Here is a 63,370-nt window from a genome sequence, read left to right as displayed (position 1 = left end):
TCTAGTCCCTCCAGCCTGTGCTTTGAATCCTAAGGCCAGGATCCCACAATTCTTCATTGAGATTATCAGCAGAGGTTGAACAATGGATCCTAATAACCACTCCCCACAGGTACCTTTCAGAAGCTGCAACCACTAGCTAAAAAAAGCCACTCCAATGTGCTCTTGAACACTGAAGCATGCAATTACATTAGCATTACAGAGAGAAAATAAAGATGCACAAGCACACTTCTGCACTGTGATGGACACAATTTGGCTCAACATTTATGCAACCCCTTTTTGTCCCAGACAGTGAATTATCTATGGGATCAGTGCCCTCCCTGCTTCTTTCCAAGCATTTGGCAATGTGAGGCAGTTGTGTTAATGTGTTTTCATCCCTAGATTAGTCCATGCACATTTATTCCCTGAATGGAAAAGGGAACTAAAAAAAAAAAAAAAAAAAAAAAAAAAGAGCTTGAATCAAATTTCAAAAACAGGTGAAGTGTGATTGCATACAAACAAGCAGTCCAGAGAAATGAGGCTTGAGGGTCTGTCATGTATCCCCCCTGGTCACCCAGTTCCATTAATTTCCAGTTCTCCTAATCTCATGTCATTACACGGCGGCTGAAGTCTGTCAGAATGCATTAAAATACAGAGAATGCCTGAGTCAGCCCAACAATGCATTTTCCCCTGTGTTAAAAAAATGCCCTTGCTTTTAGTGTGCTAAAGCATAAAACCTTATTCCCAGAGTACAGCAGCTAAAATCCATTGTGGTTTGTATCCACTGAAATTAGATATTCCATGGATAAATTTGACCTGGAGCCCCTTAAGATGCAAATCTTAGATGTGATCTCCTTGTCTTAGGGTTCCTTGTCCCAACCATTTCTGCCAGGTGCACACTTAGCTTTACAAGATAAAAAAGGATAACTACTGATTTTGATAGTATATTCTACCTGCAAATAGGATAAACTCCCCACCTCCCAGACAACATGTTCCCCCAGAGCATGGTTTATTACAAGTTCCTCGAGCAGTAATGCACATTAAGACAAGTATATTTGAAAGTGCTTTAGACTATCTTCATATATATGCCAAATTCTTTCTGCTCCTACAGTGATAAGGTAAGAGAATCAATTATTTCTACTACAAAATACCAGCAAACCAGCTCATTAGGATATAACCCAAATATAGCTTAATTTATTCTAGCCTGATTATCTGAATAACCTGCAGTTGTGATCCGAACACCCCAAATATCATAAAGAAAGGGACTGGCTTTTATGGTGTCAGTGCTGGGCATGAATCCAACAGCTCCTGGGGTAGTCAGCCTAAGGAGAGCATGCATTTTATTCAGTCTTTCTTTCTAAAATACATTCTTGTCCTGAAGTATCGAAGTGTCAGTTTCTAATTATGTACTTAAATGTATTTGTAGTGAGATGCCCTTATAATTACAGGCAATTACTAGAATATCCTTCCATGATAATGGAGATTTTCCTTAACACTTTATCCACGGAAAAATGGTATGCAGAATTAATAAACACAAGCAAGTTTAACCTTCATTAATTTATTCAAATGAGCAGGTGACCTAAGAAAGGAGCAGAAATAATTCATAGTATCTGCATGTAGTAAAGAAAAAAGTGAAATATTTACTATAATGAGCAGTATCATCCCAAGGCACACACAGTGTCATTGACAATGGTGTCTCAGTTCTCCCTAAATATGTGTTGGTGGAGCTGCCTTCAGTGACTCACAGTGATTATAGCACTGGCTTGTCTCTAATGCGATTAAACACCGCTGGAGCAATGGACTCTAATATCGAAACAGGCTCCAAGGCAAAAGTTTCATGACATGGTGGTGACTTCAGCCAGCCCCATGATTACAGCAGGATTGCTCTGAGGCTCCAGTTCCACCCTAAAACCAAGTCTGTTTTGTTGGCTAAATTAGCCATTTATTTCAATAGAACGTTATAAAAAATTAAAGGTCTGTCTTGAATGTCTAGTACAAAAAAACCCTGCAGAACTCATTGTTATCTTGATGACTTCCTTCCAAGGAATTTCTGTGAAACAATAAAATAACCAACAGGGAAAACTTGAAATTATTCTTCCCCTGCCTCTACACTGTCACATATCTGCTAGTGTAATGGGTTAGCATCAATTTACACAAATAGAAACCAAACCTAATCCCTTCTTTCCTCTCAAATTTAAGCTCCCTCCTTCACATTGCTGCTTCGTCCCCCAAAGCTGTACAAACAGGAAACTCACAAGAATTAAAACATGACGTCCCCTCCTCAATGCTGCAATGCTCCATTTCGAAAGTGCAATTAAAGCAAATATTTTTCAAAAGATTCGAAATTTCATCCTTTCAGTCTGATTCAATCTGCTTCCAGGTGCAGGCAAACAGATAGAAATTTAAAATGGGATCCTCTCAGCTCAGAAAGAGCCTTGTTTGTCAGCTGAAGATTCCTCATCCCTTCCCACAGTTGAATGGATAAGGAACAAAATCCTGTGCTGCAAGGATTAAATTAGATTATTAGCCAGCCCATGTGTGTGTGTGCATGCAAACACGCACGATGCTGGTGAGGGCAGGATGAAACCAAAGGGGAGGATACTAAAGGCTTATCCTTGTGCATCTGCTAAGCAAATCCTTCACGCAGTGAGTTATCCCAGCTCGCTTGTCCTGAACAATCTGCTGCATGAAAGCGCTTTGCAGACCCCTGCAAACACAGCTGCAGTGCTCATGGCTGCCAACAAAGGCACTGCACAGGCAGCGGTGTGCTACAGGCTGCCAAACAAAGGGCACCGGGAGAGCAAGATGGATGAGATTCTGCTTCTGCCACAACCCCAGCTGAAACAGCAGCAACCACTTGGTACTTACCACCTCTTAATAAAACATTGGCTTTAACATTTTTCCAAACACTATTTGATGCACTTTTGCTGGGCTGTTGCTTTCCCCAAAGCACATATACCTGACATGATCTCTTGTGGTCTTCTCCTGGAACCCAGGTGCTCTGGAGCTCAGTTGAGCCCAACTATTTCTATTTGTTTGAAAGAAAATCAGACCCTACATAAGCAGATAGTCCTATAAAATGTAATAAACAAATAATTTGTTGTAACAGATTTAACAACTAATCCAGAAAAGTCTGCCAGAGTTGTTTCCACTGCAGACACATGTCTCGGGCTTTTCAGTTACCTAGCAGTGGGAAATATTTCGCCTCTCGTGATACCAGGCTGAGTGGCTCTTGCATCACTGCCTGCAGAAATCCTTTAGCTAATCCACGGATTTAGAACTCGTGAAGCAATCCTAAACTTTAAATGCATTAAGAAATTTTAAAATCTACCTCCTCCAAAGGTAAAATGTAAGAGCATGTGGTTTATTGCTGCTGTTATCGCCTAATTTCTGCCAGATTCATGTGCAGAAACTCCTCTCCAGTTCGGCAGTGCTTGCTGGGTGACGCTCCCTACTCCGGCGGGTTGCAGAGCTGCCTCTGCCTGGTGTCTGGGATCACGTTGCCCTCCAGTGGCTGAACTGAAAAACGGGGATAAAAGGCCACTGCAGTACTTCTTTCTGCTTTAGAAATGCATCCAGAGAGGTCCACACGCCATGAAATTGCAATGGAAATACGAAGAATTTATGTCATGCTAATTTTTAATATATGAACATAAAACGAATCCTACCCTTCCTTCCTGTTCCTCGTAGGTCTGCAATCTGGAACAATCTCCATCCTCAGGACTTCATGCTCCTCTTTCTCTGGCTTGCCAGGCTTATACAGTGGGCCATGGAAGAATGTTTCGTGAGAAGCAAATACAGCATTTTGGCTTGTCCTTATATCTGAGAGTGTAGTCAAATCCTATTTTCACAGATTGTGCAAAGCAATCTCTCAATAATACATGCCACTGTAACGTATACATTCTTCTCAAAAATACTTTTGGGTTTGTTTTTTTTTAAATAAACATAAATAACATGTGACATAAATGCTGATAAACTAATATGTGGCGACAAAGGCATAATATTTTAAAATATACAAAAGTCTAAAAAAGCTCAGTCTCCCTCTGAGTTGCCCCTTGCAGATGATTTTTTTTGAACATTTAACATTATGAGGCATTTTCTGTTTTGAAAGTGAAGCTCCATTCACAAATGCCTGTGAGTGCTCAACATTTATGCAGATCTGACATCTCAAACTGAGCACTAAGAAAATGTGATTCACTCAACCAGTGGTTACTGGTAAGAGACTTGGTTCAAGTGATACCTATATCAGATTACAGGCAATCTGCTGAACAAAACCAGAGTTTAATTCTTAAAGTGCCATTTCTATTCATTCAATTCAATTACCATAATCATAAGAATTTCCTCTTTCGCTCTCTGTCTCCCAGTTTTTGGAACAAATGAGGCAAGAGTCTCATGACTCCTTGAGTGCACAGCTCTAACTTTGTCCCAATATATATTGAAATAGATTATGACATTGTCAAAAAGTACCCTGTCCTGTAGTTGAATCTGTATCACAGCATAGAGAAATACTTGGTTAAGGTTGGAAAAGAAACTTTAATGTCAGAAATTCCTATTATTTTGGAGCTGGGCTTTTGCAACTTTAATATTCTCTTTACTTCTTACAGAAAAACAAATAAATAAAGAAAGTGAAATTACATTAAACAGTCTCCTCCTGACAGTTACATGAGATTCACCTGGGATGAAACCTTTGGACCCACAGCATATGTTTCTGCCTTTTGAGCTAATTAAATAATTGACAGCTGTGGAAGACTGTCCATTTACAAAGGTCATCTGCAATCAGGCAGCAACACAATTAACATCAGCAGCAAAAAGTGATTAGAGATAAAACAGGAAATGTCAGAGCTTTGCAGTGGAAATGTTTTCAAATCAGCTGAGCCAGGTGAATTCCATCCAAGGCAAATATAAAACTGGCCAAAGCAAGCTTTAATGATTTCCCTTGAAAGTCATGTGTGAGATCATAAATATAGTATCTACTTTGAAAAGGGATGAGAGAGGGCAAAGGTGTCAGGGAGTTAGAGGCTCTCTGGGTTCTAGAGAATGGAAAGTAGTGTAGCAAATAATTAAGCCTTTAGTAGGTACTCAGAACATAATAAGTAAAAGGAAAACCAGGGGGATTTAAGGACAAATGTTGTTAAATCATCCTCCCACCTTCCTTATTTTTATTTAGTGAGGCTTGGATGCTGTTTAAAATTACATTCTCCTGAGCAGGCTGGGAAGTGTTGTGCATTTTGGTGCCTGAAAAAACAGCTGTAAAAGCAGGTAGAGTGCTATATCTTAAGCTGTGCCTAGTGGTTATTCCCAGGACTGGCCATCTTGTGTTGTGCAGTGTCCTTTTTATGACCTGGCTGAAGACAAAACAGTTCTTATAAAATCTGGAAGTGTCATCAGAATGAGGGGGATGGCAAGCACCATGGCTAAGAAGATAAGAGCTAAAAAAAATTTATTTTTGAAATTTCATAAATGGATTGGAAGAGGAAAGAAACCAGGATTCAACTTGTGAGACATATGTGCCATATAGTTCATTGGGAATAAAAAAACAGCAGGTGGAAGACTACTGGATGGGCAGCAATTCTGCAGGACAGAACATGCAGGCTACAGAAGAGTGTGATTCTCAAGTGTGACTCCATGACAGTGTGGAAAAGGTAAAAAACCACATGGGGGGAAAATGGGCTGTAAGCACTGTAGGCCTGTGGTTTCATGCTTTCCCTCTCTGTGGTACTTGATAAGGCCTCTCCTGGTGTACAACAGCCAGTGGAAGGGGTGTTTTTTCTGCCTGAGAAATGTGTAATTACTGCATAAGCTGGAGAAGGGAAGGACGAAGCTGTAAATTCAGCAGCTGGGGTAGGGGGCAGTGACAAGGAAAAGCAACAGTGACACCCCAGTAGGAGAACTGTAAACATGGAGCCTCTGTCTCTCAGCTCCATGCTGAGAAATTTGAAGAGCCATTTCCCCTCTGCAGTTCTATGGGATTAGGAGTTCTGGGTGTGCTGCTTTGAAGTAGTTTATCAGCTGTGATTCATTTGCCACTATTCAGGGGCCCCTGAACTGGAATGTGCCAGGCAGGACACACCCTGAGTCAATATACTCTCTTTACTCATTACCTCTCCTTCCTATGTTTTTCTTTGTGTTTTCATGCAAGGCTGGATGGTGGGGTATAATCTTTCCTATTTTACTATTTTTTCCTACTGCAGTAATGTCTTTGTTTTCTAAGAGGCTCATTTCTTTGCATTGCATGAACTTAACTGAAAATGGACAAAGCAGATAGACCAAGAGATGAAAACTGTTAAATCCCTCAAAGGATTCTTAAGAAGTTATTTTCCAGTTTATTAAAGGCACAGTTTTTAATGTGCCAGATGCTGTTGAGTTGCAGACAGAGAACAAGCCCTATGGACTTGGAGCTGAACCTCAAAGCCAAAGACCAGTTTTGCTTTAGAGAGTGCCTCTTTTCCCTGCACGTGTATTCCACAGAAGCAACTCAGCAAACACTGAGTTAGGATGGCATCCCTTGGGAAGGGCCATCAGAAATCCCTAAACAGACATAATAAATACCAGTGTTAGTCTGCACCACAATTTTGGCATGTGCTTTCAAGCAGGTGTTTGGAAAGACCTCTTGGGAGAAGACAACTACACACCTCACAAAGCCCAATGTAGGAGGCTGCTAACACATGTGCTTCCAAGCTCTGCCTCATTTTGGGTGCCAATTTCCCATCTACTTTGTCTTCCAGCCTGCTGCCAAGCTTGTACTGATGGAAATACAGAGCTGATTGGTGTCACAGTGTGTTTGCCCTGCTTTGTTTATATGTGAAAAATTCAGTTCATAATTCCTCAGTTTGCAGTTAGCACCCACTTTTATGTATCATCCCAGGCAAAGAATAGGTAATGATTGCAAAGTTAATTCTATTTTCCTGTAGAAAAATCTGCTTCATGTATCCATTTCAATAAAGCTATTGGGCTAGATCCCAGATGGCTATGGTATTCATCTTTCCACCAGGCATTTATCCAAAGTCTTACCCTGTGGGTAAAGAGGGAGAAAGGCCAAGTAATCTTGCTACTTTTACATTTAAGCCATTTACATTTGCGCAGAGATGCCATAAGCAGCTGGGTCTCAGTTGTAACTCTCTGGGTAATACATTCCTTCTTGTAAAAAACCAGGGAAGCCATTTTCCTTGCTGCCTTGTAAAGGCATTGAGTGAAGCTAAGCACAAAGCAGACCATTCATTGCTCCTTCCCAGGAGTGTGCTTACTTAATTCAGGCTTGGTTTGGGGGGGAATTAACCAAAGAAGGAATGAGCAGAGGAATGAGTGAGAACCTCACTGACACTGAGGTGGGACGCACTTTGGTGTGAATGAGATTACAGCTGATCACTCTGGATCCTGAGTCCTCTGAGATGTCACATATTTATTATTTATACCCAGAGACTGGAATTCCATACAATAGAAATAAACAATTAATTACAGCCTTTTTTTTTTCATGCTTTTACAAGCAAAGTACCTCAAATCTTTATCCAGGCTAACAAAGCCCCAGTGCCCCAGATGGAGTTGGTTAGTCAGATTTGATGATTACCAATGAGGTAGCTCTGTTCACACTTGCAAAGGAAAAAGGAAATGTGGATTAATGTTTGTTTCAGGAATGATTAACCAGTTTTCCTTTGAATGGTGGAAACAGCTCTGAAGAAATCTGGCAGCATGAAGGTGTGAGATGGAAATGTTTGGGTCTATTGTTTGTGTGTTTTGCCAGAGAGCTAAAAGCCCCCATTTATGTCAGACTGAGAGCTAAAGGATAGGAATAACACAGATGGAGTTTCATGATTATAGGTGTCTTTAGCTTTACTCAGACTTTGTAAGGAAATGGGATACTGGTACCTGGGCTGGGCATACAAACCTTCTGCAATCAGAGGTTCCCAGTTCTGGCCTAAATTGGGTTTCCCTAAGTAATGTCTGCAATTACAACTCTAGCTGCAAGAGCTCGGACCAAAGCCTGGGATTCAGCTTTCTTGTCAAATCTAGGAGTCAGAGAGAAGGGGTTTATGTCAATATTCTGTTCCAGCAGTCAGGGCTGAGGTTTTACTTTCCAACCCCAGCATAAAAATAAAATGTTCATTGATCATGATGCCTTGCAAAATGCTTTTCTGCTGGTGTGTGAAAAGCTATTGTTGATTAAATTGATGAGTTCTTGTTTCTCTATTCTTCCCTTGTGTGTGTGTGCACATCTCTCTTGTGCCTAGAATTCAAGCTATGCTGGCAATCAGCTGGAGTGGGGTTTGCCTGGTTGTGAGCCCAAGGGAGGGCTTTTGGACTAAGATAACATCAGGAATAATAATAATGATAGTAAGCAGCCTGATTTCCTTGGCTGATTAATCTGAAATCTCCTTAGAGACATTCAGGAAGACAATGCAAGATTTTCTCTGGCAGTAGCTGACTGGGGCTTTTTGTCTACAGGTTTCCCCTAAAATGTTTGTCACATTGCCAAGCTGTTCTGTTCCTTTGATATGCAAAGTGCTTTGAAGAGAGAATCCCTCAATTACCAGTATTCCCAAAGCATGGCAGTGTAGTAAGGAGGGAAAGGGGATTTTTGTCTTCAGACATCACTCAGTATAAAAAGGAAACACTTGTGTTTGTAGGGTCGTCTTCTGGTACAAGATTTTTGAAGTGTTCATGTAAGATTTACTCTTTTGTAGCTACACTAATATCCCCACTTGGAGCTCTGTTTTGAGAATAATTATAGATAATATATGAGTTTTGAGATATACCTAGGAGTGAAAGACACTGGTAAAGATACTCTCAAAGGATACAGGGAAGGTAATGCAGAACAAGAAGTACTAAATACAAGTGATGAAATACTTGCCATTCTCATATATCTCTAATGATTTCATAGCCAATGGGCACCAAGATATACCTGATATAGCATGTATTTTACTAGGAATTCTTAAAATCAGTGGGTTCCAGTTTGATCAAACAGCCTGGATGCAGTGTGAGAACTCAGAAATTCTCTCTGTTGTTAATGGTGGGACAAAGCTAGTGTTGTGCCAGTGTTTAATGAAAGAAACCTGACCCACTGGTGATTCACGGGCAGAATGCAACTTTGGGATGCTCTGGGCAGCTGAAATCCCTGTTCCAGTGGTGAAGGGGAATGGCTGCTCCCCAGCAGGCTGTGTCCTGTGGGATTCTGGGGAGCCCTGGAGACAGCCCCTCTGGAAAGATGTGCTGAGTTTGGCTGGGATAGAGCTAATTTTCTTCACACCACCTGGTATCGGGATGTGTTTTGGGTTTGTGCTGAACACGGGGTTGATAATATAGAGGTGTTTTTGTTATTGCTGAGCAGAGCTTACAGAGCCAAGGCCTGTTCTGCTTTTTGTATGGCCATGCTCCAATAGAGTTGGGGGTGACACAGCTGGGACAGCTGACCCCAGCTGACCAAAGGGGTATTCCAGACCATATAACATGGCAGTATGTAGAGGGGAGAGGAGGAGGAGGAGGAAGAGGGACTGTTTGGAGTGATGGAGTGTGGATATTTGGCCATAGCCACCATTACATGTGCTGGGGCCCTGCCCTCCTGGAGATGGCTGAACACCTGCCTGCCCTGGGGAAGCAGTGAATTAATGCCTTGGTTTGCTTTGCTGGTGTGCTTGGCTCTTGCTTTTCTTATTATACTCTAGTTACCTCAACCCACGAGTTTTCCAGCTTTAACCCTCCCGATTGTCTCTCCAGTGCTGCTGGTGGGGGACAAGTGAGCGCCTGTGGGGCTGGGCTGACAGCCGGGGTTACATCGGGCTGGGGGACCCGGGAGGTGCTGTAGGATAGAGCAGGGCAGAAGGGCCCCTGACACCTGCTCTGGACCCGCCGCTCCTCAGGGACCTCAGTCACCTACCTCGGGCTTGTCCTGGGCTACGCTCCGCTCGAACTGCGGCTAAAATGACAGCCACGCCTGCGAGATGTGGCACTTGGAGGGAGGACTGCGGGGAGCCCTGAGGAGAAAGATGCGGGGGGCACCCGACATCTCCCTTCCCTCTCCCATAGCCCGGCCGTGCCCACCTCAGCTTTCCCCTCAGCCGGTCCCGAACCGGCAGCGCCGGCAGCGGCCCCGCCCGAGCCCCCGTCCACCGCTAGGCGGCGCTGCCCCCGCCGCGGAACGCGAGGCGCCGCCGCCGTGTTCCCGGGGGGACGCGGGGCGGGCGGAGCGCTGAGCGCGGCGCACCGCGTCCCGGCACGAGCGCCATGGCGCCCAGCGGCAAGGTGAGGGCAGGGGGCCCGCCGGGGGTACCGCCGGCTCCGGGCACCCATCCCTGGCTCCGGGCACCCACATGCACCCGTCCCTGGCTCCGGGCACCCACATGCACCCGTCCCTGGCTCCGGGCACCCACGGGCACCCATCCCTGGCTCCGGGCACCCACATGCACCCGTCCCTGGCTCCGGGCACCCACGGGCACCCGTCCCTGGCACAGCGTAACTCTTCCCGTGCTGGCCGCCGAGCCGCTGCCGGTGCAAAGCTGACATGGAATCAGTGTTTCTGCTTGCGCAGCAGTGACTAGCATTACTCTTGCTGGAGTAATGCTAGGACTGTTTTTGCTCTGTTGAAAATGCAGGTTGTATGTGTGGTGTGTTTAGGGGAACTTATTGGTGAAAGCTGTGTTCAGGTCTCTTGTGTTACGGAGCAGTTTAGTATCTGTTAAACGCAGCTTTATCTGTGCTGTTGTAGCCATCTCTGTCTTTGCTTTATTATAGCTGCTTCAGCACCGAGAGGTCAGAGATAAAGGCAGGCTTGTTTCACATCGCCCTTTTCAGCACTGGGCAGGGCGGGTTGCTGTAGCTCAGGTGTGACAGGGCTGTCCTGCGGTCACACGTGCGGAGCTCCGGGCGAGTGTCGCTCAGGAGCCTGCACTGCCAGCAGCAGCTCTGCGTGCTCAGGTGACGTGGCCAGGGGGTAATAACAGGTTAATAGCAGCTGAAGAGAGACATAAAGGAGGGTTACCACAAGAGCTGTCCTCTTCCTAAAGGAAGATCCCACATACCTGAACGGGCACCCAGCCTGGGTTTGCTGCCTTCCAGAAGAGCATGTTGGCACTTGACACTTGGTGGTGTGTTTTGTAAGCAAACAGCAGCTCTGCACTCCTGCACTTCTGTGGCTTCTCTGCTGTCATCCTGCCGTCTATGAAGCGTTTTTGGGGAGCACAGCACCAAGCCAAGGAGGGTCTGCAGCTGCTGCTGTGGGTAGATTCAGTAATTCCCCAGGCTGGAGGTGGGCACTGACAGGGCTCTTGTGAGAACACTGTGCAGCCTCTGGAACTGCCTCTGCTCCACTCTGAGCTTCTGCAGATCTGGCTGGCTCAGGCACTTTTTCCCAGCTCCCAGGCAAGCCTGGTGAAGGCAGGGTGAGGAGTAGAGTGCTGAGATTGGGTGTAACCTGCTGGACAGAGCTTGTGGAGCTCTGCTGCTCAGCAGGAACTTGTAGTTACTTGCAAGGCTGGGCTTGCAGGGCTTAGACCAATGCCTTATCTTGCTGTTCATCCATTTTGCTTGTGTCCCTTGACAGATTTAGGATTATTGCCCACATCCTTTTGTCAGCTTAATTTCTTCTGGAATTGGCTATATTTTGTATTTTAAAATGAGTCAGCTGGCTCCAGCCTAGGTAATACCTGACTTTCCTGTGTTCAGGCAAACAATTTTTTTCAGGCAGTGTAATTTAATCCACTGGCAGCCCATCAAGGTTTTGATGTATATTTAGGGAACTTTGGTTTAATCCATGAGAATAAATTTGAGCTGGCCTTGGACATGCAGGGCCTCATTTTGCTGAATTCCTCTTGCAACTACATTCATGTGGATGATTAATCAAGATAAGGGGAGTCTGTGAAAGAACATTAGAGGAACTTAAGAGTCAAATGAGAAATTGCAAGAAACAATTTTATTTATTTCTAATGTATAAATCAATTCATGGGCAGACTTGGGCAGTATTTTGTATAGATCAGCTAAAGAGGTGATCAGAAATGCAAAAACATAGACTAATGTGAGGGATTTGAGCCCCTAAGTTGAAATTGGAATTCATCCTTGCAATTGTCAGCTAAAATATATGTTTAATTTCCTGGTGCAGAAAAGCCCTTAGATCCCTAATATATTAATGGGATTGTACAGAAATTACATGCCCTTTACAGGTTATTGTGTAACATAGGATTTTTTTGTATTTTCCACTGAAATGTCTGGAACACGGTACAGGATGAAATTATTTTCTTTTCAGTGCAGTTATGCCAGTTCTGTCTTCCACCATTGTCTCTTATTAACAGTTAGTGTAAAAGAAAACACTTGTGATGTAGTTTGATTTTTGAGTTTTGTATGTACCCTTGTAAGTAATTATGCTTGTATTGTATTTTTTATTCTCACTCCTCCTTTCCAGGTGGCAGTAGTGCTGTGCCTGGATGTAGGCCTTACAATGAGCAGTTCTTCCCCTGGTGAAGAGTCTTCACTTGACCAAGCCAAGAAGATTATGACAAAGTTCGTGCAGAGACAGGTGTGTGTGACTTCATAAGTGTTAAAAACATCTGTGAAACATTTTCCTCATTTACTAATCATTGAAATAAATGAGGAATGAGTGAGAATTAGTTTCTGTTTATGCAGGAGTAACAGGGCTCTTTGTTTCAGCTGTATTTGTTGTGCATGAGATGTGATAGTTGGGTTGGTCACCATTTTTTCTTCAGGGCAGTAGAAACGTTTAGGGAAAAGAATTGCTTTTTTCTCTCTCTAAAATATTTCAACACTTAGTAATTGCCACACAGAAGACCCATTTTGAGGACTGAATCAACCAATTTTACTTGTTTTATCCCAGATAGCCTCTTGTAAATTTGTTAGTTTAATTATATCTAACTTTGTGATCTCACTATAAGTTTACGTTTTGAGAGGATAGTAAATAAGTAAAAATTATAAGTAAAGTATAAGTAAAAACCAGTAAATCCATTATAATTGATGTTTCAAAATTAGTTCAGTTAGCTGTAATCTGCCTAACATAGTTATGTATGAATCTACCTGTGTTTTTATACCTGTTTTGTGTTCTCTGTATCTACAGGTTTTTGCTGAGAGTAAAGATGAAGTCGCTGTAGTTCTGTTTGGCACTAATGGCACTAGAAATGGCCTTGCCAGTGAGGATCAATACCAAAACATTACTGTACATAGATCTCTAATGCTGCCAGATTTTGATCTGCTGGAAGACATTCAAAATTTGATTAAAGCAGGCTCTGCACAAGCAGACTGTATCCTTTTGCTGAAGAGCACTTCTTGAACTGATTCAGTTACGTAGGAGACAGGAAGTCAGTGTTGTGAAATTGGGCTCAGCCTCCCAAGTTTTAACTACTATCAGAGTTAAGCTAATTTGTGGTTGTAAGTTTGTCCAAAAGCAGACTTAGCTGCTTTTTGACGTTCTTTTAGGCTAACAGATGTAGCCTTGGCCTTAAAAGGAATCATTGCTTTTATGAAGTTTTCTGTTAATTAGAGAGAAAAAAGATAGTAATATAATTTTAGGCTTCAAATAAGGCATGTATTTTTAAAATAGCATTACAGAACTTGGTTTATGCTTTTTAGTAAAAATGTTGTTTATGAAGTAAGTCAGCAGAAGTTCCAGAAACCAGACTGTCGTGGTTTCAGCCCAGCTGGCAACTCAGCCGCACGCAGCTACTTGCTCATTCCTCCACCAGCTGGATGGGGAGAGAACTGAAAGGGTAAAAGGGAGAAAACTCGTGGGTTGAGATAAAGACAAGTTAATAGGGAAGTTAAAAGCTGTGCACACAAGCAGAGTCCTTGTGCACACAAGGAATTACTCACTGCTTCCCCAGGGCAGGTAGGTGTTCAGTCATATCCAGGAGAGCAGGGCTCCATCAGACTCAACAGTTACCTGGGAAGACCAACACTCAAACTCTGAATATCCCCCTTTCCTCCTTCTTCCTGACAGCTTTACATGTTGAGTGTGATGCCAGGTGTGGGATATCCCATTGGTCAGTTGAGACCAGCTGTCCCTGCTGTGTCTCCTCTCAACTTCTTGTGTCCCCCCCAGCTTCCTCACTGGCAGGGTGGTACAAGAGCCAGAAAAGGCCTTGGCTCTTTGCAAGCACTGCTCACCAACAACTACAACATCCCTATATTATCATCACTGTTTCCAGCACAATTTCAAGACACAGCCCCATGTCAGCTCCTGTGAAGAAAACTACCTCTACCCCAGAGAAAGCAGATTAGAGGTTTATCAGACTGATTTATTTATGAAGTATTTTGAACATTGCCAAATGTTACTCCCTGGTTTGAATGCCATTCATGTTTGACTGTGTTCTGCTCTTAGTTACATGTAAGGTGAAGAGTTTTAAAGGGTAATCTCTATAGCGTTCCTTCATGTGTTTCATTTACATTCAGTTCAGTCTCCTGTGTTGTCTCTCTCTGGCCATAAAATGATTGCTGTGAGCTCTGTCCAGGCAGTCAGAGCTGTTTCAGAAGTGTGCAGCCATTCAGCTGGCTCACACATTCCCAGTGGACATCGTGATGAAGTGCTTTCTGAAAAGATTGTCAGATGCAGGTGGTTCAAAGAAAAACTTCTGTGAGAAAATTATATATGTTGAAATTTTGTTGGTGGATTCAGAGTAGCATTCTAAAAGTTAGATTGCCTCTTCATGGACTTGAGCCTCTCATTGGCAGTTGAGATTTTTGGGATCTGAAGTAGTCTTTTTAGTGTTCCATTGGGTAGGTGGGGCAGAGACAAGATCACAATACACACAAGATATGTAGGAACCTCTTGCACATCAGTTATTTGAAAAGTTTTTATCTCAAAAAGAGTATTTCTTAACTAAAATGCACGTTTGTCAGTGTTTGAGAGGGAGTGAAAATGTAAAATTGTTTTCTACAAAAAATAACATTTGTTACTTGATTCAAATTCTGAGATTTTTCTTAATTTTGCCTAGTTCTAGATGCTATTATTGTGTGTATGGACTTGCTTCAGAAACAAACAATGTGAGTATGTAACCTGAGGGCTTATACAAAAGTCTGACTTTGCACTGATGTTTTCTTGTCACTCTTATATTTACTGTATGTATAAACATGGGAAGTGCTTTCTGAAAAAAAAAAAACCCGAGTAAGCATTAAAGATAAACAGCACACCACAGAAGTTTGCCTCTAAACAATCCTCATGAGACATCTGACTTGTCCAGACAATTGGAGAGCTTTCTGAGGCAACTGGCAACTCTGTAGTAGTGCCATGAGAGCATTGCTACCATTATAGAAGGCACAAAGCCTTCCCTTTCTGTCACATTTCTTGTGTTCTGCTTTCAAAAACTGTTAATCTGGATGTTGAAATGCTTAGGAAAGGGCTACTGAATTTAAATGTGATGGCACATTTTAGAAAGAAAAAAGGAAAACAAAACTAAAAAGGTGAATTTGTTCAGCCTAGAAATTTAAAGACTGTTGGAGATGAAGTGGCTGTTTGTAAATATGCTGTGGAAATAAAGGTGCAATAGGAAAAAACACTCTTTAAGCTGAGAAAAAATGTTGACATCAGTGTTACAAAGTTATCAGTGAGTGCACTGAGGCTGGCAAGGTGTTTCTAACACTCTGTGAAGTAGTGGTGCCGGGAAAGGAAGGTAACTGCGCTTCCTCTCAAACCAGGGTTTGATCATGTTTCTAAAAAGGTTATATGATCTAACTGTGAGTGCAGAAGACTGGACTTGGTGATGCAATTTATATTTTCATGAATAAAGTGTAATCAGTGTGGAAGGCTGTATCCATTTAGTGATTAAAACTGTTGTGAATGGAAATTACTGTATTTATGCCATTATAGTCTTGAATAGCTATGGAACACTGGGTTTTGTTGTAGCTTGTATACACCAACCCCTTTGATATGGAGTTTGCCTTCATTTGAGAAAATACTATAGGGTAAAAATTCAAGAAAATCACTCTTGTGTTTGATTATCCAGATCAAAACTGAATTCAGCCACTTCAACTGAATTTTGTTCTGTCGTTGTTCAACTGATATTTGTTCTGTCATTCAACCTTCCTGATCTGTACTGTTACCACTTCTTAGTATATTAAGTAGTCTTGAAAGTCCATCTTCTCCAATGAATCTACTGAATTAGATTACTAAAATGGAACCCCCACCAGCAACAGTAATTTAAAAGCATTTTCACAAGAACAGACTTACAGCTGCAAAGGAAATAATCAATCTAATCCATAAACAGCCTAATGTATTTTATTAGCATTTTATCCACATTGATGAAAATTGGCAGACTTCCATTCATTTAGGTGTAGTTAGTGATTTGTACAGTCACAGGGCTAAAATCCTCAATTTTAAGGTAGAAGGGAGAAAGGGGACTCATGTAAACACTTAGGATGAACAATATAACCTATGATAGAACAACTTCTACCAAATAGGTTTATTTGCTTTATTTCATTTTACAAGTAAATTTCTTTGGTAAAAGTAATTACAAATATATTACTTTTGTTACTATTTTGTAAGGAAATTATTTTAAAATGGCCTTATAATATTTTCAATATCGGTAAATGTTTTTCTCTATTTTAAGAGGAAAGAAATATGAGAAGAGACACATTGAATTGTTTACAGACCTTAGCAGTCCTGTCAGTGAGGATCAGCTGGAAATTATCATTGCTAACTTGAAGAAAACAGAAACTTCGCTTCAGTTTTTGTAAGTATGAAGATGGCTGCTATGTACTATGCCATCTTTTAAAGGGAAATTATTCTTTCTTAATTATTATCTTGAAATAGCAAGTACTTCTATCAGTTATACGTACTTTGAATTCCACTTACAAGCCAAGTCTCCTTGGTTAAATAATGTGCAAATAAATGTTAAGGTGATGGCTTCTACTCCCCTAAAGCTTATAGCTTAGAGCCAAAGTGTAAAATGGGAGACAAAAGAAAAATATAAGCAGAGAATTAGAATTAGGAAACAATAAGCCAAAATAGCCTCAGAAACAGTGATTTTGTCACAGCAATGGCCTAGATCCTTTTAGGCAAGGACATTACTGGGAAGAAATAATGAGAGAGTGTTGCAGATATTAATAGCTTGTTTCTGGTGTCAATAGAGGAGCAGGTCTGAAGAGAGAAGGGTTGTATTCACAATGATGGGCTTGGAAGATGGAAGCAATATCTTATGTGTTAGAACAGGAATCCCTTGATTGTCATGCTGTAGATACAGGCATTGATCCAGATAATCAATAGTGTTGTTAAGGTCTGTGTGTGATGGCAACTGGAAGCTGTTAGCCTTCTAGAGGAGTTTATTTAAAAGCAAAACTTTATGTGGCTGTTGATAATAAATACTTTCACAGGAGAAAGTTAAAGCCCTAGTTTTACTTCTGACCATGTACTTTTAACCTAGATCCAGCATTCTGTAAGGAACAATGTTGTGAACTTAATAATGAATTAATTTAAGCCATTTGCCAACCCATCTGGAAGATAAGAGGGCTTAGGTAGGGAAATGTGACTGAAAATCATGGTCTGATCCTCCACAAAGAAATCTTTGCCTTTGATTAGGGGAGGCTGGATGCAAAAATATCAGGTTCTGTCTCCACAGAAAAAGCAGTTCTGCTTCCAGTGTGACATGCCCCTCCTGGCTTACTTGAGCTGTTGTTGGCACTGGAGGCAGTAGAGGTGCATCACCATGAATCTGAGTACCTCTGCCAGTCAGAGTACATCTTTTGGAGCCCTGGTATTCAACTGCTTCTCTCTTGTCTATGAAGCAGAAATGAAATGTTGCTGTTACAGCATTGGCTGCAGGTTTGCACCCTGTCTCCCACCCACAGGAGCAAAGGATTATTTGATTTTTACTTGCACAAATGTAAAACGCTTGTTTAAAAAAAAGTCTTGCTAAACCTTTTGTTATAACCTATGCTTGCATCTCTTTTGTCCTGATCATAGACTAGATTGTAACTTGCAGCAGAGAGTTGGTTTTCCTCCCTGCTTCCAGGTGCCAAGCACATGCTGAGCACTGTGTAGTGTTGGGTATTACATACTTCTCATCACAGTAGTCTCTGGGTACTGTATAGTGAATGTAGCCTAACTTTACCTATCAGCTTTTTGATATTGCCATATCAGCTTAAAAATACAGTTTCTATATTTTGTCAGTGGAATCTGCTTCCTAAAAAGGTACCAAACACTTTGCTGAAGCTTGATCTTTAATTTGGCTCTATGTGACACTGTTGTGCATAATGTTAACTCTGTTTATTATCTGTTGCTTCATGGATAAGTTTAGTGAGGACTAATGAGGTGTAAGTATGGTAGAGATGTGTAGGCTGCTTTTTAAAAAACATAATACAATGCTAAAGTTACTTCACTTTGTAGAAATGTGGTAAAAGGTATCATGTGGTTCATTCAGAATTGGATCAGATGAAAAATCCGCAGGTGTTTTCTGGGGCACAGAGTTGAGGATCTTACACATTTTTCTCTACTGTGTTTGTTATATTTAGTTAACACTCTCCTATATTTTGAAGAACAGTAAAATCATTTTATCTATAACCCCTGGCTAAATTTTAAAATCTGAATCATGAAGTGCAAGAAAAATGTGTCATCTTCAGTCAGAAATTCACCCAGTGTTGTAAGCTATTAAAATCTCAAAGAATAACATTTGTTCCAGAAATACCTAATAGTTCCACTGCAGAGAATGTCCTGCTTGCTGGCATTTTGAGCCAATACAGAGTCACAGGCCTGGAACAGCCTTTAACAAGTCATCTGGAGCAATCCTCTGCTTTAGACTGGGTCAGGTGTATGTCTGTCATTGCTGAGCAGTGTTTGTCTAACCTTCTGATAAAGATTTGCAGTGATGGAGACTCTTCTCTCTCCTCAGGCAGTTGGTTTTAGAGATTATGGTTTGAAATGCCTTTATCAGGTTTTTGACTATCTGACCTGACTCCATGATGTGATAGGTGTGCAGGCAGAATACAAAGAACTGATTGTTTCCTTCTTCTCTGCAACAGCTTTTTCTATTTAAGGCTATCTTGCCCTCTAATTCTCTTCTCTACAGGCTTTATTTTGTTCAATCTTTTTTAATGGGTCTTGCTTTCTAATCAGCATTGACTTTACTGTTTAATCTATTCCTATATGTGGATGTCTTTATTGATGCACAATACCCAGAACTGGTGCATCGCTCTGGTCAAGATGTTAGCAATGCCAAGTAGACTTGAAATATTGCTTAGTTTGTTTTGCAAGTTCTGTAACTCTTTATATATCTGTCTGCAGCTAGATAGAAATTGTCAATCCTAAGAACATCTTGTTTTGCTTTGCTTGGATATTTTCTTAAGAAAGTCAAACTAACTGCTTCTTCTTTTGTTCTTAGTCTGCCATTCCCAGTGAGTGTTGATGATGGAAGTGGAGATAAAAGTGCCAGTGTACATGCTCATATGCACAAAAACTCTTTTCCAATAAAGGGTTTAACTGAACAACAAAAGCAAGGTATTGATGTGGTGAGGAAGCTCATGTATACTTTGGATGAAGAAGGAGGGCTGGAAGAAATTTATACTTTCAGGTAAATTTGGCTAATCCTGGTTATTGTCCTATAGATATGCTTCCTGATTTCTTCTCCAAAAGATGAAGTTAATTAATCAGTTCAAGTCACTGAATTTTATGATTTACTGTACCCTCAGTCTCCTTCATACAGTTTATTCAGTGGCTTTAGAATAAGTAAAAGAGCTTAGAGATTTCAGGGGAAAATTAATTTTCTATATCTGTATATAAATAAAAAAAAATCAGTTTCCTTCCATCTTTAGTGTTGGAGGATTTTGGTGGGAACATTTCTGTAAATGTAATTTCAAAAACACATTTTAGGAAGAGATGGAATTTGTGGCATAGTTCAGCCTTCATAGTTCAGCTTTTATCTGCATTTAATGCTAGCCTTTGTTCCTTGGTTGCAGACTACTTTTAGCTCGCTAGTTTGATAAACTCCCACGAATTCTTTGAGTAAATGTTGTTTTTTGAATCCTGCTCTTTAATCACAGTCTACTGTGCCACTGTGACAAACAATATATTTTTTTATTTTTCATTTTTCTTGCATTAGGAATACAAGAGTTGAAAAATGATTTTTCACTTCTTGTTTTCCCAGTGAAAGAATAAAAGTTTGTGTATCTCTGAAACTGTAGCTGATGATACATCCCAGACTTTTCTACATAGATGTTGTCTTAGTTGGGGAACAGGCAAAATGCACCTACATGCCTTTTCATACTCTGATGTTACTGTCTCAGTAGTTCTGTTCTACAATTATGAAAAGTGATCTTTTAGACAATGTGATTTTCAGGAAGCTTAGCAGAGCACAGCTGTAATGTCATTATCAAAGATCATTTTTAGATGAGAGTCATCCCTGTAGGTTTGTATGCTGTAATTCATCAGTTTATTTGTGGGATTTCCTTCCCTTCCCCAGCTCAGCTGGTCAGCTGTGCACCTCAGCAGCCAGAGAAGCTTCTCCTTGAGCCTTACTGTGCATTACTGAAGAGACATGTGTCATTGTGTCTGTGTTCTGCACTAGTCAACAGAGCAGTCTGAGGCTCTAGAAAAAAGCAGACTTTGTCACTGCTTCAAAGACTGCACAGAAAAGCAGAATCTTTCCTGGCCCATTTATCCTTTAGGATAATCCATATGCATGAACCTACCATGTGGCTTGGCCTCTTTATACTTTTTTTTATCACAGACTCTTGCTACTTTACAAGCTGTCTTTGTGCCATACTTTCAGGGGAAATCCAAAATCTCTGGATAAATAGGCATTTGGCTAGTAGATTAAAGCTTTAGTTGGAAAAGTTGTTTAAGAGTATGTGAGGTTTTAGATACAATTAAGTTGCTTATCAAGCTTTAAGAAGTCAGCTTTGCAAATCTGTCATGATAATTGGCCAACACAGAAACACTCTCCATTTTTCTAGATTAATTATTCCTGCTGGTAAAAATATTTCAACTCTTGTAAAAATAAATTAGCCATGCCAGGAAAGTGAGTGAGGACGTTTTGTTGTGATTTTTTTGTTATGATACTTGGCCTCTTAGACAGGAGGTACTTCTGCTGCCTCTGGGTTTTGAGGGAAGAGATTGCAGAACAGAGAAGAAAGGTTGTGTTCATAAAATATAAGCTGAAATGTTTTATTGACTGGGTCATCTTTAATTACAGGCAGCATTTTTCTTCTGTAAATATAAGAAATTAAAGAATAGAGATAATAAATTGAGCTTAAATTACATTTTTAGGCATTTGGCACTTACATATTTGATTTTTGTGCTCATCCCTGAATGTATGTGTTGCAGTACTCCTAATGATGTAGTGCCATGTTCTTTTTTAAAATTCTGTTTTGATGTCTTTATTGCTAGCAAAAAAAAAAAAATCTTCTTTCCCTAAGGGAAAAAAAAACCCAAAACTAAAAAGGAAATTCAGTGTTTATCTCAGATAAAAATCTCAGTGTGTTTTTGCCTTTCATTGTGCATTTAGAATTTAAAAAAACCAACCCTGTTCATACTAGGAAACCTGAAAAGTAGAATGCCAAGTTGAATTCTCTACTGATAATTTTAGGAGTTGATCTTGATTTCTGCCAGACAAGTGCTTTAATCAAGAGAGTGGTGGATTCCAGGTTTTATCATAATGTGAAAAGGAGTAGTTCAGCTTTGTTTTATCTTTGCTTTATCATGCAATAAAAAAAAAAAAATAATTTGAGAGCTTTTTCTGTGTTGGAGTTTTAGAGCCAAATTACAAATACAGTTTGTATTAGTTGAAAGCTATTTAGGGGGGCAAGCCTATTTGAATTCACAATGATATATTATAAATTACTGTGAGTTGTTAATTTTGGACTCCATTGCTAAAAGTTGTGCAATTAAGTTAACACTTTAGTATAAATTCATTACAGTTCCTTTTTTTTGTGTTTTTTTTTTAACTTGTATATCTGCTGTTTAGGCTAGAAATAGTTGAAGTAACTTCTTTCACTATGACAGAATGCCCTTAAATTAATGAGTTCACTAGTACTGTATTAAAAAAGTGTCAAAAGTTAATTTCTACATAAACAAAATCCTGTTAATTGAAACTGGATTCTTTATTTCTTTAGCTTCCCTATAGAAAGCATTTTACCACTTAGAGAGCCTTTTCTAATTTGTGTTGTTCAGCTTGCTACATGCCCTAATTGAATGAGCACAGAAAAATGGAAAATGCTTAAGAAGCAATTGTGTGGTTTTATCAATAGACCTTACACAGTGCCTTTAAGCCCTAGTGTCACACCATCATAAAGGCTCAGGATGGGGATAATCTACTGTACCACTTCTTTTTGTCATTCTCTTTTCTGACAGTGGGTAGTGGTAAGATTATTGATCCAGTTTATTTGCTTTATGCAATCTAAGCTGGAACAGTTTGGACCCCTGCATTTCCTTAAGGAGAGTGTATTGTCTATAATACTTTATTACAGTTCACCAGAATTCATTGCTGTTTTCCTGATTCCTTCATTTAGAGAGAGCCTGGAACGCCTTTCAATGTTTAAGAAAATGGAAAGGAAGCCTATGCCTTGGCCCTGCCAGCTCACTATTGGTCCTAATTTGTCTATAAGGATTGTGGCCTACAAATCAGTAAGTGTGTAAAATCATATGTTCTAGTGCAATTTGGCAGCAAGTTAGGTGCCACTACATGTTGGGTTTTTTTTCTCTTAAAGCTGAGAAAATAAAGATAAAACAACATCCAGATAATTACGATAGAGATTTTTGTTTGGTTAGAAGCCAGTACGTCTAAAATTCTGGTTCCCACAGCAACTTTAACTTCACCATACACATTAAATAACTAAAATTCATAAGGTACAGAAATAAGAGTAATTGTTGTCTGCTCTGGCACTTAGTGGTATTGGAGTTGATGACCCTGATTAAGAATGCTGTGATTGAAGATTTACATTCAGCATCAGTGATATGTGAGACTTTATATATAATTTCTAAGCCCTAGGCACAAGAGGAATTTTGGACATGTGGGTGTAAATGTTTTACCAGCCATTGTTTCAAATCACATCTGTTGTTATTTCAGACTTGGAATAAAAGGTCTGTTTTTTCAGCCTGTTTGTACTGTTTGGCAGAGCTTGGCCCTACTCTGTTTCTTACAGTTGATATGATTCCTTTAATCAGTCCTAGGAAAAAGTGTGTTTAAAGGCAGCAAATGTGCAAATTTCTCCTTATAGAATAGTTAATAGGTAACTGTGTAGTGTGGCAATATTGATGGATCTGGTGAGATGGAGTTTAATTGGTTTGCTGTTTCAACATGAGACTGAGCCTGATATTATGAAGATGAAATATATCTGAAGTCTGAGAGCTGGGTATACTAGCCTTGAAAGGCATCATCTTTCTGTTTATAGTTAATAAATTTTTTTATTAGGCTATTGTGCCAGACCGGTGCAAACAGAAAGAGTCCCCTCCCAAAGATGTTTACACACAAAATAAAGTAATTTTGGGAGAATAAGCAACATAAACTGAGTGACTGGCCTGAGGTCATATGTATGTACGTACGTATGTATGTATGTCATACTGACATGCTCTATTCTGCCTTTACTGGTTTCTGCTCAGCTCTACATTTTTCTTCACATGTACTAGTTCTACCATCAATTTCACTTAAACAGAGAGAAAACAAAGCAGTTTTATTTCCCTGTAGTTGGGAAACATTCAGTCATTGTAAATACTTATTCCTTCTTTCCCTCCCAAGTCCCATAATGTAACTGGGATCTTTTTGCCTTTTGGGGAAGTTGCAGTAATATAAGGTATTTTTATCCTGCAGTGTAGTAAGTCTGATGGAAAACTTGGCCAAGCAAACTGAGTGAACATTGAGTCTTACTGTATCTTTAACATATTTCTTAATGCTTTGTCAAAAGTATTTATACATTTGGAGGTAGTAAATTGCATAGCAAGCAAGTTACATGCCATACTGTGACTCAGACTTCCACAAATGGCTTAACCTACAGGTTTAATGAAAAACCAGGACAAGTATGCTGTCAATATGCTACAGTTCGTGTGTTAGGTCTCATACAGATGAAGCAGTGCTGAAAGCACATGGTAGCATCCAGAGATGCATTATTTGACAGTCTTTATTAGCTTTTTGTTGGCAAAACAATGCAGCACTCAGGCTAAGGATTTTTTGTGTGTTCTGGTAAGTACTCTGGATCCCACTGAAATGTTAAACATTCCTTTTCTTTGAATTCTGATACCAAGGTCACAGAAGAGAGGGTGAAAAAACTTTGGGCAATTGTGGATGCTAAAACCCTCAGAAAAGAGGATGTGCAAAAAGAAACTGTTTACTGCTTGAATGATGATGATGAGACAGAGGTTCAGAAAGATGACACTATTCAAGGTATGACATCTTTAAGTGCACCCTGAAGACAAAGGGAAGCTAATGGCTTGGACTCTTAGGTCACCTAAGGGCCTCTTATTTTTATACCTTGAAGCCTCGCTGTGATCTTAGAATGTGAGCCCTGTAGGCTGGTGGAGCAGAGACTGTTACATGAGACTTTGTTTTCACATAATTAGAAAAAAAATCTTACTTTGCCAGTAGTAGGAATAATAATAATAGGAATAATAAGGGCAATGGGAATAAGAATAATAGAACTAACAACAACAATAATAGTAATAACAACAGATGGAGCTTAGAAGGCACTACAGCTTTCTGAACTTCACACTGTGGAAGGCCATATCTCAGTTCTGTAGTGAGTAGTTCTGCTACCACTACTCCATTTTTAGATCTTCACTTGTACTGATAACATGAATGCTTTCATAGTGCTGCTTTTTTGTAGATGAGCAACTGCTCTAGTTATTCTGCACTTGGAAAGATGAAGCCATCAAAGGAGGGTTTAGTGTTCAAGAGTACCAGCTTTGCTGTACTATAACAGGATCAATCTGAAGTAGTGGTACGCAACATACCTTTTATGACCTGCAGCTTCTTTCTGAGCAGATTAATTTCCTTAGAAGACTACAGGCCCCAGAAACAGCAGGAAATAGTGTACTTACTTTTAAAAATTGAGTTAAGCAAATCTGTTTCATTTTTTGTGATTGTATAGATACATTTTGCTCCTAGTTTTTTTCCTTTCCTTTTCTGTTTCAATCCCACACAAGTAGGGCAAGTATATTAACTATAAAGAGCAGAACTATTCAGATAACAGAATAGAGAGTGCTGTCAGATGAATAACATAAATTGAAAATTAGAATAAGCTGTATTTTTTTAATTTAATCTATTTCAATTTTAGTATTCATAGGTGTTTCATAGCAGTATCAGATAAAGTCCCAACGACAATGTGACCTTCTTTAATCAAAAATGATGGTTAAAAGATGGTCTAGTTACATTTTACAACTTCAAAACTGTGTAAAAAAATCCACTTCTTACAGAGAATGCATTTTGGAGGATTTGCGTCTGTTCTCAGCTAATCTTCTGACTGCTTAAGTTAGTAAGGAGTTGTGGGATACTAGTAAAAAGAAGTGGTGAGCAGTTCAATGTAAACAAAAGAGATAAAAGATTTCCCTGTCAGTGGTGTGATATTTTTAATGCTAAAAGAGCTCCTGATGCCTCCTGGACTTCAGTGAATCTTTTGAGAAATGTCATAATTTGCTGCAAATACAAAATATGATCTCTCGTACTGAAATTTCTTTCATTCTGTGTGTTTGCTTTTCAGTTTGTAGGAAAATGTATCTGCTTATAGGTTTTTCATCCAAGGATTTATCTCTGTTCCTTCTGCTTTCTGCACACCTGAGGATATCATCCTTAGTCTGTGGCAACATAATAAAGTGATAGCATTACAGGAAGGATATTGGAAGCTGAGATAGGAGAATAAGCAGTTGGAGCAGATGATACCTCTGAGAAATTAGAACTTCCTATTTTGTGGACATATACCTGTAATGTATGGCATGGGAAGTAAAATAAGAAATATATAAAAAGACCAGTTCTGCATACCAAAAGTGTTTTGGTTTTCCATTGTGTACCTTGCTTCTACTATTAGCACATTTTATTTTCTGAATCTCTTCTGGTGTCACCTCATGTGATATGATTTGTGGTATGTTTGAGGTTGCTTGTATTACATTTGCAGAGTGTTGCAATCTCTTTGCTGAAAACTATTCTGATTTGCTTAAATCTATTCTGTGAGCATAACTTTGTTAGGCAAGATGTTCCCTTATTTTCTTTCCTACTCTCTGAGAGTACTTATGTTACATAAAATGATGTACAAGGAGTGCTTTGTGAAGTACAAAATGTGTCTATGGGTGTTTGGGCTTTTTTTGTTAACAGGGAAAGTAATTTGATGAGCATGTGTGGAACGTAGCTGTGGGGCATGAATGCATTGTTAAAATATTCAGAGAGCTAATTTCAGTGTTAAAATTGTAGGCCCATATGCTTACCAGATGCTCTTCTCTCGTTCTCCAGGTTTTCGGTATGGGAGTGATATAGTTCCTTTTTCCAAGGAAGATGAAGAGCAAATGAAATACAAAACAGAAGGAAAGTGTTTTTCTGTTTTGGGATTCACTAGATCCTCACAGGTGTGATACTAAATGTCTTCCTATTCAGCTTCCTGGGTTATTCAAGACACTTGATCTTGGTTTGAATTCAGTGAAGTCATGGTGTTGTGTTGGATTTCAGTATTGGGAATGGGACATCTCCACTCAGGTATGCAGGGCTGACTTATTTGCTGATTCTAGTACATGGAAGCATATATGGTCTTGTGAAGGAAAGAAGCTCATAAGTGTGGTCATTGGTCCCTCAAGTGAAGCCAGAGTCACTGAACTCAGATCTCTGCAAAGAGGAGACAGAGGTATTGTGGTCTCATTTCATCTCACAGACTTTAATAGTCTGTCTTCTGTTCAGCTCAGACTGCAGCCTTTCTGGGCTTTGTCCAGCCAAGAGTATGGCTGCTTCTTAACAGAAGCTTCTCCCTCAATGTTAAAGTGATGTTAAAGAAAGCCTCAAGCTGCCTCCATTCATTCTCAATTCCATAAGGATTAGTTTGTGAACCATGACTGGTCTCTTTCTATTGTGAAAAAACTTAAATATAGTGAAGACTTCATAGACAAAGGTAGCATAATTCAAAAGCTCTCCATATTTCTGTGAGATGCTCAGTGTTTGTAATGCACTTATCTCTACTTGTGGTATTGACTTTGCTGTTTGTTGTCCCTGACAGTTGTAAGAAACTTACTTTGAGCAAGTACTTTAATAAAAGTTACCCAGCACAAGGTGATTTTCTTCAGAAAATCCAGGACTTAAGCATTAGCAAAGCCTTAGGCAAAGGCTTAACAAAACTGTTCTTCAAGAAGGACACACGAGGAGAGAGTACAGAGATGTGAGTGCCAAGTAATTGCTGTGGATGTTAAGCTGCTCCCCATCTTTTTTCTTTGAAAAAGTTTCTGACTGAAACTTTACTCATCTTGGAGTTACCTACACCCAGTCCTCTTCACCAGTCAAAACTGAAATGATATTATGGCAGTTCTACACCTTCACTTCTGACAGCTCCCAGCCCTCCTGCTCTTTGAAATCTCTCACTGCCTGAACAAAGGAGAGCTCTTGATAAAGGCTAAGGCATCATCACCTTTACAATGAAGGAAATATGCAAATGAATTAGGAAGCATCTGTGGGAGCTTACTCCCAAATGGATGTAACTAAACATCTTCTTACTTTACAGGTGACACAGGGACCTCATGCATGTTGCTAGATGTGTCATTAGACTACTGCAGTGCGGTGTTCCAAAACATAAGCACTGAGGAGCCAGGAAGTAATGTGATTTACTGAAAGGAGAAGCCAGCCCAACTGGAATCTGTAACCTGGTTGCTCCCTGAGGACTTTCAGACTTAGTTGTTGAGTAATGTGGGAGCTGTGCACTGCAAGTGATTGATCAAGGAAGCATCTCATTCATGCTTGAGCTTATGTGCCCTAAATTGGCCTGGGCCAGAGAGATATTAGGGAGTGCTACCTCCTGTACCAGAAACTGGATCTAATAATAAGTGAAATGCGTCTGAATCCTGTGTTCCAATGAGACAATTTCTTGGATCTCTTCATACACTATTAGCCTCCAGCTGAGTCTTACTATTGTCATTTAGTTCTGCAGGATGTATTTTGCTGTGTGCAGAGTTTTCTTATGCTGGAGGTTGGCCTCCTGTTTCAACTTAGTCTGACTTTATTTGAAAATGGAAACTAAGAGGAAAGCAGATGAGGAATATAGTGTTCCTGTGAGCAAACTGTTATTTCATGTGGATTTTTATTTTCCCATTGTTGGTCAGATGGTGTGGTAATGCCTTCAAATACATAGTTAATAATTGTAGGGTTACAGTTAATTTTAGGAATACTTTTTGAGTCATGTAAATATGCATAAAAGAATTAACAAGTTGTTTTTAAAATTTTTCAATGTACCAAATACTGATTACTTTTAATTAATTTTTATTATATACTCCTCTTGTCTCTGGATTTCATAAGAAACAGAAATTATATCTTCAAGTGTACTCTGGTCCTGTAGCCAGGAGTATGAGTAGTTATGCACAGTAGTAGCTGCACATCCCCTCAGTGGAATAAAATTACTCAGGCGTGCTTGCAGGATTAAAATTATAGTGGATAGATAGGTATGATAGCAGGAAGGTTTAACTACAGCTGGAATTTTCAAGACCCATATGTTATCTTAAATTTTGCCTCCTAAATTTTATTGTTTGGAATGATAAAACTGACACTACTCAAATGTATGTTTTATATTAAATTGTTTTTTTAAAAAAACTTCGATGGAAAGATGATTCGTTATTGACTAGAAAAACTGGAACAGCTCCAAATACATAATTAAATAAGGAATAGAACCACCTTATATTCTTTTCCTGAGTTGTTCAGAAGAAGATCAGAGGCCGCTTAAACTTTGATTTCTAATTTATAAGCCATGCCATGTAAATCAAGAATTAATACCTGAAAATATTACAAAGGGACAATTTCTTTTGCAAACAAAAAAAGGTGTAGTGATACACACATGTAGTTATGTATACTATACTGAATGTAAAATTTTCTGAGCATCTAGAGACAGAACAGGAAAGAAGGATTGCAGGTAGAATAATCTGAGCTGAAGAATCGTGCTGTAGTACAGTGGACAGACCTGCTCTGGTGCAGGTTGTCACTGACTTCAACAGCCTTATGGTAATTTGCTAAATAAAGAAGATAAAATAAAAAGATGAAATGAATGAAAGAAAAATCAAAGATATAATGACGTTAGTTCTGAGACTGTAATGTAAAGAGGTTTTTTTCTTTAACAAAGAGAGGTTATTTTAATCAGTGTCCATAGTAGTATGTGATCTTTGTGACAGGTCTCCTATGATTGTAGGCTTTCTGTGTGTGTGAGCTGCTGTCGCTCCAGCTGTTCCAGTGATGCCCCTTAATGAATCTCTTTTTCCTTTTTGTTTTAGATTCAGCCATGTTCATGAATAGAATAAACTCTGCTAACAGAAGTTCTTTGCTAGCACAGCTGTATATACTCTGGGTTGGTGTTGAAGTAGCTTTATTAATTAAGGATGAGACTTCTTGTGGCTCCTTTTTGATGTATCTTTGGTAGAAAAATTTAATAGCATAGATATGGTAGGTTTAGGCCTTGTATTAACTACTGTAGTTTTCCACAGTGACTTTTGATTTACTGAAGTAGAATTCAGACTGGTAACAGCTGCCAGTAGCACTGTCTTTCATTCCTGCCCATCTCTAGGAGGCTGTGATAATATCCTATCCAATATGACTGAATATCCATATTAAGTGATAAATGGAGATATGAGACAAATAGAGGGCTTTAACATCTATGCACTGTAATTAAATTTAGTGACTTCTGACTTGAGTAATGCTAGTTGTTTTGTAATTTAATTGGTCCACTTGTATTGGTGACCTTTTGGTCAGTCTAACTCTTTACCATTTGAATCTGTAGATCAAGAGGCATTACTACATGGGCAACCAAGCTCTGAAGGTCTTTGCAGCCAAAGATGATGCGGTAAGGTAAACTGAAGTGTAATGCTGAATGTATTTTGCTGCAGAACAAAAAAGAATAGTAGTGATGCTTGAGATTGTCCTGTCTTTCTTTGTTAATAAATACTTTTAATGCAGTTTACAGAAATGTCTTATTTCATTGCCTAGTAGGTTAAAAAGAAGTTGGATTAAACCCCAAATTAATACAGTATCTCATGAATAATGAAAAACTGTTAGATACTATGTTTGAGCAAGGTTGTGAGGAACCTGAAATTGGTGCTGAAGTCGATTCTCATGCAGAGCAACAGTGTGCCCTGTCACTGTGTTATTTAGAACAGACCTTCAAAGAACTGGAGGTAAAAAGCTCACTCTGGAGCTCTAATATGTTCCTTTAAGGGACTTTCCTCCCTTTCGCTATCTCATGCAAAACCTCTGAGAGTTCTTCACACCTGCTGAAAAAGGTGGAATGTGCTGAATCTAAAGTTGGCTCAGCTTTGAATGGAACCACTATCATGATGAGATTTGACCTTTCTGCTTCTTTGATTTATGAACATGAAAAAACGCTCGTGTTAAAGTTATAGCTGAAATGGAAACTAGTCTTGACTAAATCAATGCTGTTGAATTCCCTGTGAAAGATGTATTTCATGATTAAGAACTTGCATGATTTTTTCGACTTCTTTTTTCCCTCCAGAATGCAGCAGTTGCTTTTTCTGCGCTTGTTCGTGCATTGGATGAGATGAAAGTGGTGGCTGTAGTGCGCTATGCTTATGATAGAAGATGCTATCCACAAATTGGAGTAGCTTTTCCATATATTAAGGATACATATGAGGTAATTCTTCTCTCTTAGCCTTCTGCAGAGAGACCCAGAAGCAACACAGTATGTCAGGACTTTTGCAGCATATGTTTCCCCTGATCTTTCTTACAAGAGACTATTGAAAGAGCTAAATATGTATAGCATGGCTGAGCGTGACGGAGGTGGGGGCGGACACAACAATCTTCAGACTTTTGAAGGGTATAAACATAAAAGATGCAAAGCAATTATTTAGGGTGGTATAAACTGGAGGAGGTAATTGAATAAAGAAAAAATGAGGCAGAGAAATGTTAAAAAAACCAAATCCAGCTTTTGACTTTGGAATACACTAAGCTGTGATAAAACCTCCCAGAGCGCCAATGTATTGGATATTTAAAGCAAGGATAATTGGAACTCTGCACGAGAAAAAGGGATCAGATGGGTGGGGAGGTCTTTATTCCACAAGCAGAAAAATCAAGTATAGCCATCACTATGTTATAAAATATAATGCTGTGTTTTATTCTGATTCAAATTGTGTTGCTCTGTACATATTTTAAGTGTTTTGGTGTGCACAGACATTACATCTTCAGATTTTTCTTAGGTTTTAGATTGCCCTGACATGGCACTCTGGGGATCCAGATTTTTTTTTTCTTCAGGCTAATTTGTTTTTTCTTTCCTCTTGCACAGTGTCTCATCTATGTGCAGCTACCCTATATGGAAGACCTAAGACAATATGTATTTTCATCCTTGAAAAACAGTAAAAAATGCATTCCTACAGGTAAGACATTTGCTGGTCAAGAAACCTGATTGTCTTCTTCTAACTCTTTTAGAGCATCTTAGAATATTTGGCTCACCAATGAAAGCATAAGTTCTGTTGTTATTTTGGCTTAGGAAAACACCCAGGTATTTGGGCATCCATTATGGTGATGTCATCTTGAAGTGTAAGTGTGTATTAAACCTTTGGCACTTCAGGTGCAGGCTGAGCAGACCTAAGTTTGCATGCAGTATGTCCTGTTAAATGACAGCATTGTGAGTCTCACAGGCTCCTGTGATAGAGAGCTGCGATTAGTCCTCTGTATCCTTTGATCTTTGAACTCATTTGTGGGAGTAAATGGCCAAACCTTGTGGGATCTGCAGTGTGTGATTAGCTAGCTAGAATTAGAACAGCGGCAGCTGCTCTGTTGGTGCAAAGCTGGTCCTGTAGTCATTTGCAGTATGGCCTGTTAATATAATGTACAAAGGCAAAGACAGTATTTTCTGTGGAGTGTTATTAAACCATGTGCTTATTGGTGTCCAGCTTGAGATGGATGGCATCTTTAGAGAACATGCAGCTACACAAAACTTGACTTGCTGTTCTGAGAGTTTTGCACAGCAATGAGTCTTAAGTGGATGTAATTTAAAATCCACTCCTGCTTCTTTCATTTGTTATGAGATGCATTGAATGGGCACCTGCACGTCAGGGTATATTTAGCATGCTGGTTTGTTTCTATAGCTGTTTCTGTTTTCTTGCCTGTAACTAGCAGTTTGATAACAAATCTAAAACCTGTCTTACCAAAGCAGTAGCTGGCTATTGTGAACTGTGTTAATTTGCAATCATAACTTTAAAAATTTATATTATGCCATTTAGTTTTGCAAACCAACTGTTATCCTTATTTTCTAAGTGGCTTATAAACCTTCTGTTGCAAATGAAAACATCTTGAAAAAGAAGAAAAGCTAAAGCAGAAAGGCAACAATAATTGAGGTCTTGGGGGAAAAGTCTTTATGACTTTACACTGTAGTCCTTAAATAAAGCAGGGGTTTATTATTGTGTCCATTATCCATATTCTTTATTGGCACATCCATAGCTGCACAGTGTTCTGTGGCATGTAATGACTGGGTGAAAATCTCGCATTGTGAAGCAAATCTTCATTTATAAATTATCTCAAGAAATGCATCCATCTGCAAGTGTATTTAATCTTCCTTTGTATGTAATTGCTGCCTTAGTGGATCAGTTATCTGCTGTTGACTCACTGATTGATTCTATGAATTTGGTTCATGAAGATGAAGAAACATTTGAGGATCTATTTAAGCCCAGCAAAATTCCAAACCCTCATTTTCAGAGATTATATCAGGTGAGATGAACTATATGGTATTTTTTAAAAACTTTTTTTCTTAAGACTTTTCAGCCTTCTGTCTTTCTTTGATTCACGTTGGAAAGATCTGCATTGTGAAAATGCAGATATAAATCTCTGGCATTAAAGTATGTGGTAACCGGTGATTTCTGTGCTGTCCCTGACATAGATGTATCTTTAAAATTTCTAGTTTCCAGGAAGCAAGGGAAATTATACCTGTGCTGAGGTGTCCACAACAGCATCAGTGATATTCATAGGCACACAGACTAGGCAAGTTAAAACTTGCCTCTCAACACTGCATTGTAGACATAGATTCAGTCTTCAGCTTTTGGACAAAGAGAAAAATTGGCTGAAAATTGGGGATATCTTCAGCTTCTCATTCTGTGTCCCATGACTTTTCTGTGCAGTGTTGCATCTAGCAGTATTCCAAACCAGGTCAGTCTGAGGTGAAAGTGGATCAGTAATAAATGGTTATTAAGATTGTTGACATTTAAAGTGTTCTGTTGGGGTGTCTAAGCTGATGCACTTTACGAGCCAACAGAACAGTTCACGCTTCCTGCAGTTATTATATCAAGCTGTCTCCATTTTGATTTGCATTCCTTTCATATCACGAAGACTTTCATTGCAACTGTGAGGATGAGAGACTTAATTATACATTGGAATCCAAGTGTTTAAAAAATGACGCAGCAAATTCAAAAATAAAGAAAATTATGTTGCAATTTAAGCAACTGCAGAATTGTACTGTATGCAGAACCATGGAGATATATTGAATGTGTGACTCTGCTCTGAAAATTGACCAAAAATGGTATTATAGCAATCATGTTCATATCTCAGCAATTCCACATGATTTATTTCGGTTTACAAGTAGGAAGAAGATGTTTTTTTAAATTAAGAAAGCTTACCCTAGCTTCCCAAAGCCTTGCTTCCTCAGTGTTGTTAAAATAACCAAAGGATCTGAAGGTCAATGTGTGCTTCAGGAACACATGTAAGCCCACTGTCTTCAACCCTACTCTGATTGACACCTGAAGAACTCAGAGGTCTCATCAAGTTCTGCCAGTCATATTGACAAGACAGTGTGTAACTGAGTGCAAGATTTGATCAGTTGGAGGTTATTGCAGGGCAAGAACTTAAAAATGAGCTGACCTCTTCACAACTCTTATTTTTGGAAGGGTTGTTAAGCTTGGATATTACAAAACTTGGGCATTGCTTTTAAATGAAGTACTTAGATAGGATTTCCTCTGTTGTATTGCTAGATAGAGTTTTGCATTCTTTTAGTTTAGTGAATGTCTTCTATTGGTGAAAGACGTTTTTTTTTAGGTGTGCTATTTGTCTTCTGAAACAGAGTGATGGTAGTGTTCCAGCACTTGAGTCAATTGATGCTGGAAGAGGGTAACTGAGTAACTTGACAATTTCCTTAGAGGATTATAGGATTTTGTAAGGGTGAGTGCTACTGGTAGAAAAAGCATTTACTGACTTCATGGGATAGGATGCAATTTCTGTCCTTGCTGTTCAGAAAGCCCTAAACTGTTAGTCCCCTTAGTGCTTTTGGCCACACTCAGCCCCATTTGTTTGTATGATTAAAAAATTTTTAATAATCTGTGTAAGTTGTTCTCTCCTTTGCTGTGAAGATATCCCAGATTCTTAGTATTTTGTTCTTAGGCAAAACAGTACTGCTGGTTCCTTAAGAACTGTGAAGAAAAATTCTGCATCATCTTTTGACTATAGCCAGTAAGTGGATTGGGCTGAATAGAACCTATAAATGGTTTTGAAAAATAACTCTGAAGAAAAGGATGAACTCCTACTTCATTTCCTTGCTTTGTTGCCTCATGAAGATATTTGGAATGATAAGTGACAAGAGCCAGAATTTAAACAAAAACATCAAGCTAAATTATATCTCTGGAAGTAGTGGTAGGCATCAGGAAATGACAGAGTGGGTGAGAAGTAGTTGTTAATGCTTGCTGGAGTGGAAGATGAGGAATATCCTATATCTAGATTTTCAACTTTTATTCCTTGCTTCCACAAAAAAATTAGGTGAACCTCTGTAGCTTTTGTAATGGTAGACTTCCAACATTGTTGTTTAAGTTGTCCATCTTAAATGCAGGGATTTGTATCACCTAAGACGATTAGGGAATGCAGTGCATTTTATTTGTTAGCAAATAAACAAATTGTTCAACAATGGTGGTTCTGTTGGTGCATGTATGTCATTGCTTATCACAGAATTAATGGTGTGAAGCCCAGTTCATTACATCCATTGACCAGTATCTTGGTGTGACCCCTGTTCTGAAAGCTGGCTGTGTTTCTAGAAGTGGAGATGTAAGAAATTAGGAAGAGCAATGAGGAGCTAGTGCCTTGGTGACCGCATGCATGAATAGAAGTGAGTCTGCAAGGCAGTGGCAGTGTGGGTTTCCTCTAGCAGGGAGGGTGGGAGTGATTCTTGCTGGACACAGAAGGAAGGGGGGAAACAAGGATAAGAGGGACAGTATTGGTTTAGAAACTCCAGGTTGTCTGCTTAACTTAGTCTCCATTTAGCACCTCAGTTTTGACATGACCTGCCATCTCAATTTTGAGATGTAGTCATCTACTTTAAAAACAGGTACAAGTGGATACTGTGGCCTCTCAGTCTGCTCAGCTCCTGCAGCTGCACACATTAAGATGTCAGTTACAAAAGCCTGAAACACAAAGGCATAACAGGGGACTTAGGTTTTTTTGCTTTGTGAGTTTAATTGAATTAACTTTTTTTTTTTTTTTTTTGTCACAAGAGCCATTACTGCAGCTTCCAGCAACATTTTTACTCTTTCAAAATAATGGTGCCTTAAATCATTACAAGTGTTTCCAAATCAGTAGCCTTGTACAACTGCCTCCTTTTGGCAGTATGTTCTAGTCTGGACTGGAATGTTAATGGCAGCCTGAAAACACACCAGTATTGATGTGTCACATAATGTCTTGATTTTCTGTATTGGCAGATTTCCAGTATGAATAGGAACTTTGATTTGATGTTTTTTAAATGAATGTCATGTCTGACAGCCAACAGGGGAGCAAATCTCTGCTGTATTCCTAGTTTACTGAGTAGGTACCTCCATATGGATGTCTAATGCTCCTAGTACCATGGACATGGAAAAAAAATTGTCTCCTTTGAACATCACATGTTTTGATGTGTTTGTGTGCATGCACTGGTATCTGTGTATTTGTAAATGCACATACCTCTCTATTGCTATTTCACACTTCACAAAATTGTGAAGATATTTACTTTGTTTCCAAAACCCTCCATGGAATTTCTGTAGCCTGCCTCATTAACCTCATCTCTCCCCGTCTGCTTGACTCTGTGACTGTGTGCACTGACTCTACACTTGGGTGAAAAATCCTTCTCTGTAGCTCTCGCCATCTGTTCCAGCTTTGTGCATCTGTCAGGCCCCTTCATTCAAAGCTAGGTTCCAAACATGCATATATTCTGTGCCTCACCTGTGCACATGTAATATTCTCTCTTTCTATTTGCATTCTCTATTAAGCTTGTGAACATTCCTCCTGTATGCATACTGAGTGTAATTGACCAAGAGGAAATTATTTCTTTGAGGGACATTAAAGTGTTACAATAACTGGAATGTGTGGTTGGGATAGATCTCATTTACTTAATTTTGAAGTGTATAGAAATCTCTCCCGTGGCACTGTTTTATAAGAGAACTGCTTTTTAAAGGTAGAGTGAAGCTAAAAATATGAACAGTTGCAGATGACTGTTTCATTCCTGGGATTTTTCTAATAATTTTCATAGCACTCATTCCAATGAGTGTGGGAACACTCATCTGCATCAGAATTCTTGTTTAATGTCATTAATAATGTCCTTAAACAGTTGATCATAAACTTTCAGTCCATTGTGAGACAGAATATTTTTCAGCAATACAAAGATAGTATGTTTAATATGGAAGGTATTTTGCACTTACCATATGGTAAGTTTTTAATATAATTGAAAGTTCTACTTTGCTCAGACTGTTCTGTTTCTTGCAGTGTTTGCAGCACAAGGCTTTTCACGCTGATAAGCCACTGCCACCAATAGAACAGAATCTTTTAGAAATGCTAGAGATGCCTTGTGTGGTAAGAGAAAGGTGTCAGGCTCCTCTGGAAAGAGTAAAAGCACTTTTCCCCCTGAAGGAAGTTGGCAAGAAAAAAGAAGAGAAGACTGCACAAGACATCTTCAAAGACAAGTACGTTAGAAATGTATTATGGATTTTTTCAAAACTTTTTTTTTTACACTTCAGGTTGTTTTTGCTGGATGAATCAGACTCGGAATCTTTTGAACAGAAAATCAATGAGTTACACACTGGAAAAAATGTTGATAGATAGAGAATATTGTGGTGCCACAGAATGTCTGGAGTATCTTGTGAATAGTGGTGCTCATACTGTTGCAGTGCAGGACACAATAGGAACCAGTAAGTTCCTCATGTCTGGGGAGCCTGTACCTACTCATGTAAGTTCCTCATGTCTATATTTGCTGTCACAGAATTACAAAACCCATCAGATTAAAATGGACCCCACTGGAGGCTTCTTGGTCAACCTGTTGCTCAAAACCACCTGTGAGATCTAAGGAGGGATTCATACAGTCTGGCCTTGAAAACCTTCAGGGTTTGTGCATCCTTTCTGGGCAATCTGTTGCATTGCTTCTTGTGTCCTGGTCAGACAGTTTGTCCTAGAGGTGGTTATAAAAGAGTTCAAATAACCTAATGCGGGGGCGGGGGGGTGTCTAATTTAGCTCAGAATAAATGCCATGGCTCTTTAAATTAGCCATAAAGTTGAGCCTTCCTTCTCAGCATGCTTGATTTAGGTAATTGTCTAGCTTTCATTTTGAATATCAAAAAAAAAAGCAGTTTCATTATTATCTGCTGTGCAATTAATGTGGTTTTCTCCAAAAAAAATCAAGCTGTTATAACTCTTCCTGGAACAGCTATTGTTTGAACAGTTTTAAGACAGAGTATTTTTGTTGTTATTGAATATACTGTGTTTAGTTTATTTGTGCTGCAGATAGGAAGAATAAATGCTAAATTGATACTGCAGTTTTACTGTCACCCCAGCCAAATCAATTTGCATAAACAAAATCTGCTTCTGAGAAATTAATTTCTTGAAATCTATAATGTAACTAGTGGGTCCCTGACACATTGGAGTGTTCTCAGTTAGCTCCTTCTCTCTTGATTTTGTCATTTTTGGTTCAGTCCTTTCAGCACTTGGAACGGCATCTTGGAGGGGTGTTGAGCTCTTGCTTAGCTCGGTCCTTTCCTCTGGGTTGGGTGGAGCCTTCTCAGCATCTTCTCTTTGGGAAGACATGACCCAGGACTCCTCAATTTGCTGCTTGAGACTAAGGACCACATTCCAGTCTACAGACTGGGAAACACCTGGCTTTCTTGTTGTTGTTGCTGATTATAGTGTATTCCTGTTGCCTTGGTGTGTCTGTAAATTCATACTGATTAAATTCTCTTTTCCTTACTCCATGCCCCAGTTTCTCTGGGTTTATGTACATATGTACATTTGTATGTATATCTTAAAAAGTGGTAGAGCCATTTTAGAAATAAAAGGCAAAAAATTTGGCTCAAACAAGCTAGAGAGAGAATTTAAACAAAATGCAGTGACCCATTACTGTTAGTTGCTTTAAAATATATCTTCCCAAAAGCATCTGACAAGCAAGAAGGAAATCTATTTTGTTTAAAAACTAGTTTCCTTTAGAGGGGTGATAAAAGTAGCTGTAAAAGTAATTTAGATAGAAATTGATATTGGGCATTAAAATGATTTTTTTTTCTTAAAAAGTTGTAAAGGAAGTGAAAGAAGACTCAACTAAACAAAGAAGAATGAATGATAGTTAAGATTTTTTAAAAATTGCAGAAAAATGGTATTGCTGTAGCAATGAATGGGACTGGTAGTATTTTATTATTGCTACAACAGCAGTCTTAACTGTGTTTTTCTTCTGTGTTTGGGGAAAAGCTGAGATAATAGAATTTATTCACTGGATAAAGAAAGTGCATCTCTGTAACAGTGATTAAGGAAAATATTCAATAATAGAGGCACTTGCACAGGTTTTCCAGAGAGGTTGGGGGTGCCCCTTCATGGCAGTGTTGAAGGCCAGGCTGGGTGGGGCTTTGGGCAGCCTGGTTTGGTGGGAGGTGTCCCTGCCCATGACAGGGGTGTAGGACGTGGGTGATCTTTAAGGTTCCTTCCAACCCAAACCATTCTGTGATTCTAAATGCTATGGCTCTATGAGATTCAACTTATTAATACTAAGATGTAGGTTGCACTTAGGTATTTGGAAAAAGTTGTTTAAAAGATGTCTTAACCATTATTTTTGTTTTCTAAAACTGTTTTATATCTCCTGTCATCATATTGACCAGATTCTTCTTTGTTAATTTTTAAGGTCTAATGGGACTAAAGCAGCATAATTGTAGGCATGTTATCTTAATAGAGATTTCAGTATTCATTTGTATCACTTTTGCTTAAGATCTGTGTAGTTTAAAAAAAATTCCAATAATATAGAAAACATTTTACTTTTTCCTTCTTAAGTTGGCTGTGGAGAGGCTGTTATCTCATCCAGCTTTGTAGGATGTGAAAGGCTTCTATATTAATGTAGAAGTGGGTGTGTTAAATTAATCTTGTATTTTATTAATTTTTCTCAAATAGTAATTGCACGTTTTGCAGTTTAAAAATACTGCTAATCAGTGCATATTCTAAATGTCAGATCCTTGGCTGGTATAAATGGCTATGGATTCATTAGTTTCTGCTGTGCTGCACTGATTAATGACAACTGTTTGGTCCTAGGCTGTTAAATGCAGCATCATCATTTATTTTCTCCTTCCTCCAATCCCAAAACATTTTGAATCAGTAAAAATAATGCAGGAAGAAAAAGAAGAAAATTGATTGCCATATACTTTTGGAAGAAAATATTCTAGAAGAGAATTTTGTTGTTCTTTACACCTTTCATCAGACCATGTTAATATACAAGATTTTTTGGTTCCCGTGGAGCTTCTAAACTCTCTGGTGTTGATAAGTATCAGTTTCTCCTTTTACAGAGAGACATACTGGATGTTCAAAACAATCAAGCAACTTGTTCAAGGTTAGCCAGAAAGTCAGCAGAGTTGAGAATGAAGCAAAGGTATCCTATCCTTGTCCTTAGGCATAGCTAAAGTCATCATTTCTCCCAGAGTGATAAGTAAGGTTATGCTGAATGACAGGAGTTGCTGAGGAGAAGGGATTTCATTTTGGTAGTGACAAAATTAAGGACAGAGAAGATTACTGAAACAAAGTGAGATAGACAGTGATTGTAAAGTAGGGGAGGAGTGTGCCATAGAAAGCAAAAAGGAAGACTCCACAAGTTCTTTCTAATAGTTGATTGCTTCTGTAACGTGCAATGCAGTTTTTGCAATCAGTTGTAATCTTGCACAATGAAAAGTGGCTCCTAGTCCAGGATCTCTGGCTTTGTCCCTACATCATCAAGCAGTTTCTTCTTTTGATAGTAGTAGAATTTTTCAGAAAAACTTGTTATTTTGTTTTGGGATTCCTTGAACACAAATCTTGCCCTTTGGGTTGCTCAGTAGCTTTCAGTCATTCTTAAATAGAAATCAATTCATCTGTGTCAGTAGCCTGACAGCATCTGATTTTCTTCCCCTTTTGTGATTATCTGCATTTTCCTCTGTTGCTGAGATATGCTTTAAAGTGTAGCATGTTACATGTGAGAATTAAGTTCCTAGTTTGAATGTACACCTTGCTCTATGTTACCTCTAAGGACAAAGTAAGAATGTAGCCCAAAATCACAATTAGCTTTTAAAAATAAAAATAGTCTTTTAAAAGCATTTTGAGATGTAGCTTAAAATGTCCAAAAAGAGTTCTGATCTGCTTAACTAGAGTTTGTTATCAGTTTTTTAACAAATACAAGGTGGAAGTTTACAGAGCTCTCATGTGCTGATGGAGAATAGTGGTCATTAGACTCAAAAGCCATTGTGTAAACAGGTTTGTATTAGCTGTAAATTCCAAGACATGCTCTAGCAGGTAGTGATTGAACAGTAAATTAATGTCTTACTAAAATGGTAAATTTTCACTGACATTTCATGTTTAGAAAAAAAATCTAGTGAAAATACCAAACGTCATGTTATATACAGTAAATTATCAAGGCTAACTCAACACAGACATTCCAGATAAAGTCTTTGGAGATATTCTGTATTTAGAAAGATGAAGGAGGTCTGTATAAGGAAATTCACACCTGAAATAAGCAGGAATAATCTCATACCTTCAACAAGTGATGCCTTTGCTGTATATGAAGATGAAGTTTGATTTCTGTTTCTACTCTCTGGTTTGTGCAGCCCAAGGGAAAAATAAGGCATGGTTGAGTGTTGATTTTGGAACAGTTATGTAATGAAGTTTAGTTCAGTGTACATTTCATTAATTTATTGACTCCCTAGTTGGTAGGCAGGACCATCATCTTCAAGTGTTTATATTCATTTTTGTCCTTCTCATTTGCAGTGAAGATGAACCCAGCCTTAAGAAACCAAAAATTGAAGATGAGGAAGAGAGCTTTAGCCTTATGAAACTTGCTGAAGGCAATATCACCTCTGTAAGCATATTTTTACAAATCTGATTATCAAAGGGGAAGATTAATTCTTTAAGTCTATTGTAGTGAATATATAGAATTCCTGATAAAAGGAGAGTTTCTAGCTGAAACATGACTGAAATACTGTCTACTTGTACATTTGAAACTCTGCTAGAGATTGTGAAGACAACTTTCTCTGCCCTTGGGCATGTGTTAACACAAGTTTCCATCAGTCGTGGATATTTTAGGACAAAATTCTCTCCTGGTGTTTAGAACTCTAAAAGGAAAGCCTGAGGATCTGAAGAAAACAAAATTGGAGCTCAGTGGTTGAATTTTGTTCTTGCTGTATTTCATATCTTCTGCAACATAGAAGTTGCCTCTGTGTATTTAATCAAAAGTATTGCTGTGATTTTAGACATTGTTCTCTGCATTAATTGGGGGTGTAAATCAGAAATTTGGCTGCATCTTGCCACTAGATCTAACTTATAATTTTATGGCTTAGATGAAACCTAACTCGCAACTGTGCACCTTCCTTTATTTGATGTTTTCCTATTATAAAAAAATTTTAATATTGAGCTAACTTCTCATGTTTTCAAATGTGCTGTTCTTTAATTTTGAAAAAAAGCATTATTGAAGCTTATAAAAATATTTGAAGTCTAAAAAAGTGTCAGTGTTCTGCACTTCTAATATAATTTTCTGATATTTCCTGAAAAGTGGCATTGCTAGATCTTAAAGAAATACAGTGAGACCAAGCAAACTTATTGCAAAGTCCATTAATTATTTTGACAGCAAAGCATAAAAAAAAAGTAGGAGAATTATGATTGCTGATAGGAAATTTTAAGCAATGTAGGATTGTTGTGGTTTTTTTTTCCCCCCTCAAGTTAATGCATCCATTTTTCAGTGTTTATTTATATTTGACCTGGTTTTACTTCCTTTGAAAGATTTCTGCATTTACATGCCCATTTAGAACTTTGGCTTTAAGATGTCAGACTCTGCCAGAAAGCCTAGATGATTTAAGGGCAATCTTTTAATTTTGAGGTCCTATTGGAGTGGCACACCACTGATTCTGTACCCCTGTGCCTGGGAGCTCACACTCCTTACTAAGCATCTGGTGAGATTAGGGAGGTCTGAGAGGTCTGTGCTACAGAAGATCTCAAAGCTGAACTAGCAGATAATCTGAATTATTGTGCTTCTGTCCTCTCAGCAGCAGAGAAGTGGCCACCTTGTAACAGTGCAGCAGAGTGAGTTCATCTTGCTCATGTCATAGCCAGCCTTTGCCAGGAGTACTGTGCATTAACACACTTTATAAGACTTGCATTTTTGAGTCTGAATGCGGAGAAGTACACGGTTTCTGTTTTCATATGAAAATAAAAAGAAATGTAAAGATTCTTGTTGCCTGACAAGAAGAGAGAGATGGCTATTGGAAGACAATTGAATTGGTTTTGTACTTTTTGTAGGTAGGCAGTGTTAACCCAGCAGAAGATTTCCGAATTCTGGTGAGGAAGAAAAATGCTGACTTCAAAGATGGTAAATGACTTTTGTCTATCTTAATTATATTAGTAGCAACTTCAGAGTTCAGTAAATGCAATCCATTTGTCTAAACATAAGTTTCTAGTGCAATGTGAGTTGCTCTGGAATTTACAGGTTAGCTTGTAGTGCTGCTCAGCCAAGGAAGGTGTTGTTTGTAATTCCCATTTTAATACTTGCCTTCCCCAATTAAAAGCCTCAGGTAGCTGTGTTTGGGTAAGAAGGCACTAGACAGCTACACTGAGGCACCTGAGCAACCCCTCAGGTGTTTCTAACAGAAGACACCTTGGTATTCCCTGACTGCCTCATTCAGAATGAGCCTCAGCTTCTCATTCCCAGGGTCTTTCTGGCCTGAAGTGGAGAGCTGTTGGGTGTGCAGAGTGTGAGAAACCTGCCTCATGTTGCATGAACAAAAAAGAGACTCTCATGCCTGGGACTTAAATCTTCACTTGCAAAGGTCATTTCTTACTGCTTGTGAGTGAAAGAAAGCACAGGTGAATTCAGAGTGGAGTAAGCAGGTAGTATTTGTAATCTGAAAGTTGAGAGAAGGCTCTGTGTGCACTGACTCTTCTCAGAGATGAAGAACACCACAAGGCACCGGTCAAACATTGTCTTGCATGGCCTAAGTCTGAAATACCTTGAAATTATCATTGGTTGTATGGTATTTCCCTCCTGGAGTTGCAGTGCACAGATATATATGTAATCCAAAGGTGTCTTAAGAAGAATGCACAAGATGGACGGGGTCCTGTATCTCATAAAGGGTGATTTGAAGGTTGTGGCAGGGTATAAACTTGATCTGCCAAATAGCCATTAATGTCACATTCCATTTTTCAAAGAAAGATTTGCAGAGGTGCTTAAGTGAGGTACTGGGTATTTCAACAAGACCTTTGGTCCTTTTGGATGTAGTTTCAGGAGTGTGTTTATCAGTATATTGAGTTGTGATACAGCCTGTTAAAGCCTGCGTAGCTATTTCTCTCCAAAATTTCCAGACCTGTAAGCTATCTAGCTAGCTTTTTTGCATGTATTTTTCATTACACCCAGAAGAAATTATTTATTGAAAAAAATATTTGGAGTTGTGTTCTTGAATCTCAGCTCTATTAATATGCAGTAAAAAAAGCATTGTACAATACATTAGAATACAGAAACTGTGGAACAGTTGACTACTTTGTTACAGTGATAAATTTCATGTAGGAAAGCTTTAAGGCAGAAATAACTATAGTGATTATCCTTGAAGATGGTTTAACTAGAAAAAGTGCTTAAATATGTCCACTTGGTAGCTGTGCTGGAGATAACTGCAGTACATGGTTGGAAAGTTCTGAAATTGTGAGCAATTTGCTTTTATTCTTTGTGATCTGCTCTGTAATGATAAGGTGTAGTTAAACAGAATGTAGTGCAGTCACCCATTTACAGGAGAGATAGAAGCCACTATAAATAAAAACATACTTTGCATATTATCTTTTTCTTTTGGGTAATCCTTTTTGTGCTTCAGAGCCTTTTAGGTGGCTTAACAAATTGAACATTGCAGGCATGTTTTTAATGGCTTGCTATATTGCACTTTGGTTATGTAAATAGTAAATTCTGCCTTAAAACTATTCAGTGGTTCTAAGGGATTTTTTGGTATAATTTTGTCATTTAATGATGAATTTTTTTCCCTCTCCTAGAACATAAGACATAAAATTTCTTTGCAGAAAAGGATAATCTGTGGGATTCAAATACTTATTTGTAAAAAGGGTAGCATTTTATGTGTCAGGATGCAGACAGGAGAACTGCTAAGTTGCATTCTGTTTTTCTTTCTTGTATTAAAAAATATCTGCTACAGTCTTCCTAACTGAATAGGGCTTACATTCACCTTTTAAAATAACAGTAGTCCTTTCATTGGGAGGAGAAAGACCTTTCAACTGTTTGATTTGAGGTGGGTTGTTTTTTAGTAGATAGAGAAGTTGTAGCAGTAGGAAGAGTTGTACTTTAAATAGTGACGCTACAGTTGCTTTTTAATTCAGCTGCAGGTTAATGGCACACCCACACCAAAATTATAAAGGTAGCAGTACCAGAGGATGGCAAGGTGATTATTTTTCTTTTTCTTCTGAAACAGCTTGTAGGAAGTCCTGATGGTATATTTATCACTAAAAATAGGTACCAGTATATTTCCTGCAGTGCCCTCGCTGGGATGCATTAATCAGGGTTTGCACCTTTCATAGCAGAAGTCTTAAGTGGAAGCTAGTCCATGTCTGATGCTGTGTGACATCTTTGCCACTAATGCCTAAATAATATCTGCAGAAAATCAAAGATTTTCAGATTGGTAAGGGTCTTAGAGATAGGTTTTCTGGACTGGCAGCTCAATTCCTGAAACAATAATCAACTTTGGATTTACCTGAAAACTGTGTCCTTTATTAGTAGGGAGCTGCTTAAGTGAGATTGGTGAGATTTGTTTGATGGTTTCAGCTTACTGGTTAATGCTGATGCTCATGTAACTAGAATTGTGTTCCCCTCTAGACATCCTTTCTTATTTGCATTCATGGCCAGAGAGATGTCATGTTATGCAGGTCTTATTTTGAGCAAGTCACAAGTGTAGAGTCATCACAAAGAGATGTCCCCTGATAACAGCTTCTGACGTTTTTGTCAATGACTGCACATAAAATAGATTAGTTTACCTGAGTAGAATCTAATTATTGCTCCCAAGTGTGTACAATGAGTTTCTCATTGCTGTGGCTTTAGAGAAGGCTTCAGAAAATGCAGTCAGTGCTTGCTGTCTTTGTAATGCCAAAGGAGTAGCCATGTACTGCCAGTTCATCCTCCTGTTTGGAGGTTTCCATCCGTGTCTGCATCTCTGGAGAGCAGATCATGTCTGATGTGTTCTGTTATATTTTCATAGGCTTCTGTATAAGATAGAATCAGGGGAGTAGAAAAAGGTATTGACACATGCACAGTATTTTCTTTGATTTGTAAATTTTCTGTGTGAGTTTATAGGCCACATTTCATTGCATCTTAGAGTACTCCTGTCTGAGAGCATGATGTTGAAAAAGTTTTTTTTTATTTACTTATTTTTCAGCTGGGAGAGAAATCTGCATGTCCAGAGACAAATTGCACTAAGCTCTCATTTCTATATTTATAGTAAATTAGTTAATATTTTTTCCTAGGCATTTCTAGAAAAACATAGCTGAAAGAATCAGTAACTGAATGTGAAAAAGGATGATATTTCATTGCAAGATTTTCTGTAGAGATAAGTATAGTTAATTACCTTTCTGGAGCTAAGATAGTTTTTTAAAAAGCTAATACTTCATTTAATTCTTTGTTGGCATGTTTTTGCAGTTTGTCTGCATTTTTATCTTACAGAATGTTTTTGTATATTTCAGAGATTATTCATGCTCTACTGCTAGGCAGGCCAAATGCAATGACTGGTTTGATGAAAATGATTCAGTCATTAGAAAGGCTTTTGCAAACCAAATACTTGAGTATATAGAATCACTTTGAAGTTTTCTGTATATCTGCTTCACAGAGAAGATGAAGCCAGGTTTGTCTTTGAAGAGCATAGTGATTGGGTGAGAGTCAAAGCTCTGAGTTGCAACAAACAGAATTTGAATTAGATGTTATGGAGAAAAAGATAATAAAGATCACAATGATGGGGCTCACATAGAAAAAGGGCCCATGAGAATTGGAGACTCTCCCTCTTTGGAGCCACACGGAACTCAAGTCTGTGGAGCACTGAGGCACCTGTTCCACCGTGCACCCTGTTTTTAGCAGGGATTTGGATCATATGGCCTTCAGACATCCAGCCTCAATCATTCTGACTCATACTCAGAGGACATTTAGAGACACCATTTCAAAACTGAACAGCACCTCATAGGGTACTGGATTAGTTCAACAGCCAACAGCTCTTGGTCTTAAAATTCTTATTTCTTGGCTTAAAGATGAAGGAGGTCCTTAAAAATTAGTACAGTTTTCAGTTCAGAATTTCTTTCTTCTTTTCAGTTCTAGAAAGATGGTACAGAGTAGTATTTTAAAATGAATTATCAGGTGATTTAACTGATTTGTCAGTGAATCACACTTTAAGCACTGTCCGTGAATACAAATCATTACCACCGGCAGCGTGTAAATCAGAATATTAACAACAGGAGCCTTTTGTATAAGGGAAGAAATTTTTTTTAACCTGAATTTTTTTTTTGGGGGGGGGGAATGCCCAAGAAATCAAGCTTAGACTGTAATAATAAACAATTTTGGCTACTATTATTGTGTAATCTGATTGGTATAGTAATCAAGACCAAGAGCTGAACTGAACAAACATGAAAATATAACTGCACTTCTGTACTGTAGCTGTTCAGAGATAACAAGTGAATATAATTGTTCATGGCATATTTCACAGAAAATGACAGCACTAGTGAATGTATTTTGGAGTAGCAAATGTATCTGAATGCCAGAGCGGAAGGGATTAAATTCTGCTAGAAATAAAAGATCTTCTATTCTGGGATTTTTTTTCCCCTTGCAGTTCTCTAACCCTTAATAACTGTATTTGTTATCTAACCAGTCAGGTACAGTAGAAAGAGGGAAGAAGAGATTAAAATTTCTTGGGATGTTCTGTAGAATGTGGTGGTTATTAGGAGTGCTGGAAATTCCAGTTAATGCAAAATGTAGAAGTCTGTTGTTTGTTCACTTCCTTAAATGTGTGTGGAGTGAGGGAAGTTGGGAGAGAAGAAAAAAGTTGCAATTGCACAGGAGTGGGTGAATGGGCTGTCAGTTTGTAACTCAAGGGCCTACTCCTCATAACATCAATGCCTGAGATTTGTCTGGGACACATCAGAGTTAATGCATATCACAGCTTAGTTAAAAAGCCATCTTTATGCAGAACATGCTTTGCTCCAAAAACAGGGACATCTATTTTTTGCTGCATCCAGACCCAAAGATTCAGACTAATGAAAAGGCAGCAGGAAATCAACGAAGTTCTCAGATTAGAAGTCTAAAGGAACAGCAACCACTTCAAGAATTTCCTGCTATAATCCTTATCTTCAGTCTTTAGTATTACTTTTGGCCCCCTGAAATAATTTGGTAGTCTAATCAGAACATAGGAATTTTTGTCTCTTAGTTTCACCCATCATTGGCCTATCATTTAAGGGAAACCCAATGGATAGAACCAACTTTTTAGCCAAGATACTTCAGGTTGTTAAGGAATGTGACTTTAAATAGTGTTGCTATGTAACTTGTTTGCTGCCTATATTATGGACTCTCAGTGCCTGGTAAAAGATTGCAGGTTTCCTTTGGTTCCTTACAACAGGTTTCAAAAGGAGGCATCTCATAGTCAGTAGCAAGAAAGTCTTTTCTTCTGGTGGCTGCCAGGGCAATCAAATGGAAAGGGATTTAAAAAAAATTAAATGCAAAAGAAGTAGTAGAGTGTCTGATAATTTCAAAGAGTATGCTGGAATCTTTCTGACAATAAAGACTTTTATTGCACCCTTATAGTGCCTGGGGTTTTAATTTAACACATCAATGAGAAGGCAGTGTTTAAAAACAACCACCACCACCACTGAAAACACCAGCAGGACTTGCTTTTATTAGTGCAATTCATAAGAAATTAGAACATTTAATGAGAAAATCATTAACCATGAAAAAAATGGACTGACTTAACTTGGGAAGCTTAAGTAGTTAGACTTCAATTTAGTTTGTCAGCTACTGGTGAAATAAATAGAGAGTGAGCTGATTACCTCTGGCACAGTAGGCACTTTAGCACACTTTCTTGTGCTGTAGCTGCTGTCGGGCAGAACCATTATCTGCCTCCTTTTCTAGAAACTGTCAAAACCTAGTGGAAGAATATCAAAAATGCCTTGTTTCAAACTATGCAGAGATATTGTCCTTCAGATTCAGTTCAATTAGGCATTTTATAGAAAATTATATAACAGCTGGTGCTATGCAAACTTGCAAGAGCAGAGAGGAGCATGGTACTTAAACAATGTCTCCTTCTTAGTGTGCTTACTTCTTGTTTCTTCCACCACTCTGGCAGGTGATTTTCTTTGTTGATGCTTCCATAGCTGAGATTCTTGAAGTGATGTCTGTCCCATAACATCTGGAGCTGGGAAGGGCCATAGATCAGGGGAAAGGTTCTGCTAATCCACTGGCTGGTCTTTAACAGTACAAGAACAGGGACAGGCAGATGCTGAAAAGCTTTCTGCTTTGGTCAGAAAGCTTTCCTGAATCTTCTTCCTCAATGGCAACAACACTGGTAATCTCCCTTGATAGACATCCTCTTTTAAGGATTCTGAGAATTTGTTCATTTTTTCACTTGTTAAAACTTAACCCTTTACCAAAGGCTGATTTAACTGCTGGTGTGTGTTTCAAAAGATCCTGTTTATGATTTGTTCTTAACCAAAGTCTTGGCTCTTGTTTTGAGAGAGGCAGGGCACTATCAACTCCCTATTCATTCTTTTTACAATGCTTCTGAGTTTATAGATCACTGTTGTATCCTCCTCACACTTGTTTTTTCCTGGCTGAGGTGTTTGTCAGAGGGTAAAATTGGACAGTTCCTTAACTGTAAGTAAACACGAAGAGAAAGTAAATTACTGAAATCTAGCAGAAATTAGTTGGGATTTGCAGAGCTCTTGGGTGACATTTTCTCTTGTCTGTTTGCAGTGGTTTACAGCTACCTGCATTTAGGAGCTCAACAGTAAGGGTAACACTGGTGTTCCCCATTTGTTGGTACACGTCTCACTGTTTACCTCTGCTACTTTTTGTCAGGCGTGCACAGTTTATAATCTCTATAATCATAAACCTCTTTGCTTTGATGAAAAATTATCAAACTGCCTGTACAGGAGACGACATACCCTGATGTCAATAGCATCAAGGTCTTTTAACTGCAGTCACCCTACACCTGTTGGTTTGACATTATTACACCTTTCTCATAAATTTAATGCTTTCATTGAAATATGCATTGATTGCAAAGGATGTTTAGGGGATATGCTTGTGTTGTAGAACATTAACCTCCCTAAGCTTTAGGATTCCAAATTTTTATCAAACAAGTTAGGCCGCTGCTTTTTTTCTTGGCTTTCAGGGAAAAGTATGCCTTGGACATGCTTGATGTTCTTCCTAGTATATCTGGCTTTTCCAGAGAGGCTGAAATTGTCACTAGCTTATATAACAATTATCAACTTGCATAGCTTGAGGCAGTGTGGGTAGGATTAACTACTTTGGTGCCTGTGGAGTAGAAAAAGAGAGATGTAAAGGAAAAGTTGGGTTTTTTCCTTGAAAGTGTGCATTCTTTTGTTTGTTTATCAGTTTATTTCTCCTTGTCTTCCAGTGAGTCAGCAGCTGATAAACCGCATTGATCAGTTCTTGGAAAACAAAGGTTCCCAGTACTACATGAAAGGGATCGACTCTATCAGAGCTTTTAGAGAGGAGGCCATGAAGGTAATGTCAATGTATGAATACTCTTACCTCTTTCAAATTAAAGGCATGATAGGGCTGTTTGCTTGATAATTTATTGCTGCAGCAAAAAGAATTTAACTTTAAATATGTTTCAAATTTTAGAAATAGAGTTGCATTTTATGGGGGTTTTTATTGTTCCTGGAATGGGGACTAGCCTCTCTGGTATTACTTGCTGTTGTTTGTCTTTATTTAAACATAAAACCGAAGGCCTATGAGCTGATGCCTGTGCTAGTTAAAAGTACAGTCCTACAATTTTCTTCTTCAACAAAGCTAGTTACAAGCAAGTCTTTCTAGTTTTCTGAGAGGTGCTTTTTGTGGCTCACCACTCCTTAGAACTCAGAGTTTTAATAGAAATAAAACCCAAATTCTGTAGAGACTTTTGTCTTCACCATGTTAAATGACTTCATGAAGAATTAAGCTTGCTTTAATAGTTCTTGCTTACAGTTGCTGTTACATTTTTTTCAGCTGTCCAAGGTGCAGTGCTTTAATGACTTTCTGCAGGCACTGAAATCAAAGTTGGAAGATAAAGCCTTATCTGATTTCTGGGAGATCATGGTACAAGGTAGGATGGCATTGAAAAAAAATAGGCAATTTCCAGCTGTATTGCATTTATCCATTAAGTAAGAAAACTTCATTAGCAGTGGGGCACTTAGACTAACCCCAGTGCAGCATTTTGATATGCTTCATTCCTGCAGCGTATTTAAAAAAACTTTCATGTTGCAGCTTCCTTTCCTTTTCTGCACTAATAGTTTTATATCAGCATTATTCATAGTGCATTGCCAAGTCTTGTTGAAATGGTAAATTAATTGTGGAAGAAGAGACAAATTAAATATTATGGGGTAAGGAGAAGACACAATTTCAGCTGAATTTCTGAATAAATGGAAAAAACTCGTGCAGTAGAGATATAAAAAGATTCTTGCAGTTTAAGCTTCCAAAAAGTCATAGATAGCATTGAAATGTGTCACTGATCATTTTGTATTTAAGTAACCTGAAGGACAGAATATGTGGTAGTATGACACCTACCTATGATTAAACTGGGAGATACAAGGCAGTGCCATTCTAAAAGACATTCAGAGACTACACAAGTGATAAATAAAGGAACATTTTCACAAATAGAAAATGTAGCGGACTAAAAAAAAATCTTTTACATCATAGTCTTGTTTTTAATTGGAACCAATGCTAAGGAAATCTGTTAAATGCCCAGCTGTATCTCTTAAGGATGCATGCTATAAAATGCAGTGATGTGATTTTGTGTAGTACCATTCAAAGTGATGAACTCCAGACATGCTGTAATGTCTACTTCATCCAGCTTTGAATTACAGGATGGGAATTTGCTTAGCAATGTGAAAACAACAGCACAGGACAACACTGACAAGAACATTATATTCAGTAGTGCTGTAGGGGACCTTCTCTGTATAAATTTGGAAAAAGAAACCAATAACCTTTGAAAATAGCAAACTTGGATCTTTCAAAGCCATGAGTAATTTTTAGTTAATATAAATCAGAGATTTTGACAAACTGAAGTGTGTTTTTGAGGAAAAAATCAAACAAACCAACAAATACAAAGAGAGATGATATTTTTATACAGCATAGATTATCTTCCTTTGAGAACATAGTGAAATGAAATTTGATACTTAATGCATAATCTGGCTGTTCTCAGTAGGCAGCTGAAATTGCTTTCTACTTGCTGCTAACAAGAGGAGAAGTTCTGTTTTCTCTCATTCTTGCCACATGACCCATCCCCTCTTTTCTACCAAGTGTGGTGTGCATTGGGTCTTGTCATGAGTGACTGCCATCACCAAAAGAAGGTGGATGTAAGTTAATGCGTTAGTGGCTCAGAAGAAAGGCAGAGCTGTTTGACAAATTCCTTTGTTCAGGAAACCCTGCCTTGTGGTTCTGTGGGCGCATGAAGGTGATTCTACACTTACACTGCTGCTGAAATTTTTATCAATCTCCTATTCTTTGCTCTCACATCCACAGCTGCTTATTCAGGCACAAGCATTTGTATGGTCAAGTGATGAACTAGATTGGAAAAACTATTGGGGTCAGAATAAATGGAGATTTTTTGGAAGGTTGTTTTTTTTTTTTTGGAGGGGTGGGACATCACTACACAGGGTGGTGCTGCTGGCACAACCAAGGAGCAAAGTGGGGCAGGACCAGCACTTTGGTCTAATCACATCACGAGTGTCTGAATGCTAGGAGTTAATTTTTTCTGAGGACCTAAGAGCATGCTGTAAATGACTAAAAGTGCAATTTCTAATAGATTTTCAGCATTTCATCTGTGATCTATGATTTCAGTGTCTCATTAGTTTGATTGTCACAATATTAGCAGTTTCCTAAATGGATACTTCCACAAGCTTATGAATATGCTCATTAATTTATTTTTATATCATATTTTATATCATAGTTGACTCACTTATGCAAGTCACGTTTTCCTTTGAGTGATACTCTTTTTTTTGCTGGTGATGATGACACATCCAGAAGTTGGAATGGGGAACGTTTTTTTCACTTCTAACATTAGGTGAATTTTTGGGAAGCCTTCTAATAGTATTTTTGGGTTTTTTTTTTCCAGAAAGGATTTCTTTGATCACTAAAGATGAAGCGGAAGGAAGTTTGGTGACAGGTGAAGAGGCTGAGAAGGTATTATTTTTTTTAATAAGTATCTGTTTGTATAGAGCTCTTGCTGTGGAACTGAAGAGTTTCTCATGTGGATAAATCTTCAGCTGAATGAAATAAGATCCATGTGAAGAAATAAGAATGTTCATTTGCCACACAATTGAAACTTCTGCATTTCACCTTAGCATGTACAAGTTTTACTGTAATTGGTCTTTTAAAAGTAGCATGTATTGAAATGATCTGAAAATATCCTCTACAAAGAATAGGAACTTCAGCAACTCAGTGTAGTGGAACTGCAGAGTGCTATTTACATATGTAAGATCGCTGTTTGAACTTCACAGAAAGAAATATGTTCTCACTGGTAGCACGAGTTCAAAAATATGATACTTTTTAAAAAAGGTTTTGTGAACTCCAGCAATTCAAGTTGTTGTGGCTAATTTTCACCATACATGCAGTGATACCAATATTTTCCCTTTATGCAGCTTTTGTGGATGGGTGGACATCATACATAATGCTGGGGGTATTATTGGTGACCATATTAGATCCTTTTGGAAATGGCAGTTTTGGACTATTTACAGGTATAATTTCTACAGATATGTAGCATTTTAGTAACTACAGTGATGAGTGAAGGATGTCCCAGTTACAAAGGACTGAATTGTAACAGGCAGAATGATGCCTCCTCTTTGGAAGGAAGCAGAATTCAGAGCTGCAGTCAAAAATGATATCTGTGTGGAGAGGATAAGATGGATGTTTTTGTATCAGGCTGCTAGTTTAGGAAAAAGGTCCTTGTATCACAGACCCCCCCTGAAGGTGAAATTGTGTCTAAAATCACCATTTTGCAGAGAAGTAGCTTTTATAGAAGATGCCACATTGATTTTTGCAGTTTCCAGGCCTTCCATAAGCAATAGGCAGAAGTGGGTAGAAGTAGGTTCTCTGTGATTTAGTTAATGAGTAGAAAATGGTTGTATTTTAGAAACTGCTTTTTTCATCTGTAATAATTTACCTCAAGGTGAAGAAGGCACAGAAATGTCATGGAAATGAAAAGCTAACAAACTAGAAGTCCAGAAAGCTGAGCACATGTGCAGGATACAAATGACAGAGTATGATGATTTTTCTAGACATGAAGGACCTACTGGCTATTTATCATTACACATAAAAGTATAGAGCAACTTTTCCCCCAGTAGTGGTTTTAAAGAGTATCAGCCTTTTTTATCTACTTCAAGTGCTATGAAATTACTTGGAAACTTCCTAAGATAATATTGTTCTTGAGAACTGTGCTTTCTAGTCTGAAACTACCACTGATGCTCAAAGAATGTGCTAATGCTGTGTGAAATAGCCACTGTTCCTTAAGGAAATCTCTACTAACCACAAGGACCTTGCAGCATACCATTGTCTTCCCTGTGAGCTTGTGGTGGTTAAAAAATACTGTGCCTGCATGGGAATGCAGCACAAATGAGAGTATCAAGGACTGGATTCACAGCTGCCAGGCTAAGCTGGAGAAGGCATTTATAGGCTGACTGCAAATTTACATTTCTGTTTACCATCATCCTGCAATCACCATATATTGCAATACAGGAAACTATTTTGTGACTGAAGGTCATTTTGTGATTGATTGAGGGTCATACAATAGCCATATCTTCTCATTAAATTGGAGGAATACAAGATATTGCATGAAATCAGTTTTGCAGCAGAGTTCTCCAAGATGGCAGTTACCTTAACTACCAGAGTAATTGGATTGCATCTCTTTGCTAACTAAGCAGTTGGCAATTCCAGATATTCACTAGATAACCATCTTCCCACACACTGTCCAAATCCAAACCCAGAACCCTAATTCCCATTGGCTGTTAAGGGCTCATATGACTTTTTCATTAAGAAAATGCAAGACTGTGTATTCTTGGAGAAAGATCTGCAGGGATAGAGTATTTTATCTTGGTATTGTGGGGCTGGTATAAAATCTAGTCCTCTTTGGTCCAATTAAACCCTGCCACAATTTTCCTGTGTGATACAAAGCCAGCATTTTCCTAGGTCTACAGCAGATTGCAAAAATGGTTCATTTATTTGTTGTACCGAAGGCGATACCCTTCATTTAAGTGTTATATTGGATTTTTTCAAATATCTCCTAACAGAATAAGATGCAAGTTTTCTTCACCTCTGTAGAGGTTATGTGCAAGCCTGTAGATCATGGGGTTGTCTGTCAGTGTTGTCCTTTGTGACACAAAAGCCCTTTCTCTTATGTGCTGTTTACTAGCTGCTAGTAGTTTCAAGACTGTTTTGTCTGTAAGATTACAGGTTTTGTAGGGTTGTTGTCTGCAGGAAAAAGGAAGACTTACCAGGCTGCTTATTAGACAGGTCAAACTTTCCTTTTTCTTTTTGCTTGAGGTAGGTTATGCATGCATATTTTCCTATCACTGAGAATTTTTTTTTTCCCTGTAATAGTGGAAATACTCTTTTTAGAGCATGAGGATGGTAGGTTAAAAGAGCAGGAATGTCAAGTGCTTTTTCTGGTTGCTTTGGGGAAGATAATGGATTTCAGCACAGCTATTATATGTAATTTACTTTTGCATAAATGTAAAACAGGTTATCAGAAAAAAAACCCAGCTTTGGATGTTCAGCATTTGATGGAAACTTCACGTTTCAATTTACTGCAAATCTTCATTGTACATTTCTCTAGCTTTTAGCTTCCTTCGCATAATTTAGCACGAGAAAGCTGATTGTAAAAATTTTGAAAAATGTGCTACTTCCAGAAATACCAATTGACTCTTAATTAAATGTGAAAAAAGGAAATTTGATCTGGCACAGAAAGCCTTTCAGAGCTGACAAATGTCATTAGCTTTTAGTTTCATAGTATGTGCTTTATATTACTACTAGATTAAGAACTCTTCCAACAAAAAAGATAAACAGACGTACAGCATCCTGAAATTCTAATTCCTTCTGTCACATTCCCTGCCTTTCTTTTTTTTCAGCTACAGAATCTCTACGATAAGTTAAACTCAGCATGTTAGAACATGAATGTTGTCTGTGGAGTGAGATTTCTATGTTTCTCTTGGATGTTGCTGCTTAGGATGTAGGAAAGGTCTGACCTTTGGTCACTGGGACAATGAGGCAGAGGTCGCCTGTCCTCTGTCGTTGGTGTTACCCAAACATGATGTATTTGCTTTTCATCCTAGAGGATGCAACAAGAAAGTCAGAGTTTTACCCCATGCCTAAAGCTGTCACTGGGGTTCTAGAGAAGGATCAGAATATTTTATTTATTAAAATAATGTTTAAGCTTTTCACCCTAGAAATGTATGGTCTCAGAGATTGATTATGTTAATAGGGATCCCATGGCCTCTTACACAACCTCTCTGATACAGTTGAAGTCCCCAGCTGAACAGCAGCTCCCTTTTAGGAGCACAAAAGAGTTATCTAAGCAGGTATTTATAGCCTGTGTAATGTGGCTATTTTCTGCTTAGCTGTTCTCTTTCATCATCTGGAGTTATAGTGAAGTTGTTTCTGACTTTAAGGATGACAGGACTCCAAGTCTGGGAATGTGGCTTTTCCTCGATAGCTTCATGCTTATGGTTTCTTGGGGGGCAGGGCTTGGTGCATTTTAATAATGATTAAAAAAAGATTTTCTATTAAGGATCTTGATAAAAAGGTAGTAACTAGGATTTGTAGACAACTGGAGGCTTTTTTTAAGTAAGAGTTAAGTATTGCCATTTTTCCCTACCATTTTAATGTTTGGGTTTTTTTAGGCCAAGAGAAAAATCTGTGAAATAATTTTGGAGGTGGTTGTACTCCAGATATTGTCTGTATGTTTTCAGTTTTTATAGTATCTGAGCAACTTACCTTTCTCTTCTGTTTATGAATGTCATGCTTTAAGAGAAGGGCATATGGTGAGTTGTATCAGCAGCTATGGCAATGTAATCTTACATAATGATTTTCCATTTTTAAGACTGGCATTCTAACCATCTTGCATGTTGGAGGAGTTTTTTTTAATTGATATCTTTGCTCATTTGGTAAATGTTAATTGAATTAAATAGGGAAGCTTAAAAATTCAACACAAAACTCGAATGCTGTATGTAGGAAACATCTCAAAGAAGCCATTGGTCACCCTCATGTATGTACTCATATCACTGGGGGTCAGGGATTTTGTTATCCCTGAGCATTTTGTAGCTACACACAATATTTCTGAAGAACATAAACCTGGTCAAACTGAAATGGATAAAATTTCCATCTAATCCAGAATCCCATCTGACAGTGGACAAAAAAGGATGGATAGAGAAAATGTATAGTCCCAGGCTGCAGCCACTGATGTCTCAAAAACTTCTTGTGCCTGAGGTTGTTTCTGTGGACTTAGTAGACTTCAAATGATTTCTATGCATCTTTCTTATCTCCCCCTGAGTCTAGGGAATAATGTTTGCAGCATCCTTATCACAGGGTTCTCTACAGCCCTCTACATGTGTTGTCTCAAGAACCATATCCTTATGCCTGGTTTTTTACACACTTCACCATAAAATCCTTTAAAAGCAAGTCTTATGAAGTTTTTTGTAGTTTAATATGGTTTTGGAGGGTGGAAACCAGAAAACACTTCCTTCCTGAATTTTAATTTCAGATGGCTTTGTTTTGATATACAGAGGAGGTATTCTGTGAATTTAACATACTTTTTTTTTTTTTTAGTTCTTGGCTCCAAAGGAACAGAAAAATGAAACTCTGCCTCCTACAGATGAAGGTGGTGATGTTGATGATCTGGTGAGTACCATAAAGATGGGGTGTGGCTTTAGAGTTAAGCTGTAAGTGAAAGGTGCAATGAGAGAGCCAAGTGCTTCTTAAAGCAGTGGATATTAGAGTGCCTGGCTTAGAAAACACCTAAGGAATTGAATCAGAAGAGCCACATGAAATTACTTACTTGCTATTGTAAGACTTAGGCAGTTGTGTAATTTCATGTGGCAAATACTGTGTGATGTAGTAACATAGGTGTTTACAGGGGTGAAATGTGTCCTCTAATATGCTTCAAAAGAGCCAGTGAGCCACTCATTTAAAAGTGGATTGGTATAATTTACTATAATAGCTTTTTAAAAGGTTTGTAGATCTTGAACTGCTATTTATGTGGGTTGAAAACTCAAACATTTTTAAAAAGATGTTTTGATCTTTTGAATTAAACTTCTCTATATAGGCTTGCTGAAATTCAAGAATACCAGGGTTTTTAATAAATATTTTAGCTATCTTTTACAGGCTGTCTCATTACAAATCTGTCTCCAAGGCTTCAGCTGATGGTGTAGATGGTTTTAAAGAAGCTTCGATAACAGACAGATTTCTACATTTGGACTGTACTTTTAAAAATCTATAAATTGCACAGATGATTATGTGAAGATGAGATTTTTTCGGTTTGTTTTTGGACTTTATAGAAGATTAGCACTGAATTCTGTGCAATCTGTTTATGTTACATGATAAGGATTTCCAAATATTGCTTGGTTTTCTCAGTACTAAACACATATAAGAAATTACTTCAGTGCTGCTTCTTTCAAATCTGTTTCTTCTGTTTGCAGCTGGACATGATGTGACCAGTGATATATGGTGACTGTAGAAGCGAAGTTTTGGAAGAGATGTCTCTGTGAGATGGGGCCCAAAAAAGATGCTAATGAGAACACAGTACATCCATCTTTATTTTCTCAAATGAGAACAGAAATCCCAGAAACGTTTCCAGCTGGTATAAATGGCATCAACTTTCAAAACTAGAACAGAAGATTGAAATTGTCAAAAGTATTTGGGCAGTAATGATAACTTTAAGGCATTTTTTTTTTTTTTTTTCTTTTCTTTAGAACTGAAGTTAGCTTGTCCTTTGTATTGCTTTTAGCTGAACACTACTAAATTTAATGAGAATCTGCTCTGGTGCCTGAAATTCCTGTTGCATTGCCTGGGAGGGAAGACAGAAATGTCACAGCAAGGTTACCAGGTAATACTGAATATTTAGTGGAGGTAACCCTATAGGTTTATTGTTACAGAAATGAAAAACTCTCTGATTTTCATGCTTTAAAAAAACCAACCAACTCAAATAAACAAAAAACAAGGTAGAGCAAAAAAAACCCAACAAAGCACCGTGAAAACCACCACAGAGGCTGGGTAGGAAAAAATTCTAGGTCAGGGACTCACAAGTTCATAGTTTGAAATACACAACAGAATCTAAAGCACATAGTAGAGCCAGGTGTGCTGATTTTGCCACACTGACCCCAGATCAGTAATTATGGTCTTCTCTGCACTACAGGTTCTCTATCCTGTCAGCTCAGCAGCAGCCTAAGGTCTCTGTCCCTTTCTGTGACACATTTCCCTGTTTCAGGGGCTGGGATTTTTGATTTTTTTAGACTTGTAACTAGTACAGTTACTGTAGATGCTCCTGGTGCTGAGAGGAGAATGAATCAGTTCTGTGTCCATTCCATACACTGCTGAGAACTGCTCACCCAGAGCAGAAGAGTCCCTCAAAGCTGTACACTGACAGCTGGGATAGAGAAGTGATAATAGTTAACACTGCTAACCAGGATGGAGTAATGTCTACACAGAGCAATCCAAACGAGTCAAATAGTGCTTAGAAAGAGACATTCAAGTCTGATTACAGAGCTGAAGAGACAGTAATGACACCTTCATACATGCTTGTCTCTTAGAACCAGATTCATTCCTTTAAAAGCTGGTGCTTCATTATTATAAATGTATAAATGTACTGTGCAAAATGGTATTAAGATCACAAAACAAGGGAAAATCATGATCTTTAGTTGCAAAATGTTGTGGAATATTTGCACTTTATACTGGCCAACAGCTCCTGTGTGGGAAATAGCAATTGCTTTTTGCCCCTACTTCCTTACACAGCAACCTGCTCTCTCCTGTCTTACATCCTATCCTGACTGAATTGAAAGCATTTCTCAAATGCAGATGGCAGAGAGCAAGTGATTTTTGCAGACCTTTATAGCTTTTGTATCACCAGAAGATATTTTTCTCAACTGTAAATAAGGATTATTTGATCAGTGTTTTAAAGGCCAATATATGGAGTATGCTGGCTGGGGGTTTCCTATACACTTTATTTGGGTTTTTTTGTTTAATAAAAATATTTTAAAGGTCAAGTTTTGTCTTCAGAGCCATGTTTGCTAAAATCAGGTGACTACTTATGCAGTGCCTATAGGAAACTATCAAAAGCCCCTTTTCTGGGCCTACAATGCAAACATTGAATATCAAAATCCCTCCACAGAAGCAGAGTATACTTACCCTGTTCTTTACAAACTCGAAACTTTGCAACACCCCCCAGTAAAGTAGTTTTTAATACATTGCAGTGATGATGAGACAATCTTGGGTCAAGACCACACAGAATATAGAGCCTGGTGACCAGAATATGGAGTTACTTTGTTTCTTTTGATTTAGTTGACCACATTTCTAGAGTGTATTGCTTCTGTCAAGGAATATACATTTAGTTCATGGAGAATTGCTGCTGCATAGATCTTCTTGCTACCTGTACAGCACAAAATGTACAGGTAGGCTCAGTGTGGTGATGGAGTTGCTAGTACTGAGAAGAGGAATGAAAATTTATGACTCAAAATAAATAAAAGTGAATTCTTGGAAGGCAAGAAAAGCATCTTTCATTCTCCTCAGGCTTCTGAGTTCAGTCTTCAGAAGCTTCTGATCTTGGTGAGGTCTGTCACATCAGCAGCCTGATTTTACATTTGTTCTTTGGCAAAGGGCCAGCTTTCAGGTTCTCATTCAATGACTGAAAGAGATCTTGCATTTAATTTAAGTTCACATTTTCAGTTACGAGTCTGACTTACTGTTTAGTGGGCCGACTCACTGTTTACACTGAGAATTCTCATTTTCAATTGCCATACTGACCAGTCCTCAGAAGCACTAGAGCAGTTAGTTGTTCACTTCAAAAGCAGCTTTAAAGGAAACATAAAGTGCATTTTTTTTCCTGGAAGCAGCAGCACATCCCTCGTAATGTACTTTATAGGCAGAGAAATTATCAGAGTGTCTACAGAAAAGAAGACTGTATTAGAATTAATTAGAATCTTCCTTAATTAGAAGAGGGGTGTGGACTAAAAATATTTTGCAGTGTGGACCTTGGGAGGTGGAGAATATCCAAAAGTATTATACCAGAAAGGGAAAGTAATATGTGAGGGAGCTGGGACCATAGCATGGAACTGAGAGTACTCCACAGAGAAGGACAAAATACTGGGTTTGGCAGTCATAGAGGAAGAGTAAGACTGTTCTGGTTAAATATACTGTTAATCTGTAAGTGTCTAGGCTATATCAATTCTGCAAAGAGCATTTTGTTCTGTCACTGGGTAGGGGGGTCTGCTACCTGTTATGCAGTTCTCAAGTTTGATATCATTCCTTTTGTACTCAGAAACCAAATTTGTACTCTTGGACAGTTGTCAATATGCCACAGTAATAAAAAATAACTTCTAGAATGTTACATAGTTGAAGACTTGTGATTTGCGTGATATTAATCAGGTTGAAATGAATGTCAGGTCAACAGTATGGTGTCAACATGTTTGGAGAATTCTGAAAGCAAGGCTTTATCTCTGTCCTTGGAATGGGGCACAGAAGTATTACACATGCCATCAAAACACTTCTAATGTGAAGAGACCTGTTCTGCTGCACTGTGGTCTCTTAGTTGCCAGGGTGAATTTACATCTTGCTGACTTTCCTGGTATTTGGGGTTTTGACAGAATTGTCTGTTTGATGTTGCAGCAGGATCTTTGGAATTAGAAAATGAGGAAGGAAAATCAGTTATCTCAGTTGTGAATTCTAAAGACACAGGCCATTTTTATAGTCTGCATTTGCACATGTTAAAAGGCAGGGGAGGAATTCCCTTGTGATCTCAGTAGGGTCAGGGATGATCTGAAAAGAGAGTTTTGACTTGCATGTTGCTAAGCTGGCAAATACACTGGTGGATGTTGCTGCTGTGCTTGTAAGGGTGGGTTTGGATTTGTTCAGCCTCACCACTGTCAGTGTGAAATAAGTACTTAAATTTAGCTGTTGGTTTGTGACAGTGGAAAACTCATTTCCACTAAATTTTTCAGCTTGTCTTCCTTTCCCCTTCCATCTTTATTCTTCTCTTGGTACCATTACAGTAATGGAGCTCAGTGCTGGGAGCACTTGTGAATGTCAGATGTAGGAAACCTCCAAGTTTTCTTGTGTCTCTTTTGAGATGTGGGTTACAAAGACTTTTTTAAAAACTCAAAATGTTCCCAGTACTAGCAGGGGACTGGAAGCCCACCCAGGTTTTTGTTTCTAAATTCTTTGAAGAACTACCACAGAAAAAACCAGTTCTTTCAACAAACCCTCACTACTTAAAGGTGCTGCTAAAGTAAGGCAGCACTGACTTCTGCAAGAAGTGATTTGCCTTTCGGGGGGTGGAGTTTGTGTATAGCATTTCTCTGCACTGTTTTGAGGGCAGCTCTAGAAGTTCTGTACCAATTTGGACTCTTCTTGTGATTACTGAACCTGAAAATTTTAGAGGAATAGATTACCACATATTAAAGAAAATAAAGGAAACCAGAATAGGGGAAGTTTTCTTTTGTAATACTATCATACTCTGATATGAAGGTCTGAAATAGATATATTAAAAAAGGCAAGGCTGGGATTTTTAGCCTCTCTTATTTTTCCCAAAGGATCAAACTCTGCAAAAAAAATTGGCATAGAGATACTCTTTACAAGAAAATTACTTGAAAAACATTTGAACAAAGCTTAGCTTAAAGTTTGATCATATTTTTCCATGCAGCAAGTTTTGGTAAGTGGAAAGATTACATCCCACTCTACCTTCCCTCTTCTACTGTTCTGGAATAGTGCTTGCTTTTATGAAAATAAAAGAACTAAACAGGAAGAGAAAACCTCTCAATTTTGTTTTTACAAACCAGGCATAGCTTTAGTGCATCTGTGAGATGAGTGCCTTAAAATAGACTCTTTGCTCATCTGACTCTGCACATACTGTACTTTAGTGACTTAAGCTGGATAGAAATTAATCTGCTTCTTCCCAATAAACTTTGTGAAGACAGCATGACTAAGACATAGTAAAATGAATTCTGTTCCTTCTGATGCTTCCCCAGTACAAGTCTCAATAGTTGACCATCAAAAGCACCTCTTTAGGCAGGAACCTGAAATACTTACAGTACTTTTTGCTGTTACCAAAGAATGAATTATTCTGCAGCACTAAAAAGTACTCAGATTTAGTCACATAGATATTTACTGGTGTATTGATTCTTAGGACCCCTTCCTATGCACCAAGTCAGCTGTATGGACTGCTGTGAAGGTCTGGGGCCTCTATAATGGAATTAGTAGGTTGACCCTGGAAATATATTCACTGTTGCTTTAAATATATCAAACCAAAGGATTGTTTTTCTTCATGGGCTCACTGAGTTCCAACTCTGTCTCATCCTTTCTTCCTATTTTAACGTACAATAATAGGCAGTAATAACTGTCATTTTCTTTTCCTCCAGAAGGGAGTGAATCTTGCAGCTTTCAAGATATTATCAGAAAACAG

The 63,370-nt window shown here is 38.5% G+C and overlaps 1 protein-coding gene across 1 annotated transcript; it reads left to right on the top strand.

Moving 5' to 3' along the window:
- The first annotated feature begins 10,144 nt into the window (after positions 1-10,144).
- On the top strand, positions 10,145-61,304 carry XRCC5 (X-ray repair cross complementing 5). The gene is made up of 21 exons (XM_066553876.1): positions 10,145-10,209; positions 12,362-12,475; positions 13,028-13,211; positions 14,901-14,949; positions 16,512-16,634; positions 19,278-19,466; positions 22,402-22,516; positions 24,131-24,269; positions 26,325-26,437; positions 29,827-29,889; positions 30,556-30,693; positions 31,342-31,432; positions 32,638-32,765; positions 36,765-36,961; positions 41,253-41,343; positions 42,777-42,846; positions 50,126-50,235; positions 50,719-50,815; positions 52,826-52,893; positions 57,529-57,600; positions 58,398-61,304. Exons 1-21 carry the CDS (start codon positions 10,192-10,194, stop codon positions 58,410-58,412), a joined length of 2,184 nt encoding a protein of 727 aa, XP_066409973.1. The 5' UTR covers positions 10,145-10,191; the 3' UTR covers positions 58,413-61,304.
- The last annotated feature ends 2,066 nt before the right edge of the window (positions 61,305-63,370 follow it).

The sequence above is a fragment of the Molothrus aeneus genome, chromosome 7, assembly GCF_037042795.1.
Source record: "Molothrus aeneus isolate 106 chromosome 7, BPBGC_Maene_1.0, whole genome shotgun sequence".
Classification (NCBI taxonomy): domain Eukaryota; kingdom Metazoa; phylum Chordata; class Aves; order Passeriformes; family Icteridae; genus Molothrus; species Molothrus aeneus.
This window is presented reverse-complemented; position numbering and strand designations above follow the sequence as displayed.

Excerpts from the sequence above, each read along its gene's own strand:
- XRCC5 (XM_066553876.1), top strand. Across the intron at positions 36,962-41,252 it reads CAAGACATCTTCAAAGACAA|TGAAGATGAACCCAGCCTTA; the intron begins GTACGTTAGAAA and ends TCTCATTTGCAG. Across the intron at positions 52,894-57,528 it reads CAGGTGAAGAGGCTGAGAAG|TTCTTGGCTCCAAAGGAACA; the intron begins GTATTATTTTTT and ends TTTTTTTTTTAG.